Genomic DNA, 66914 nt, shown 5'->3' on the forward strand with positions numbered 1-66914 from the left:
CATACAAAATAAGGATTACAACTTTTGGGATTACTTAACGTAATATGGAACAATTTGCTGATTCCTTAACAATTCTATAAATAGTGAATTACAGGCCTATGCATTCAACCACACGTTGCTGAACAACAAGTAATATCTCTCATCTCTCATACAGTATGTATCCAATGTATGTTCTTGGAAGTGATATCTCACCCTTCAATGTTACGAGTGCAATGAAGGTTCGCGTTATTCGTGCATACAATGTATCGGAGAGGACAGGAAGCAATGCAATCAGATGCAAGGAAATTGTGTTTCATGATTCTGAGGTGATAACAGATGCAAGGAAATCAATGCAATCTCATATTGAATATAACACTGTTTAATTTCAATTATATATATTTATTTAAATTTCAATATTTATATATTTATATATATATATATATATATATATATATATATATATATATATATATATATATATATATATATGCAGGGAACATTGGTACATGCCCACATCCCAAAACAATTGGTTCCAAAATTCATTAACAATTTTAAGGAAGGTTCAGTTTGGGCTGTTAAGAATTTCTTGGTCATCAACAACTTCTACACGTACAGGACAACCCCTCACAAGTACATGATCAAGTTCAATTACCAGACTATAGCTAAGCAATTCAAAAGAATTGAGTTTCCAAGTCAGATGTTCCGTCTCACACCATTGAGGCTCTAAAAGTTGAAGGTGTTAATGATAAGCTGTTGGTTGGTACGTATATTATGTTGAAATTACCTTTTTTTTTAAAAAAAAATTATTTTTATTTTCCAGTGTGTTAAATTTTGTTTTTAAATTTCATTACAGATGTAATTGGAAAGTGGCTGAAATATACTCACCTCAAGAAAAAATGATTTCTGGGAGAACAACTCGGCTTATAGACTTTATCATTGAGGATTTAAGGTAATTATTTAATATATATATATTTAAATCTGTATTATATATCAACTCAGGAAAAAATGATTTCCTGGAGAACAACTTGGCTTATAGCCTTTATCATTGAGGATTTAAGGTAATTATTTAATATATATTTAAATTAAGAAAGTCAAGTTGCTAATGAGATAATGTTAAGGGAAAAGGGGAGACCAAATCTTAGTCTGGTCATGATTGGTTGGATCAATCACCATGCCTGGGTGGAAAATTAAGGCATCAATTTATTATAGGTTTATCACCACTAAAAATCATTTCATGATAATATTATATCAACTTGAAAAGAAGTAGGATGTGCAATGGTGAAAGAGTAACGGAACCAGTGATCTCAACAGTTAAACAAAGGCACTCAAATGGAGACTTACAGTAAGAGGATTGCCCAAAGGGTTCCCAGTCTGTGGATCCCAGCATATAAGCTCCCCAATTTTACTTATCAATTATTAAATCTATATCTATATATAAAGTTGGGTACTTATTTATTTTTTGGTATTAAAAGTTTGAGAAATCTAATTTCCCTCAACTTTTACAGTGGAAATCAGATTAGGTGTACTCTATGGGATGATCATGTTGGTAAGATTGAGCCATTTTTTAATGCAAGTAGTCATGAACCAATGGTGGTGATCTTGCAGTTCTGTCGAATTAGGAGAGATGCCACGAGTAAGTACATATATACTTATATATACACTATTCTGTGTAAAATGTGTAACATTTGTTAAATGTCTAGATGGCGAGGTGAGGCTTTGCAGCTCATATGATGTGACACAAGTCCTTATTAACCAGCAATCTAAAGAGTTTTTGGAGTTTAGGGAGAGGTAAAAGTAATTATTTTTAAGTATTGTACTATTTTTTTAAAAAAAATTGTTTCTTATGACTTTACTATTTTTAGTTTAATTCTTCGTGGTGTGCAAACACCCATGAGGAGCATTGAATCCTTTCCAATGATGGAGCAGACCCAATGTAATGCTCAAGATATGAAAACTATCAGTGAAATTTACCAAACCAGAGAGGTAATTGGTTTGTGTTGTATAATAATAAAAATCTACTGTATTAGGTTTTAAAATTATATAAAAACCTAATACAGTAGAGCCACAAATGGTGTTGAGATTATAGCAACCTATCCATGCAGGTACTTATATGCATTTTACAACTTTTTTATGCTATAGTATGGGGACTACTGGGTTGCAGCTAGGATAGTTGCTATAGAGGATTCTGTCAATTGGTATTACAGTTCATGTAGAGCTTCTAGCTGTAACAAGAAGCTTGAGTCAACAGGTGGGCTATATTACTGTACAAAAGTGTGAAAAGAGCTGTCGAGAAGGTAATTTGAGATACAGGTTGAAGATCAGAGTTGCAGATTTAGAAGGAAATGCACCTTTTCTCCTTTGGGACAGAGAGTGCAATCAGCTATTGGGAATTTCTGTTGCAGAGTTGAAGTCAAGGCATTCAAATGTATATTTTTATAACATTTTAGTTCTGGGAATATATATAAATGTATTTTACAGTACGTGTTGTTGTGTTGTTGATTCTTAACGGGGAGATTTATTTTTTATTGTTAGGCAACTCAACTGATCCATCAGAATTACAATCCTTGGTTAAACAGTGCATGCTATTTAGGGTGGTCGTTAGGAAAGAACAATTTGAGAATCTCGACAACGTATTTTCTGTCATGAGGATAAACACTGACCAAAGATTGATTCAAGTGCATGCACCAGAGCTTCTGCGCATTCCTGACAAGTATTTGAGCTCCAAAGTTGACCAAATGGTGGAGGATGATGATTTTGAGGAGGTACACTTTATGTTATTTTATTGTAACGATTATTATGTGCAAATAATAAGTTTGATTTTTTTTTTTTAATTAGGAATTTGTTGAGGTTGATGAAGGGGAAAATCTTCTTGGGGTTGGTGTTGCTTGCAATCAAGATGATGTGGGTGATAGTTCAGTTGTAAAGAGGCGCCTTCTAGACGAGTCTTCATCAACCCAGACATCAAAGAACAAAGGGATTAAGGAGGAAAGTGATTGAATATAAATTGCTTTGCTGAGGTTTCTGATGCATGTGGACCAGGATGCCTGTTGGCATTTTATCTTTTTTTTTTTTGGTTATTGGGTTACAAAGACAGTATGATGCCTTTTGGCATTTCTTTTCTTTTTAATTTTGGTTACATCTGCTACTAGGGTCTTTGGTGGCTCAAGGACAAAAAATGGTACATGGATCTTTTAATAAATTGTGCCTGACTCAAGGATCGTTTTGCTTATTTTACCGTGGTTTGAAAAATTTATTGTTTTAAAATATTTGTGAATTGTGAATTTGTGAATATTAGGTTTGATTATCAAGTTTTTCAATCACCTCCTCTTCCAAGTAGGTGGTTGCATTGTAATCAAATTGTTTGGATTGTTGAATATTTTTTTGCAGTGAGTTCAAGTATTCCTAAACATATATAGCAGATGTGGTGATTAGCTGATGTGATGATTTGGTGATTAGAGTCCATGGTGAAGAAATTCCTGTGGATCTATAATAGTCCATTGTTTTTACATCGAGTGAGAAGCAGAAATATTTATAGATCTATAATAGATGTTTATAGAGAGTCCATTATTTTTTTTTCTTCGGATGTATAAATGTGTAGATTATTATAGTTTTGAGTTATACAATATTGTAAAGTATTGAAAATAAGTACTTTTGAATGTATAGATGTATAGATTATTATTGAAAATAAGTACTTTTGATAATTCTCATGATTGAAAATCTCAAATTAGTGCAACAATATCCTCAAATGATGTACTCAGAACATTACAATTAGCTTTTGTAAAAAAAAATTTACAGTCTAAAACTTAGTAATAAAAGACAACAATATAAAGTTAACTAATGCTGTGAAAAAAAATAATGTGCAACAATGTGAGTAAGAGGCCGAGAAATGGGAATTTCTAATTGACATATATGTTAATGAGCAATTGAGCATAGAGTGTATGTATAGTGTATAGTGAGCTTACAGGAGAGTGGTATTTCCTTCCAAGCCTCGCATGCCCTTTGCCGTAGTTTCTCGAGAGGGTAAACACCAGCCACGCAGAAATTAGCGGGATCCTCATGCCGCATTGTGTACTCCTTTAGGTATATCGGCTTGGCACAGTTTCTCGAGAGGGTAGACGTCATCCATACAAAAATTAGCGGGATAAATTATCAAAATATCTCAAAACTAATATTAAGAATTCTATGACAAACTAAGACAAGCAGCAAACTACTATGTTGTCTGAATGGAGTAGTTTTAACAGAGCTGACATTGTAAGAGAATTGTGCAAACTTACTTAATGGTTGGGGGAGAGTTAAGTGTTTGCATAGACCGTCAATCCCAGCATCAATGATGGAAGCCAGACCGAGGTATGGGTTTGCACATCCGTCAAACACCTTAACCTCAAAGTCGTTAAAGCCATTCGGAACTCTAGGTGAACTGGCTGTTCTTAGATGATGAGTGCACTACACCGTGCTTTCTGAACAAGACACCAAAAGACAAACAGACGAAGATTTCGTCTCAGAACTGAAATAATAAATATTTTTCCTTTAATATCACTAAGATGAACAGATGTTATGCTCAGGTTATCAACAGAAGTACACAAATATAGAGGATTAAGCAAAACCATCTCAGAAAAATGAGCTTTACTCTGTAATTTTAGGAAACACCGAAACACAAAACCTCACCCCTCAAAGCCCCTACCCTCCTTCCCGACTCTAACTCCCCATACATGCTCAGCACAGATAAGCAGGTTGTCAATTGAGCATCACATCACTCAATAATGGACAAGAACGCTGGAACCATCTGGACATGGGCATAAAGCCATAAATACAATGGAAGTTTACACTCACCAATACCCACAAATTTAGGCCCAAGTTACACACAGATGTGGGGTTTATTTTCATAGTATGGGAGATAGCTGCCAACATGATTGTCCTAAAGACAGTAACCTCAAAACGACATTGAGATCATCTTAAGTGAAATACTAAAAGCTTCTTCATTTAGCACTTTATTAAGAGAGTTATTAAATATAAGGGCCTAAGGGGAAGCAAAATGCTGAGCAGCAATATTAAACGGTAATAATAAAATTCAACATTCACTTTCTAAATTCATAACATTCACGGTAATGGTTGACATCAACTCACTATGTATGCACAAAAACTGGAGTACCCATATACTCTTCCACCCTTCTCCATTTTTATCTTTGTTTTCCTTTTCAGAAGGAAAACTGGAACATTGAAAAAATTAAAGAGAGCAAATAGAGATGATGGGTTAGGTATGCCATGGTTTAGGAAGTTTACCTGCAATCGAATGTGAGGCCAGTCTCATTTTCCTTCCAAGGCTCCCTCCCCTGCCATATAATCTCGGCTGTGGACTGCATCAAATGCAACCGTTAATAAGGACTAATAAGCCACAAACTGTTCTCGGGCAGCAGAAAAAACTAAACAAATGTTCTAAAACCTTTGCACGCGAGATTAGACTTGCAAAACATTGGTCATAAAATAATATTTTAGAATTTTTACTAAAATATATTATTTTCACGGTCAAAAAATACTAATTTTATTTTCGACATTTAACACTGCAAAATATGAATAGGCAACACAATTAATAATCAAATTGGTATTTAGAATCCAACTATTAGTATTCCACTAACTGAACAGCTGCTATAAATCTAAGCTATCACTACTTTAAAGCTATTTAGTGAGAAATGAAGAAACTTACAGGTTCTGTTTGTATAGGATCCAAGCGAAGGACTGCTGAGAACCACAGAGGTCAGTCTAACATTCATCTCTTCTTAAAGCATTATAAGTGGTGTAATAGAAGTACGAAAGCTATGCGGAGTACATTCATCCCTATCTCATCAAATCATCCCAATCCTCTCTCTCTCTCTCTGTTACCCGCCTCAGTTGCGATCTGACCATTTCCCATACTTTTCATGCTGATCTGACTATTTCCGCATTGAACAACCCGAACCCGTGGATGTTTCGTCATCCAGTGATCTCAGTCTCACCCTGGACCTCCCCTCTAACCGAACCAGTGGATTCATACTTCATAGTGAAATCTCAGAATATTTTAGGATCTATGAACTTGAGATGTGAAAAAATACATAGATCCACAACCTTGAGCTTTCCAAAAAAACATATCCAAGTAGGAGAAGTAGAAGCATCTTCTTCGTTTTGAAAAGTGTAGAGAGAGACAGAAATGGTGAAATGAGAAGCTTCCCGAGAGACATATCTATTGACTATCATTTTCTTTATTACTCCGTATTATTATTATTATTATTATTATTATTATTATTATTATTATTATTATTATATTATTATTATTATTATTATTATTATTATTATTGGCGTGGGGATTATTGTTAACATTTTTTTTATTTAATGTATTATTTACTTTATAAAAACTATAATTACCATTTTTTACATTGTATAAATAATATTAGTCAATTATAATATTACAAAACGAATGGATAGAATTTTAATAATATTTCTTTTGTTCATCTATTTATATTTCTGGGGGTAATATTTTTTGGTCTTTGGGTCAATAAATTACATTAAATAAATCACAGTAATACTTTATTTAAAAAACATTCGAACCAATCTTTTTTATACATTTATTTTTCTATTTAGTTATAGTTAGTAAGTTAGTATTATTATTAGAACATAACAATATTTATAGAATGTTATTTTCTTTTATATTTTATAGTATTTAATTATTTAATTATTATTACGGTATAAAATAAAAATTATAATTTCCATTTGTAGTCAATTTCCTTTGCACTTATCTGTAGATAACATTAAATATATTGTTATATATATATATATATATATATATATATATATATATATATATATATATATATATTTATTTATTTATTTATTGTTTATTTTCTCAGAGAATGAAATTGTGTCAAGTTCTAAGATAAGTAAAGCTTCAACCAGTGGAGGTCTATGTGATATTACAACACGAAATCATATCTACGGTGTATTTCAAGCATCACTCTCTACCCCGTTGCGTATAGTTTCTCACGGTTAGACTTAAAGTCTTTTTTTTTTTTTTTTTTTTTGTATGTTATTTTTTGTAATGTGAATTATTAATTTTTTTAATGTCATCATTTGTAGAACGCACATTAATTAGTTCATCAATCCACGACATACATCATGCGTCAGACAATGGATCATCTACACGTACGAATATTCAAAATCAAAATTTGATATATATAAAAAAAAAACAATGAAAGTATATATTCTGTTCAAATTTACTTATTATTATTATAACATCTAATAAGATGTTAATTCTATTAGGATGTGGGAATGGTACAATAAATGATGTGCAAATGCATTTGGAGTCAAATTGTGATTCAGCTCTCCCGACTCAAAACAACTATCCCAACCTAAGTGTAGAAATGGATGAAGTGCTTGGTCATCAAACAAACACATCAAACATACAAGATGGTTAGTTTATAAGAATTTGATTGTATAAAGTAAATATTATCTCACAAATTCTTAATATTCTATACTACAATTTCAGTTGAATCTGTAGACCTTGGTGACCCGGACGACATATGTGAGCATTGTGGTGGTTTTTTTTGGTACGAGGAAAGACTCTACAAGTCAAAAACAAAAAACACAGTTAAATACTCAGGATGTTGTGTGAACGGGAAAATCAAACTGCCTAGAAACACACTACCTCCAAAGAAGTTATATGATCTTTTTTTTTACATTGAGTGAAAAGCAGAAATATTTTCTTCAAAATATAAGATCGTATAATAATATGTTCTGTTTTACATCAATGGGTGCTAAGATAGACAGGACAATAAACAATGGGTCATCCCCTCCAATTTTCAGAATCCATGGTCAGAACTTCCATCGTATTGGTAGCCTGATTCCACCAAATGGGACCTATCCGAAGTTTGCACAATTGTATATTCATGATACTGATAATGAAATTAAGAATCGTATTGCTTCTGTCAGGTATAGTACATGATGCCACAATTTGTTAATTTCATCAATTCATTTAACAATTACTTTAAATAAATATTTTCTTTATTCCTCTATAAAGGGAGAACATAGCTACACAAGATTTGCATGTTGAGGTGGTGGAGGACATTAAGGAGGTTTTAGACGGGAATAATGTGTTGGTTAAATCATTCCGTATGGCCAAGGCAGAAATTGAGAGAAATCCACGTGTAGAGATAAAAATGAGATTAATTGGTAAGAGAACTAAAGATGCAAGAACTTATAACCTACCAACGACGTCAGAGGTTGCTGCACTTATTGTTGGTGATTTAGATCCATCCATAGGCCACAGAGATATTTTGGTTGAGAGCAATTCCGGGGTGCTTAAGCGAATTACTGAATTAAATCCATCATACCTACCATTGCAATATCCTATTCTATTTCCTTATGGGGAAGATGGATATAGAGAGGATATACAGTTTGCAACCAATGGTTCTAACAACAACAATGCAAGGCAACGTATATCTCAACGGGAGTATTTTGCTTATCGATTACATGAAAGGTTAGAAGAGATTTCTACCATATTGTATGCTCGGAGGTTATTTCAACAATTTATAGTGGATGCATACACAATGGTTGAATCTGCCAGGCTTATATACATAAGGACACACCAAAAATCGCTGAGGTGCGAAGCTTTGAAAGGACTGACAGATGCATTGACGCGAGGTGAAGTACAAGCTAGCACCCAAGGAAAGCGAATACTTTTACCATCAAGTTTTACGGGCGGAGCAAGGTACATGATCCAGAATTACCAGGATGCAATGGCCATTTGTAGACACATTGGTTACCCCAACCTATTCATAACGTTCACGTGTAATCCAAAATGGCCCGAAATACAGCGGTACATTACCAAGCGAAATCTCAATGCAGAAGATCGTCCGGATATTTTATGCCGTATATTCAAGATGAAATTGGATTGTCTAATAAAGGAAGTAAAGAATGGTGAGCTTTTTGGTCCTGTGAAATCAGGTATATATTGAATTCCATTAAACGCTATGTTTTTTTTTTTTATTTTACTTTTGTCTACGTATATCATGTTAAACTAATGGAAGATTATTATGTAAATGTAGTTATTTACACCATTGAATTCCAAAAACGTGGACTACCGCATGCACATATTCTAATATTCCTCAAGAACAAAGTTGACATGACGAGTCCGACGTACATGGATTCAATCATAAAGGCTGAGGTACCAGACAAGACAATGCAAATGAAATACTACAATGCAGTCGAGGAATTCATGGTTCATGGACCATGTGGAATCGCCAGAAGGAATTCTCCGTGCATGGTTAATGGAAAGTGTTCAAAGCACTTCCCCAAACAATTTGTAGCAGAGTCTAAGTTTGACCAGGATGGGTATCCAGTTTATATGCGTCGGGACAATGGTAGAACAGTCAAGAAGAATGGTATAGAACTAGACAGCCGATATGTTGTCCCGCATAATAGATATTTGCTTTTGAGGTACAAGGCTCATATCAACGTAGAATGGTGCAACCAGTCGAGATCAATCAAGTACCTCTTCAAGTATGTCAACAAGGGTAATGACCGTGTCACAGCAGAATTCTACAATAGTACCATCGATGAAAACGGTGAGGAGGTGGTGGATGAGATTAATATGTACTATGATTGTAGGTACGTTTCAGCATGCGAGGCAGCCTGGCGACTATTCAGTTTTGAGGTCCAATATCGGACACCGGCTGTTGAAAGATTAAGCTTCCACCTTCCAGATTGTCAGTCCATTGTATTCGCTGATGATGAAAATATTGATAATGTTTTAGGTCGTGAAACAGTGGGACAAAGTATGTTCAAAGGATGGTTCGAAGCCAATAAGAAATATGAAGATGCACGCTCATTAACATACATTGAAATGCCCAATAAATTTGTTTGGAAGAGAGATATTCGAGAGTGGCATCCAAGAAAGAAGGGGTTTTCAATTGGTCGCATCTTCTTCGTACCTCCTGGTAGTGGTGAAATATACTATCTTAGATGTCTTTTGAATATTGTTCGTGGACCAACCAGTTTTAAAGACATTATGACATTTAATGGGGTAGAATACATGACATTCAGGGATGCATGTTACGCACGTGGATTATTAGATGACGACAAAGAGTATATTGATGCAATTGAGGAAGCAAGTTATTGGTCATCTGGACATGCGATGAGAAAGTTGTTTGTTATACTATTGCTTTCAAACTCATTATCCAGACCTGAACATGTATGGGATGAGGTGTGGCATCATTTAGTCGAAGATGCTGAATTCATGCATAGAAAACAACTAAATAAACCAGGTTTTAGAATCGTGCATAAAACATATATTTAATTACATAATATATTTAATTACATATATATATATATATATATATATATATATATATATATATATATATATATAATATAATAACTAATAACTAATAACTAACAATACTATTACTTTTTTTTTTTACTTTACAGATTTGATACTAAAAGAGTGTGAGAAAAAAAACTTCGGTTTAATTGAGCTAGAAAAATTGTTGATAATACACAATAAGTCTCTTAAAAACTTTCCTCCGATGCCAACACCTAACATGGATGATTCAAGATTGGTTGATAACATTTTGTTATTTGAGGAGTTGAACTATGATCGCGAAGCACTCCAAGCAGAGAGCGAAGAATTGGCATCAAGATTGACTGATGAGCAGAAAGAGATCTACAACACAATCATCCAAAATTTGTCTAATGGCAGTGGTGGACTATTCTTCGTTTATGGTTACGGTGGTACTGGGAAAACTTATCTATGGAAGGCGTTGTCATCAACATTGCGAGCTAGCGGTGATATTGTTATCAATGTGGCATCCAGTGGTATTGCGTCGTTGTTACTTCCTGGTGGTCGAACCGCTCATTCAAGGTTTTCCATCCCTATTGCAATAAACGAAGACTCCACATGTAATATTAAACAAGGTAGCCATCTAGCCGAATTAATCGTCCGGAGTAAATTGATTATATGGGACGAAGCTCCTATGATGCACAAACACTGCTTTGAAGCATTGGATAGGACAATGAGAGATTTGCTTCAATTTCAAAATCCCAACAGTGCTGACCAAACATTTGGTGGAAAGACGGTGGTGTTTGGTGGCGATTTCCGGCAAATATTACCAGTTGTACCAAAAGGATCTAGACAGGATATTATTTCTGCAACAATCAACTCATCGTATCTATGGAACAATTGTAAGGTTTTGAGATTGACAAAAAACCTTCGATTAAATCGAAGCATGCCGGGGATTGACATGAAAAAACTAGAGGACTTTGCAGATTGGATTGCGAGTATAGGTGATGGAACTATGGGTGGTCAAAATGATGGTCATGCAGAGGTAGAGATACCAAACGAACTGTTATTACCATCTAATGGAGACCCAATTACCAACATAGTTGCAAGTACGTTCCCTATGTTCATGTCTGGGAATTCAGATTCCAGTCTTCTTGAAGGTCGAGCTATATTAGCCCCAACCCTTGACGTCGTTAACTCCATTAATGAATACATGAGTGATCTGCATACTGGGGATAGTAGGACTTACTACAGTTGTGATAGTGTGTGCAAATCAGACTCAAATGGCACCTTACTTGATGATGTGCACACTCCCGAGTTTCTAAATGGTATAAGGGCATCCGGCATTCCAAACCATTGTTTGAATTTAAAGGTCGGGTCACCTGTTATGTTGTTGAGGAATATAGATCATTCACTTGGACTATGCAATGGAACTAGGTTGGTTATTACGAAGTTAGCAGATCATGTGATTGAAGGAAAAATTATGTCTGGAAACAACGCAGGAACCAAAGTGTTGGTCCCCCGAATGACTATGACACCATCAGATCCGAGATTACCTTTTAAATTCCAAAGAAGACAGTTTCCTTTAATGTTGTCCTATGCAATGACAATTAACAAGAGTCAAGGACAAACACTATCACACGTTGGCTTACTTTTAAAGAAACCAGTTTTTGTTCATGGTCAATTGTACGTTGCTGCTTCTAGAGTGAGCAATCCAGACGGATTGAAAATTTTAATTTGTAGTGACTCGAACAGTGTTAGTACGTCAACTACTAACGTTGTTTACCATGAAGTGTTTAATAATGTGTAATATTGTGTTCTTTACATATTATTATATATAGAATGATGACAATTAGTTTTTGTTAAACATCAAATTGTTATTCATATTTTTTGGTTAGACAAATACCTTTAACATAATTGGCGTCCAATAAATAAATTCATTTTAGTCAATTGAAATACTACAAACAAATCGACAAAACTTAACCGTGCATCGCACGGGACAATACTAGTATATGTAATTGTTAACTTGTGTTAGTTGAGGGTATGTAGATGATGAATTTAAAGCTTAGGCTGCAAAACTTTCAAGTTAATAAATGTTCATTGTACTTTTAGTAAAACCATCTATGAGATAAATTTTTTTTTTTTTTTTTTTGAAAGGCATCTATGAGATAATTTATGTATGTAGACCTAGTGCTATGGACAATCATTATTGTGTGGATCATATTTTGTCTATTGTAAAATAACGTACATTTAGTAAAAAAATAATGTACATTCAGTACAAAAATAATGTACATTTAGTATATTAAAAATGTACTTTTTTTTCTTAAAAAAAAAAAAAGGAAAATGACACTTTTTCCCCCTAAGTTATATATTTATAGCACTTTTCCCCCCTCAATTATTTATGTGAGCACATTAGCCCCCTCAATTATTTTAAAAGTGGTAGTTTTTCCCCCAAATATATTAAATTGACATTTCTACCCTTAAAGTAAACATTTTATTTATTTTACTTCTCCAACAAATTATTGCGTATATGTAGCGATTACCACAGTTCGGTTCGAACTGAACCAGACACTATAGCAATCGAATTAAAAGTTTTCAGTTATGATCCAGATCTAGAACCCAATATTTGGATTTCAATTTATTAAATTTAAGAATAATAAAAAAAAAACTGGATCATGAACCGTGAACTGGCGGTTCCGGATCCAGTTCGCGATTTTGAACCGTCTTTATTTTAAAATTTTATTTTTTATTTTAAAATAGTCTAAATTCAACAATAAATGTATTTTATTTTTTCAGTTCGGAACATGAACCGGTCATTCCGGTTCGCGATTTTAATAAACTCTAAATATCGCGTTTTGATTATAAATTGTAATTGGAATATTTTGGTTTGGTTACTATAGTATCTGTTTGGTTTGAACCAAATTATAGTAATAATTTGTTGGAGAATAAAAATAAATGAAATATTTATTTTAAGGGTAAATATGTCGATTTAACATTTCAGGGGGAAAAAGAGTCACTTAAATAATTGAGGGGAAAAAGTGCTATAAGTATATAACTTAGGGAAAAAAAGTACAATTTTCCCAAAAAAAATGTACTTTTTGTTATGGTCCACATAACATTGTGTAGACCGGGTTCCACACAATAATTTGCCATGCTACACCCTGTAGACTGGACAGTGATATGACGACTCATAGGTCACTTCTTTCTTTTTTGATTTGTAAAGCATAGCTCCCTTCTTTCTACTCATTAAAATTGAACTGGGGTGGCGCCCACCATAGAAATTCAATGAACTTTATGTAGTGCCGTAGTGGACAGTGGTATGACTCATAGTCGTCAGTGGCGATTTTTAAATTTTTGTTCTTATAAATAAATAAGGTCATTCCAAAGTCATAATATTTAAATTAATACTGTAATTTTTCTAATAATAATAATAATAATAATAATAAGATGGTAAAATGAACTCGCAAAGCAAAACGGCACATAGAATTTGAACCTCTAACCTCAAATTGAAGTACTTTAGACACAGATTTCTAACATTTTTACATGGACTCTTTTAAAATTAATTGTAATTTTTTATTTTTTTAATTTGGAATAAGGATCAAATTAGTCATCGAACGTAACGTGAATATGCAATTGAGCCACTCAACTAAAAAAAATGCAATTAGATCATTCAATATTGTAAAATTATGCAAATTGTCCCAAGTGACCTACAATGGCAAGTTACCAACAAGTAATTAATTAAAACTGTTAAAAAGAAATTAAAAATTATTTTAAAACAAAAGAAAAAAAAAAAAAAAAAGACCACCAGCAGCTCCCGTGATGGCAGGTCATCGACGGCGGCCTTCTCCGACCTCTCTTCCCCCGATCAGCATCAACAGCCTCCTCTCGTCTTTCTCTAGGGTATACATGTTTTCTAAGAATCAAGACCTTCTTTTTTCATATACGGAGCCCAATGGCTTGTCAATGTATTTCTAAAGCTTTCCATGCATATTTAGAGAGTGAAGATTTCATTGGGAACTAACATAGTTTTTCTGATAGGATTGTGCATGGCAATTCAAGTATTTTTATCTCCTGACTTGTCCGGGTATGTTTCTTTTCTAGAAAAAAGCTTCTGTAAACCCTTTTCCTTGATGTCTAAAACTCATATTTAATACTTGAACTGAACAGAAGTATGTTGTCGATCTGTACACGTCGGGGGGAAGAGAGGTCGGAGAAGGCTGCCGTCGACGACCCGCCATCACAGGAGCTGTTGCTGTTTTTTTTTTTTTTTTTTTTTTGTCTTAAAATAGTTTTTAATTTCATTTTAAAAATTTTAATTAATTACTTGTTGGTAACTTGCCATTGCAGGTTACTTGGGACAAATTGCATAATTTTACCATGTTGAATGGTCTAATTGTATTTTTTTTAGTTGAGTGACCAAATTGTATTTTCACGTTACGTTCGATGGTTAATTTAACCCTTATTCCTTTTTTATTTCTAAACTAGTTAGGTAAAAATTGAATATTGAGCCCTCTAAAATTTGAAGCTCTGTGTTGTTGAGCTTGCACATCCCAAAATCCGGCCCTGTAGGCCATAGGTCCCTTCTTACTCTCAATTTTTATTACATCATTTTAATCTAAAAAAAAAAAAAATTACTACGGAGCATTTAAATTCTAAAATGTTGTCCCCTACTTATCTTTTCAAATTTAAATGTTGATATTTTTCATTTTTATTAAAATTTATAGGAAAAAGATAACGTATCATATTGTAAAAACATTAGAAAGTCAAAGTGAAGGAATAGAGATTAAGAATTCATGTAAAAGAACTCTCTACTCTTTTATATGACAAGTTATGAAGAGATATTTTTATTGTGTAGGTCTTATCAAAAATATTTACATCAAGAGTATTAATATAAAAATTAAAAAGTAGAAATAGAATTAAAATTATAAGTATTATTTTCTTTTTATCTTTAGGGGTAGTCTAAATGTCTTAAATAAAGAAACGCTTTGACTACAATACTCAACTCCGGTAGCTTATATATATATATGATATTTTAAACATTCGTTCTAATTAGTTATCTGTTGTATGTTTATGAGTAACACAAATTCCAACCATATCAAAAAAGAAGAAATGCAATCGCATTCTCATAATTGTGCTAATACATTTGAATACACTTATTAGTGTATCCGTTGATAACTAAAAGTGCACAGAAGCGAATACAATATTATATATCTAGATACACTGTGAGTTATATGTGAATTTACTATATATTAAGTGTTTTCAAAATCAAATATTTTTATTTGCACTTATAATTCTTAAAATATTTAATAAAAATAATTATTTTTGTGAGTAATTAAAAGTTAATTTTACAATCCATTTGTATTTGTGTTATAGTTTATGAATTAAAAATGTACGGAGTAATTTTAATTTCTCAAATATAAATAATAAACAAAAATTGTTCCTAAATAATTTGAATGTTGCAAGTTGAACAGTAATGATTAAGACCCAACAGTAGTCCTTCTGTTTTCTTCAATGCACCAGTTGTCTTCAACTTTTGTGACTCAATTCCAAGAAATCTTGGGAGTTGACTGCTGAGACGACTTAAGCAATTCAAGAAATCTTCTTAACTCCGATTTGCTACCTTAAGTATACTTCCCTCGGATCTATGTTTCTGAGTATCAAATAAATCTATGGCTTGATGGCTTCTACCTCTTCTACTCCTTTTCAATCTGTCCGCAAAAAAGAGTATGATGTTTTCTTGAGTTTTAGAGGTACAGATACTCGAAAGAATTTCGTTGATCACCTTTATAAAGAACTACAAAAGAAAGGAATTCGCACTTTCAAAGATGATGAGGGATTGGAGAAAGGACAGCGTATTGAGAAGTTGCTACAAATTATTAAAGAATCAGAATTTGCAGTTGTTGTGTTCTCCAAAGACTATGCATCAGCGAAATGGTGTTTGGAAGAAATTGCAACAATCATGGAATGCCAACAACACTACGCCGAGGAAATTGTGATACCCATTTTCTATGATGTGGAGCCTTCAGTTGTGCGCAATCAAACACAAAGTTTTGGTGAATCATTTAAGAGACATGAAGAAGAGAACACGGAGAAGGCGAAGGTGGAAAGATGGAAGGAAGCGTTGGAAAAGGCTGCCCAAATCTCAGGGTATCATCTGCAGAATGACTTCAATGGGTACATTCAACTTCTTCTTCCTCTGTTCCTTCATTTTTTTTTACACATGTCGTTTAATTTGCTTTAGTTTTTTTACTACTGGTATTAAAGTTTTATTTATTTATTTAATGCCAGTAGTGTTACTATCTAGTTTTTAAGAAACAACTAGTAAAAAAATTATTTTGTCATTCCTATTACAATTTACAGACTTTAATAAGTTCATATCATTATCAAAATGTGCAATTAAACACATCAATTCACGATTTTAGTGTATCCCACCCCCTTAGCTGGTTACTCTTTCGGTAATCCTGATGTGATGTGTTTAATTACGTTCTTAAAAAGTTTATGTATCTAATTGAAGTTCTGAAACCTATTTGCCCATTTTCCTATAATAATATAATGTTCTAACTTCTATCATAATAATAATTTAATTATAAATATATTTGAATTGGAAAATGCTATGTGTACTCCCACACAAAAAACCCTTGATGTATTCACTTGTATTGGGATCCACGTAAATCCCGCCAGATCAAGGAGTAAGATAATGGAGTACATTCATAGAGGTGAAACTTTGAAAGAATGACCAGGGATCGAGTCTCACCAGCAGCAGTGAGGGGGTTTCTTGTGCGCAGTGAGCACCGGTCTAGCCTCTTTGGTTCATGTTCAGTTGAGTTACCATGATTTACATCCTCCCAAATGCTCTGTCGGGGTGTGGGGGGCCCTTAGGGTTGGGGTTCAGCCTTTTGGAAGAAGATTATGGAGTACATACAGTAGAGCTGAATATTACTAGGTGATTACGTTAGTTTACTTTTGTTAAAAGTGTTATGAATTCTATCTCTCATGAGAGGCACCAAATAGTCTTTTAAAACTTGGTTAGTAGTTATGTATAGTATGATGACACTTTTATTACTAATTTACTACTCCAAATGTGTGGTCAGAGCATTGATTTTTTGGGTTGAAAAAGATTGAGAAAATATAAAACATATACTAGTTTGTACAAAATTATGAGTTTAAAAAAAAATAAAGAAGGTTAGTAGCCAAGTTTATAATTAAAAACAAATTTGGACACATGTATACTAACAGATTGCATTTGAGAGTATCATGTGAGAGAGACTAAATTAACAATGGCCCTGTTTGGTAAAAAATTGGCCTATAGGTCAATTTTGGCTTATTTGACCACTATTAATTGTTTAATTTAGTTAAAATATCAATATAAATGTTTAGTTAATTAGCTTTTTGCAATCCCAAAAGGCTAAAATTCAAAAAGTTACTCCAAGCAACTTTTTCAATTGACTTTTTAAGAAAAGAAATTATACCAAACAGCTATCAGCTATCAGCTAACAGCTAATTTACCAAACATTTTTTTACAATCAGCTAATGTTATCGACTATTTATACCCTCTAATTAACACAATCAGCTAATAGCTAACAACTATCAGCTAACAGCTATTTTACCAAACAGGGTCAATATATTTTCTAAACAATTGGGGATCAATAGTGTTCAGATTTAAAGATACGGACCAAATTTTATAAAAAGTAATAATTGAGAAATTAAAAATGCATTTTACCCCATTCATTGAGAATTGAAGAACACCTACCTACAACTTCTTTGATGAAGTATGGAAATTTAACATTGATGTCTCATGGGTTTGGTGAATATAAAGGGATCTGTCCCATAATCTGAGTAGCATTGCTTGAATTCTATTAAGGCTAGCTGAGTATTCAATTGCATGTTTCAATTATTTAATTTGTGTTCAATATTGTCAGGTTTGAAGGAAAATGTGTCGAAAAAATTACTCACAATATATTTACTCGAGTGAATCGCTCCACTCAAGCTTCCTCAACTGTAGTGGGATTGGAAACTAGGGTTGGCTATGTGGGTAACTTGTTGACACTGGAACCTGATGATGTTCAATTCATTGGGATTTGGGGTATGGGAGGCATTGGCAAGACAACAACTGCAAGGGCGGTCTTTAAGAAATTTTCAAGTCAATTTGATGGAGCTTGTTTTCTTGCCGATATTAGACAACATAAAATCATTGAATTGCAAAAGACCCTTTTAGAAACAATACAAAAGGAGAAGATGGAAATGGAAATAAGCAATGAGTTTGATGGAATGGAGAAGATACAGAGATGGCTTGGAAGGAAAAAGGTTTTGATTGTTCTTGATGACGTAGACCATGTGGAACAATTACAGAATTTAGCCGGATATTGTAATTGGTTTGGTAGGGGTAGTAGAGTGATTATAACTACAAGAGATGCAGGGGTATTGCGTTCCCATGGAGTTGATGAGAAGCATATATATGAAGTAGAAACATTGGGAAATGAGGAAGCTATTCAACTGTTCAGTTCGTTTGCATTTAAAAAGGAAGCTGCACCTGGTGTCAAAGAACTCTGTGGATTAATAGTGCGTTATGCTATGGGTCTTCCATTAGCTCTCAGAGTTTTGGGCTCTTATCTTTGTGGACTAGAGGCTGATGAGTGGGAAAGCACTTTAGAGCAACTCAAGAAGACCCCAAATGATAATATTCTTGAGAAGCTTAAGATAAGTTTTGATAGACTAACTCTCACAAACCAAAAAACATTTTTACATATTGCATGTTTTTTCAGACACAAGAAGGAAGAATATGTAAAAGATGTGCTTAAAAGTTGTGATTTGTATCCAGACGTTGCTATGCGTGTGCTCATTGAAAAATCTCTCATATCAGTCGTGGAAGGAAGAATTGAGATGCATGATCTAATCCAAGATATGGGTTGGCATATTGCAAGAGTGGAGAAACCTAGGAGCAGGGTATGGGAGTTTGAGGATGCTGTATTATACAGAAAAATGGTAAGACATATATATAATTTTTCCTAACTTCCTAGCTAGCTAACTTAGCTTGAAGGTTTCTTTTGTTTTATTCTTTCAGGAGCTTACAGTTACTAAACACATAGAATGTATTTCACTCCCCTATAATACATATGGATTGTGGCTGCACAATTATGAGAATATTAGCAGTGCCTTTGAAGCTTTGAAGATACTCATAGTTAAAAAACGGTCGTGGAAGGATACTAATTTTGACGGTGATGTCAAGGATAATTATGAGCTTCCTAGCAGCTTGAGGTGGATTCATTTCCCAGATTATCCTTTCCGTTCATTACCCACAAGTTTTCATCCCTCTACCATGGATACCAATCCATTGGAGCTTGTTTCGATTTGTCTGCGAGGTAGTTCTCTTGAAAATTGTTGGATAACTAAGGTACGTATATGATTCTAACCTGCTCACTCACTACTATGTTAAATTATTTTTCTACATTAATTAATTAAATAGCTTAAACTAATTATTTTATTTGATCTCCATTATCTACTCTTGCACGCATGCATGCAGGAATTAAATAAACTTACCTCTTTGGATCTTAGCTATTCTGGTTCTTTGCTAGAGACTCCAAATTTTGATATGATGCCGAATTTGGAAAAGTTATACCTTTCACATTGTGAGAAATTAATAGAGATTCATCCCTCTTTCGGACGTCTTGAGAAGCTTACCTATTTGAATCTTAGCTTTTCCCCTTTTTTGCTAGAGACTCCAAATTTTGATATGATGCCGAATTTGGAAAAGTTATACCTTTCACATTGTGAGAAATTAATAGAGATTCATCCCTCTGTTGGAGGTCTTGAGAAGCTTATTTTATTGGATTTATGTTCTTGCGGTAACCTAAAGAAGCTTCCCACCTTTATTCAACTCTCATCTCTTGAATTTCTCCAACTTCATGGTTGCCCATTAGAAAATTTTCCAGAAATCCAGAAAAGTATTCCACTTTTAGTGGAGTTGAATTTAGGATCCATTCTCATTACCCAACTCCCCTCATCCATCCGGCAACTATGTGGGCTCACCAAGTTATGCTTGTTTTCGTGTAAAGATCTTGTATCTCTTTCTGATGACTTATGTGAGTTGGAAAGCCTTAAAATTCTTGTGCTTAGAGATTGTGACCAACTAGAGTCATTGCCAGAAAACCTGGGCAACTTGTCAAAATTGGAAGAGCTTCATATATATGATACTGCCATTTTTCAACTCCCATGTTCAATAACGCAGTTGAGCTCACTTGAATGCTTGTGTTGGGGACACAAACGTTGGTTTGGTGAAAGGCCTCTCAAATTTGTGCCTAGTGTATCAGGTTTGTGCTCATTGAAAAGGCTACAGCTCTGTGATTTTAAGAGCATCGACAAAGGACTCCCTTCAGATCTTGGACAATGCTTGATCTCATTGGAATATTTGAATCTTCAAGGAAGCAATTTTAGTTATTTACCTGAAAGTTTCGGTCAACTTCCTCACCTTAAATACCTTAACATTAGAGGTTGTAAAAAACTTTTAAAGTTGCCAGAACTCTCAAAAGCTATAGGCGAACTATTTGTGGATTCCCATTTTGCCTTTGGAAAAGAGTCAATCAACATAGATATGTTAGCAATCAAGAACCCCATGTTATATTCAATCGCAGTCTCCTCCTGCTATCCTTATCTTAATTCGTTCAAAGGTGAAACCTTTTTAGCTAAGAAGAGCATTCAATTTCCATTTCACAGAAAGACTCCTTTTAGTGTTAGCTACTCAACCGATTCATCATATTATCGGATTAAGGAGGAGTATTACACTCTCTTGAGGTCATTCAAATACCGAAGATACGGGTCAAATAGGATCTCCTTCAATCTCAATCATCGTTGGTATAGCACACAATTTGTGGGAATTGCTGTATTTTTTGTCTCTTCTCCAGCTGATAAATGGGGACAACACTCGTACCAAGGCTTTGGTGACCCTTCTCATCATCATTGTGTGATTAATGCCAAACTATCATCACATAATGATATTAAAAATGAAGATCTCCAAACAAAATGTGTGATAGTTGAATCAACTTTTTACGATGGTCTTAACTACGGAATATACAATTGCTTTGTCTACCTACCATTTAGTAGTTTGTGGCCTGAATCTAAACCTATGATGGGAGCAAATGATTATTCAAGATTCGAGGTGGAACTTGTGGATTTGAAAGCTTCAGCAGATTGGGGCATTAATTTATTGTATAAATGGTATATATATATATATATTTCAATTTTTCCTTTTTCTTCCCCATATTATTTACCTTCCTTTTCAACTTTTTAATGCTCTGTTTTTCCAAAAAAAAAAAAAAAAAAAAAACTTTTTAATGCTCTGTAGTAGGTATACTTTATTACTCCGGACTAGATAACTTTTTTTTTTTTTTTACAGATTGTTTTAGTTTTCTGTTTTATTTAGGCTAGGACTGAATCTATAACAAGCATAATTATATAATTTTTACTTTTAAATTTGCTGAATTAAAAAATGTGCTTTCAGCCCAATAGGAGCAAGGGAGCATATGGCTAATTGCCATAGGAGTGATTCAGGTACTCATACATTACCCCTTTTATACTATTATATATTATTTTATTTTGTGTTATACTCCTTATATATTAAGAATATTCATACTCTTAAACATTTTATATCAACACCTATGAAGTATTTAACAAATTAAAAGAAAAAAAAGTCCTTACAATGAACATAACAATTATGTACTATTATTTTAGAAATTATTTTATGTTGTAATACATAAAAGAATAAATGCTACCCCTCAACCCAGGGAGCGTTATGCTGTACAGTTGTAGATTCTTAATTTCTATACTGTAGATTCATAATTTCTAAACCATAGATTTATAATTTAAATACAGTAGATTCATAATTTTTATACTGCAGATTCATAATATCTGTATTGTAAATTCATAATTTATGTACTGTAGATTCATAATTTCTAAATTGTATAGTTATCAAATTATGAACATATAGTTTTGTGATTTATGAATAGAAAGTTAAACAATTGGATATATGAACATATAACTCTATAATTATGAACATATAGCTTATTACATGTTCATAAACCTAATACGGTAGATTCATAATTTCTATACTGTAGATTCATAATTTAAATACAGTTGATTTATAAATTCTAAACTGTGCGATTGCGAAGAGAGAAACGCTGTTAACCACAAGTGAAAAACAATTTTTTTTAAAAAAAATTAGAATGTCGTCGTTTTCGTTGAAAAACGAAAACGACACCGTTGTGGAAGGTGTGTGGAAGGTGAGCGCGTTTCCAAAGCATAATTTGCCTCAACCCCACTTTAATTTGTTTCATTTGATACATACACATGTTATTTAATGGTCAAATAACTCTATTTTGGACAACCCCAACCAAGAGCAACCAAAGTTATTTTGTCTCTTTGTGGTCCTTTACCGGTTAGTGTCATAATGCGCGATTTACCCGGTGCACACTATTAGGTAATGACGATGGGTTTTTCTCGTTACCAAAAATAAAAAAATAAAAAAAAATACAAACAAACAATAAAAAACAAATCTCTATTTATTTTTTCATATTTTTAGCAATTTCTTTTTTAATGTACAAATTTACGTTTTTGTATTATCTGACATAAATTTTAATATAGTTTATAAGTATATAAGTTTTGTTAATGAAAAATTAAATTGTTACACTCACTATGCTATTTTGTACATACATTTACATACACAGAAGCGCATAGATACATATGTACATATATGCATGTCTCTGATCTGTGTAAATTTTGTTTTGTACTGCGTGAGTAAACTATTATATATATATATATATATATATATCTATCAAGTACTCTATCTTAACGTCGTTGATACCAGGACTACTCACAACTAATGATATTGGATGCTTGACCTTGTTGGAGTCGGAGATAGAGTACTTGAATCACGGTAGCAACAATTTTGTCAGTTTACCTGCATGTTATAGCCAACTTCCTAGTCTTCAATACCTTGACATCAGTGGTCGTGAAGAACTTGAAGAGCTACCAGAACTCCCAACTACTATAAGAGAACTATATGCAAATTCTAATTTGGCTTCTGAAAGCAACTTAGTGAAGCTAGCAACCAAGTACCCAAAATTATATTCTGTCTCATTCTCTCCTGGAGATAAAGAGGTTTCTGCTGTGGAGTTAGCTAGGAAGTTTGCTCATCATCAGCCTTTTCAAATCATGAGAGACTCTTCTTTCATTGTTACCTATCCTAGTGATGCATATTCAACCGATAGTGATGTCACGAAACGGTTCAAATATTCATCTCTTGGTTCAAATAAGATCTCCATTAGTCTTAAATCCTCCTGGCATAATCAAAGCTTTGTGGGATTTGTTGTGCGCTTTATTCTCAATTCATCTTGTTATGGTATATGGAAATCATGCCCAGACGGTCGTCCTTTTAGATACAGTGAGGTCATAGCCCAGTTGGTACACAAAGATAATGAACAACTTCTCCAAACAAATTGTGTGATTGGCAGACAATGCGATGAAGCTTTTGATGTATTCATGGATAGACAAATCATATGCTTTGCCTACATACCATTTCTTAGTCTGTTTAACAATAAATTGAGAGCTATCCCCAGTGATTATTTGGTATTTGAGGTGGCATTTGGGAATCCTGCATCAAATGTTTCAGCAGATTGGAGTTGTGGTTTGTTATATAAAAATGATGAATCATTAAGTGAAGCATTATGGAGCAAAACTATAGCTAGGTCCCATGATAATGGTGATTCAGGTACGTACTCATCATATTTCACCCTGGATGCATGCATGTTATGTAATTATATACACACACACACTTACATATACAACCATGCATACACACATTCATGCATGCATATATAAATATTCCTTTTAACTAAACTATGTATTTTATATATTTTCATGTTAATAAAAAAGGTTAAAATGATAAATATTAGTTAATAAAATAACGCGCTCTAAATATACACATGAATGGCAGAAGAAAGTAATGAAGAAGCTCCACTGTTCGAAGAGACCCCTGTGTCCACACCTGAGCCAGGTAAATATATTGTTCTAATATAAATTCCCAATTACTTTATTACCCCTTCATATATTCATATTATTCATACTACATATTAACATTTTGGGATAAAGTACAAATAAGTCACTGAACTACGGAGTATTTGGGAAACAACAATTAAGTCAACGAATTCAAATAACTCCCAAATAAGCCATTGAACTCGGAAAAAAAGAGTAAGTAAGCCATTGAACTTAGAAAAAAAGAGCAATTAACATTTTTAACAGGTTAACTCTAAGTTTACTATGTAGGTGGATTATAATTAAAAACGTAAATAAAATAAACATTTGGCAATTCAGTCAGCAAAAACCTGAAGTTAACTTGTTAAAAATGTTAATTGTTTTTTTTTTTCCTGAGTTCAATTGCTTATTTGAGGGTTATTTATGTTCTGTGGCTTAATTGCTATTTTTCAAATAGTTCAGTGACTTATTTGTACTTTATCTCTAACATTTTATGTGAATATGTACTTTTCCATAAAGAAAAAGATAAAAATGTTCTTATTATAAATTACAATTACCCGAAAACATTTTTTTTAAAAAAAATCCTTTAATACTGCATAAAATCCTATAAATTACATTTACAGGAAAACATTTTTAAAAAAAATCCTTTAATACTACATAAAATCCGTTTTCTGTATACATAATGTTGACCCATGAGTATTGGATTTCTTTGTTCAATAAGGTTCAACTACTAGTTGATTATATACTTATTCACAATTATGCATTTTTAATCTATTCTATACTTTCTCAATGATTAAGCCCCCACCATAAGTGTTCGAACCAATGACCATCCATTTGAATGGATAACCGAGATGCCATCCACTACATGATAGTTGGTAACTAATAAATTATTTAACATCAATAGTTCTGTGGTTTATTTGTACTTTATCTTTATCATTTTATAAGAATATGTACTTTTCCATAAAGAAAAAGATAAAAATGTTCTTATTATAAATTACAATTACACGAAAACATTTAAAAAAAATTCCTTTAATACTACATAAATCACAATTTTTTTTAACACTAAATGCATATACACAAAGGTTTAGCATTACATCAATCATCAATGTTACGTTATTAAAGACAAACAGTCAGTTAATCGCACCCATGAGCACTAGTGGGGGGCGTGTGAAGGGTCAGTTTATCCCCTTGAATTATTTATTTAATTTTGAAAAAATAGCACTTTTTCCCTTGAGTTATATACTTCTAATACTTTTTCCTCCTGAATTGTTCAAGTGGCTATTTTTCATCCTGAAATGTTAAATGAACATATTTACCCTTAAAATAAATATTTCATTTATTTTTCTTCTCCAACAAATTATGACCACGATTTGGTTCAAATCGAACAGACACTATAGCAACCAAACTGAAATATTCTAGTTACGATTTAGAATCAAAACCCGATATTTAGAGTTTATTAAAATCGCGAACCGAAACGGCCAGTTCATGTTCCAAACTGAAAAAAATACATTTATTGTTGAATTTAGACTTTTTAAAAAAAAAAAAAAAATCAAAATAAAGACGGTTCAAAATCCGAACCGGATCTGGAACCGCCGGTTCACGGGTCATGATCTATTTTTTTGATTCATAATTTTAATAAACTGAAATCCAAACCGGATCTGAATCGTAATCGCAAACTTTCAATTCGATTGCTATAGTGTCTGATTCAATTCGAACCGAATCGTGGTCATCCCTACGTATAAGCAATAATTTGTTGGAGATGAAGAATAAATAAAATGTTTACTTTAAGGGTAGAAATATCAATTTAATATATAATGGGGAAAAATCGCCATTTTTAGAATACTTGAGGGGACTAATATGCTTTCATTAATAATTCAGAGGGAAAATATGCTATAAACATATATTCAGGAGGAAAAAGTGTCATTTTTCACTTTATTTTTTTTAGTATGAGCTAGTTAAATAAATAAATTGTAAATGTATAATACTTTGTTTTCGTTTCTGCTGTGAAGTGTTGTTATGCAAAATTCCTTCATTACACAAGAAGTCATATTGTATGTGCTGAATTTATTAGTTCCCTTCTAATTAGTTCCCTGCATGTTTTAGGGGAACCCAAATTCTTTCCATATGGCTTGATGGCTTCTACCTCTTCTGTTACTGCTTCACAATCAATCCATGAATGGACTTACGATGTTTTCTTGAATTTTAGAGGTTCAGATATTGACAAGATATTTGTAGATTATCTTTACACTTATTTAGACTTGAAAGGAATTCACACCTTCAAGGATTACGATCAAATGGAGAAAGGAGACTGTGTCTCTCTGGCTCGACAAAAAGCTATTAAAGATTCAAGATTTTTTATCACAGTCTTCTCCAAATGCTATGCATCATCAAAATGGTGTTTGGAAGAACTTGCAACAATCATGGAATTCCAAGAAAAGTTCAAAGAACAAATTGTGGTGCCAATTTTTTACGACGTGGAGCCTTCAGATGTCTGGAAACAGGAAGGAAGTTTTGGAGATTCGTTCAAGGAATTGGTTGAATTTGCGAAGGATGAGGAGAAGGAGAAGGTAAGAAGATGGAAGGAAGTGTTGAAAAAAGCAGGCTATCTCAAAGGGCATCATTTGCAGAAAGACTATAATCGGTTTGCTTTCAACTTCCTCTTCTCATATGATTCATCTTTATTTTATTTTATTTTTAATTTATATGCACACAGTGGTAAGTGGTTACTACCTAGTATTAAGAAAGAGAAAAAGTCCTCATTCTCTCAATACAATTAATGATGTAACAGTGTAACACTATATAATATTTAAAAGGAAAAAAAAAAAGTTGGGGAGGACGGAAGATGGGAACAATCTCATTCAAGTTGCTTTTCACTTAATTAGTTAACATAATGTTACAAGTGAATAGTGTAGAACAATTTTGTTAGAATAACGTCCATAGAAATTCATTAATAAAACAAGTGCAACTTTTTTTTTATGAAGTATGGAAATTTTATATTGATCGATGTCATATATTGGTATGAAGTTGGAGTACTACAATTTAAAAACTATTGATGTTCAATCTTTTCAGACTTGATATAAAATGTGTACAAGGAGTTGCTGCCGACATATTTGCTCGATTGAATCAATCAAATCAGACATGGTCAGCCTTTGAAAACAACTTAGAAGGGTTGAAATCTAGAGTTAACGACATTGGTAACTGGTTGAGATCGGCTGATGATGATGATGATGATGATGCTAGGTTTATTGGTATTTGTGGTATGGGAGGTATCGGTAAGACAACAACTGCAATGGCGGTCTTTAATAAATTTTCACTCCAATTTGATAGAGCTTATTTTCTTCCCAACATTAGCCGACATAAAATCATTGAATTGCAAAAGGTCCTTCTAGTAGCAATACTAGAGGTGAAGATAGGAATAGGAGATGAGTTTTCTGGAATGGCAATGATAAGGAGACGGCTTAGACAGAAAAAGGTTTTGATTGTTCTTGATGACGTAAGCCGGGTGGAACAATTAGAGAAATTAGCTGGAAGTCGAGATTGGTTTGGTAGGGGTAGTAGAGTGATTATAACCACAAGAGATGCTAGAGTATTGCGTTCCCATAAAGTTGATGTAAAGTATATATACAAAGTAGATACATTGGAAGAGCAGGAAGCTATTCAATTGTTTAGTTGGTATGCCTTTAAAAAGAAAATTTCTACAACTGAAATCGAACAACTGTGTGGATCAATTGTGCATCATTGTAAGGGTCTTCCACTCGCCCTTAAATTGTTGGGGTCTTATCTTTGTGGACAAGAGGCTATTTACTGGAAAAGCATATTGGAGAAATTCAATGACACTCACACCCTTCACACCCCAATAGATAATATTGTTCAAGTGCTTAGGACAAGTTTTGATGAACTAAATTGTAAACTCCAAAAAATCTTTTTACATATTGCATGTTTTTTCAGACACGAGATGGAAAAAGATGTAATAGATGTGCTTAAAAGTTGTGATTTGAATCCAGCCTTTGGTATGCATGTGCTCATTGAAAGATCTCTGATATCAGTCGTGGAAGGAAGAAGAATTGAGATGCACGATCTAATCCAAGATATGGGTTGGCATATTGCAAGAGAGGAGAAACCTAGGAGCAGGGTATGGGAGTTTGAGGATGCTGTATTATTATTATACGGAAAAATGGTAAGGCATATATATTTATTTCAATAGTAAGATGTAGCAAAATTAGTTAATTAAAATAATGATATACATAGTGTGGTTTCTTAATTAATTATTTCCTAGATTATATTACGCGGTCTAATTATATTCCTTCCTAGCTAACTAGTAACTAATAAGCTAACTTAGCTTGAAGGTTTGTTTTTGATATTGCATTAGAAAGATTGAAGTCTGTACTATTTTATTTCTTCAATTCTTTCAGGACCCTGAACACATAGAATGTATGGTATTCCCCTATACATACATATGTCAGCTGGACAATGATGAGAATATTTGGGGTGCCTTTAAATCTTTGAAGATACTCATAGGTAAACGGTCATCCAAGGAAGAAGATAATAATTTTGACAATGTCATGGATGATTATCTTCCAAGTAGCTTGAGGTGGCTTCATTTCCCAGATTATCCTTTCCCTTCATTACCGAAAAGCTTTCATTCCTCTGGCATGGATAATAATCCCTCTCAGCTTGTTGGGGTTTATCTGCACTCTAGTTCTCTTGAAAATTGTAGGATAACTAAGGTATGGTAGATGATTCTAACCCGTGTTCATCAATTCTTTTTCTTAATCAAATAGCTTATACTTATTTTATTCTCCATCTTCTCTGGCAGGAATTTAACGAACTTACCTATTTGAATCTTAGCTCTTCTTGCTCTTTGCTAGAAACTCCAAATTTTGATATGCTACTGAATTTGAACGAATTATACCTTTCTGGTTGTGAGAAATTAAAAGAGATTCACCCATCTATTGGACATCTTCAGAAGCTTTATATATTGGATTTAAGCAATTGCCGTGAGCTAGAGAAGCTTCCCTGCTTTGTTCGTGTTTTATCTCTTCAGTGTCTCAGACTTGAATATTGTGGAGCATTGCAAAATTTTCCAGAAATCCAGACAACTATGGAATATGTATGGGAGCTGAATTTACAGTCCATTTGGATTAAAGAACTCCCCTCATCGATCCAAAAATTACGTGGACTCACCAAGTTATGCTTCATTAACTGTGGAAATCTTGTCCATCTTTCTAATGCCTTGTGTGAGTTGAAACTTCTTAAATTTCTTGGGCTTACATGTTGTGACCGACTAGTGTCATTGCCAAAAAACCTGGGCAACTTGTCAAAGTTGAAAGAGCTTCATGTAATTCACACTGCCATTTTTCAACTCCCATCTTCAATAACGCAGTTGAGGTCACTTGAATGCTTGTGTTGGGGAGGTAACCGGAAGTTCATGAAAGAGACAACTCTCAAATTTGTGCTTATTAGCAGTGAATCAGGTTTGCGCTCACTAAAAAGGCTACAACTTTCTGATTTTAAAATCCCCGATGAAGGACTCCCTTCATATCTTGGATGCTTGATCTCGTTAGAATACTTGAATCTACGGGGGAGCGACTTTGTTGATTTACCCGAAAGCTTCAGCCAACTCCCTCGCCTTCAGTATCTTGACATCAGAGATTGTGGAAAACTTAAAGAGCTCCCAAAACTCCCACAAAGTACAAGAGAACTGTATGCAGATTTTCATTTTGCCTCTAGAAAAAGCATAAAGGAGTTAGCAGAGTGCCCGGAATTACATTCAGTTGCATTCTCTTATGATGATCAATATCACTGCCCGGAACATTGTTTAGCTAAAATATTTATTCATATTCCGTTTCATACAAAGACTCCATTCAGTGTTAGCTATCCAATCTATTTACAAGAGGGTGAGGATCGTTACATCGAGGCCAATGTCTTGAGATTATTTCAATATCGATGCTATCAGTCAAATGGTATCTCTATTGATCTCAATTTCCTCTCGTATTGTCAAAGCTTTGCGGGATTTGCTGTATATTTCCTCTCTTCAGGATATAATACATGGGAACCACACTTCTACCGGGGCATTGATGGTGTTGAGCATTGCACAGTCATAGCCAAATTGTCACACAAAAATAAATTTCTCAAAAGAAAATGTGTGATTGCCAGTTCAACTAATGGATATGATAACAACGGAGGACACATCTGCTTTGTCTACATACCATTTAGTAGTTTGTGGCCTGCAGATTCTAATACTCATATAAATAGTGTAAGCTCAAATGATTTTTCAAGATTTGAGGTGAACTTTATGAAATTGGAAGCCACTGCTGATTGGGGTTGTACTTTGTTATATAAAAGGTAAACATATTGATTTCGGTTCCCCTCCATTTACCATCTTTCTTCAACTTTTTAATACTCCATACTACATAATATGATACTTTAGTAATAGTTAACTTTCCAATTTGTTTTAGTTTTCGCTTTTATTTAGGTCAATGAATTCATATCAAGCATGCTTATTTAAATTATTTATTTAAGATTTAAAATCTTCAACAGATTGGATTTACGAATTCTTATATACCAAAAAAAAAAAAAACAAACTTATTGAGCTTGAAAATTATCATTTATTCCTTAAAATTCTGATTTTCTTTTAAGTTTTTAATGCCACAAATACTCTTTTATGTTCATTAGTTTTTATGCAGTGTTCTTTAATTTCTTTCAGTTTTATATTTTATTTAGGCTAAGGAATTATATATGTCTCAAGAAATGTACAAACTTTTGTTGTTCTTTTAATTACTAAAAATAAAAAGATGTTTATACATTGTACTTGTGCTTTTCTACAGGGAGGCCGGTTCTGGTGAAAGAGATCCAGGTACTCGTATACTTTATCCATACTTTATACTATCATACATATTATTTTAAATTATATCACATATATTTTTAGAGTTAATTTCATTTTTTTTTTAATCCTAGATTTATATGTGTCAGTTAACTTTGAGTTCTTTTTTTTTTTTTTTCAAAAAATTCACTTTGACTTATATGCCAATAAACACGTTTAAGTGGCATTAAATACAAAATCATTTTGGTCTATTAAGTTGTAAGTGTGAAGTCCTTTTGCTTTTTTTGGTCATAAATTGATATGTGTCATTTTATTTTTAGTCTTTTTTTTTTTTTTCAAAACATCACTATTGGTCCTAACATTATTGTGGCATAACCTAAGTCTAGTGCATAAGTTCATAAAAATTCACAAGACTTGTAGTTTGACTAATGACAAAAAACGGTCATACCGCAATAATGCTATCACCAACAAACGAAAATGTTTAAAAAAAAAAAAACTACAAGTAGAATGACACATATAAATCTAAGACCAAAAAAAGAAAAGGACTCAACACTTAGATTTGAATAGACCAAAGTGTCATTGTATTTAAACGATTTTGTTGAGAAATGACTAAAAATAATTATGTCACAATAATGCTAGGACCAAAGGGGAATTTTTGAAAAAAAATTAAAAACTAAAAGTAGGTTGATACGTATAAATATAGACTAGACTAGAACAAAATTAAAAATGGAATCAACTCTATATTTTTATATTCCTTAATATTTTGTATGAACACCTATCCATACAGCAAAACCAAAAATATCTAACAAACTTGACTTTGAGAATACTAATTAATAACAAGTTTAACTATATCTAACATTGGCCCTGTTTGGTAAAAACTTGGCCTATAGGCTAATTTTGATTTATTTGACCACTATTAATTGTTTGATTTAGTTAAAATATCAATATAAATGTTTGGTTAATAAGCTTTTTGCAACTCTAAAATGCTAAAATTCAAAAAGCTACTCCAAGCAACTTTTTCAGTTAGCTTTTTGAGAAAAGAAATTATACCAAACAACTATCAGCTATCAGCTAATTTACCAAACACTTTTCTACAATTAGCTAATGTTATCAACTATTTATATCCTCTAATTAACACAATCAGCTAACAGCTAACAGTCATTTTACCAAACAGGGCCATTGTCAATTGTTTTTTATTTTTCCTTGATTTCTTGAATTTTAATTTAACTTTCTTATAACAAGAAAATAAGTAAATCGTGATTCTCAAAGAACAATAATAGAGTACACAATTGTTATGATTTTGAAACGGTGTTTTTAATACTTAATAAAGTCATATCATTTTTCTTCTAGTTAACTACTACTTTTCAATTCAAAAAGTAATATCCAAAAGAAAAATAATAATGGAAACATGTTAAACATTTTACTAAATAATTAGCATAGCCTCTAAAAGTTATATTTAATCTTGATGATGTTGAAGAGGTAGAGGAAGGTGGCGGATCACAACATACAGAAGATAGTGGTGGAGATGATGCAATGGTGGCAAAAAATAATAATACAGGTACTTTATTCCATACTATGTTATTAGGAATATATACTCTTTAATATTTTATACAAACACATATCCCATACAACAAAATGTAAGTATAAATAATAATTATTACATAATAGCATTATATTTTTTAAAAAATAAAAAGACTAAATGATGTAAATAATAATTATTACATAATAGCATTTAAAAAATAAATAAAAAGACTAAATGATATATTGATATTACACTATTCTATTATATGCATACATTTGTACTATAAAAATATACATGGGGGTGCGTGGGGGTGTTTTTGTTTTGTTTTGTTTTTTTTTTTTTTGTTTTTTTTTTTTTTAAGTAATTTTAATTTATTTAAAAATTTTAAAATATATTTTAAATTTTAATATTTGAAAAAAAATTCTACGTGGCACTCGGTAATCGAGTAGCAAAAGATTTTACCGACAAGTTGGACAAAATTGATAATTTCGTTATAGACAAAGGATCATTTCGATAGTTAACTCTATAATCATTTACATACACACAAATAAATTAAGATAGACACATATGGATGACGATGAGTTTCCAATTATATGGCAGAGAAAAGTGTTATAGATGCAACATTGTTAGGCAAATGATTTGGTCTCTCATGATCATGCTAGTTTATTGAGTTCAAATTTTTACAATGAAGTTTATTTCTTTTGATCTTGGGTGAACTCTTTGTTCGTTGTGGCTACAATAATTGATTTCTTTTTAAAAGTATTGATTGTTTTTTTTAATGTCATACTATTTTGGAAAGGAGTGTGTAATTATCAATTTGTACACATGCAGACACAATTCTATATTTTTATGTTAATAAATATTAGTTTATAAAATAAAATTATATAATTATATACGGAGTAATTAATTATGCATAATGATGAATGGCAGAACTTATTGATGATGAAGAGGCTTCAATGGCAAAGAATAGTGATATACATGCTGCATTATCTGAAGATCAACCTGCTTCCACTCAGCCTAATCCAATTATTGGGGAAGAAATACAAAGTGACCACAATTATGACACTGATAATGAAGAAGATTATGAAACTACAGCATCACAACAACAACTAGGTAAATATATTTTTCTAAATAACAATTAGAATATATACCCCTTCATATACTATCCTAAAGTTCTATACAACGTTATGGATACTTCATACTCTTTAGCATTTTATAAGAATATTTATCCAATTAATAAGAAAAAGATTTTAAAAAGCGTTAGGTTTAATATATATAGAAAAAAATTAAATACTAAATGCTATTACACTATTATATTATATACACACATAGGCATTGATTGTTCAATGAGCTTCAATAGATCAATGGTTCAACTACTGGGTTTATACACACAGTCATATATTTTTATATTAATAAGATATATTGTTGAAATGATACTTCATTTACTGAATTTTGTATAACTTATATTTATTTATTGGTCAAAATAAATCTCTTTTCACTTATTTTTTTCAACATTTTTTATAATATTTAAATTCAATTTTCTTTTAGTATAATTAATTAGATTTTAATGCAAATTTGAAGTATGTAATTTTTGCTCACTGAAGCTAAATTAAATTATAAATAGTTTGAGAAAAGTCTAATTATCGGTCTCATGCATACATTTTTGAATAGGAGGGTGTAAATATCAATCTGTAAAATAAAATAAGTTGAATGCATTCACAATTAATGCTAGAACATAGTGCTGTAATGGCTAACACAGTGCTAAAGAGGTTTCGATGGCAAAAATGTTGTTATTTATATATGTGCGTAACGAATGCATCCGTAATTCGATCAACATATACCATTCATTCATAAATCTTAACTAGAGTAAATAATATATTTTTTAAATAATATTAAATATTATGGGTTCATGCAAATATATTGAGCCATTTTAAAGATTAACTCCTTATTTTTGTGTGCAATTTCATGTCTTGTTGATCGATTTTGGTGACAATTGCTAGGTCCAGATAGAACCAAACTGTGGGAATTGACAAAAATTGTAGATCAAGTTCAATATCAAATGGTTTCCATGCCAGAGTGCTCTAACGCTAAGGTTTTTGAACTATTTTTCTCTTTATCATTTTCTTGTTGTTCATCTCTCTTACAGATAGACAATGGTGCTTTAACTAATAAATAAGGTGTATGTATAAGGTAATTAATTCTCCCTGAATTTCAACACTTGATGTTCAAATGAATTTTGTTAAGGTTTCCCGACTTCTTTATACAAATTCTGGTGTTGGCATCTTGAGACTCAGCTCAGATGGTATTCAAAAACTATGGAAATGGTCCTACAATGAACAAAATCCAAGCAGAAAGGTAGTGAATAGATTAAGAGTATTTTTTTTTTGTTTTTGCTATACTATTTATGTTAATGTCTCGCATTAATGTTTGGCAAATGAGTCTCTAAAGTCTGTGGTTTCTAAAGGCCACTGTCAATCTTGTTCCACAGAATTGGCAACCAAACAGTGGTCCTCCTATGATTAATGATGTGTCAGGTGTCAACCTAGAGGAAGTAGTTCCTTGCATAGCCCTCTCGAATGATGACTCTTTTGTTGTGTCGGCTGCTGGTGGAAATGTTTCATTGTTTAACATCATGACAAGTGAGGTAATATATGGCTAGCGAACAAGCTTAACTCTTAATTATCACATTTAGCTTTATACGTGCGTGATTTCTATAATGTATATGTGATGTAGGTAATGAAAACAATCACGTCGTTGCCATCTGCATCAACTTTCTTAGCTTTTGATCCTCATGACAACAATATTATTGCAATTGGTACGGAGGAATCATCCATATATATATATGATTGGGTAAATGAGGTAAGTCTTCTGTGACGTATCATATCTTATTGCATTATGTGTATGATAATTTAACATGTATTGATTTAAATAATTTCATATATAGGACTTGATCGAACTTAGAGAGCATCGGAAACCGATCACTGGTCTAGCATTCTCTACCAAACTTAAAATGTTGGTTTCTGCAGATGCTGATGCCCAGGTAAGCATATATATATATATAGGTCAATTAGAAAAAGAATGATATATAAATAACTATGGCGTGATCCCTTCAATTAACAGCACAGTACAGTGGAACATACCATGACTAGCTAATAGGGAATAGCAACAAGTTCTTTTATTGTAAATTTATGTATTCTGTCAAGAAGGTTCCAAACTGACCAAAGATTTGTGCTTTCTACTCTGTGTATACCAAAATTTATTTTAACAAAATATTAGTAGATTACAACCTTTTTTTTTCAGCTTTGTGTGTGGACCACTAGTTTGTGGAAAATGAGAAGATCAATTCGCATTCAGTTGCCTGATGGTGAAGTGTCTTCAAGATGTGACACACAAGTGATGTTCCATGCTGAGGAAAACCACTTACTAGTTACACATGAAAAGCAATTGGCAATATATGATGTATCCAAGATGGAACTCATACACCAGGTAAAACAAACATGTTTTCTCAAATCTTGAAATATGCTCATGAAGACTATGGGGTTTAAATTTGGAGTATGCTTGTTACAGTGCATCCCACATGTTTCCCTTTCTACGCGGATCTCTTCTGCTACATACTCCTGTAACAGCCAACTAATTTATGCATCCTTTATTAATGGGAACATTGGAGTGCTTGATGCCGATACCCTAAGACTGAAATGTCGTATTGTTCCATCTGCTTATTTACCTCAGAACAGGTAAGAACACCTTCTCAGGTCCGGAATTCAAGGCTGCAAATACTTTGTGCCACAACTTTTGTTTAAGAATACTATTTTTTCCTTAATGAAATGTTAATTTGTGTATTAACTTGTCTATGTTATATTGTTATTGTAGAAGCGAGGTTGTGTATCCACTTGTGATTGCAGCACATCCGCAGGAACCCAACCAATTTGCAGTTGGATTGACAGATGGGTCTATTAAAGTCATAGAACCATTAGAATCCCAGGGGAATTGGGAAGTATCTGTATCTTCCACAGTTGATAATGGGAAGAAAAATAGTAGATTGGTATGGCAGGTTCTTCGTGGCACATTGGCAACCATGTGTCTTGGATTATTTGGGATGGGCATCTTTCGAAGTATTCAAACTAAAACTAGAAAATCAAAAATGAATTTTGATGGATATATGGCAGACGGGTCCAGAACAAACAGACCCGATGAAGCAGAAAAAGGTGAACCCAACCGGCCCTAGGGCCGAGCCTAGCACTCGGCCTCAGCCAATCATGGCCCGACTATGAGATTCCAATTAAATTCATCAAATTTTAAATAAAATAGCTCGAGGTTCCAAAGGCATGCACAAGAAACTGTTGCTGAGTGGATTTTGGAATGTGTGTATTTGATCATGAATGTGCACTTATACAGTGTTTTTAGCAATGTTGCTCATTGGTTTTTAGAATGTATGTATTTTAACTAACATTAATGTTTGAATTTGTATTTGTTTCACTCCCCAAATTTATGGACTTTCCAGTTTCATTCTTATTAATGTTATTTCGCGGAATATGTTTGCTTTCAACTTCCTCTTCTAATTCACCTTTATATACCCTTCTTTGCTTCTATAGTTTCTTACTGCCTATGCTTTCATGGATATTCATTAAGATCAGAAGAATAGCGTTATTAATGTATGAACAGAAAGAAGATTGTGAAATTGATATGAAGTTGAGGCAAATCAATGTGCAATTTACAGTGTTTTTGGCAATGTCGCTTTGTGGTTTTACAGAGTTTTTGAAGAACATTTACAGTGTTTTTAGGCTCTGTTTTAGGCAAATGATGATATTGTTGCAAGATTAAGACAAGTGTTGATGATCTTTATTGCATACATAAATTCAATCTTGAACCTTTTTTTTTTTAAATTATACCATCTATGCATTAATTCCGGCGATATTGAAATTTAGTTAGCATATAAATCTAATAATATAATAAAGCCATCGTAAAATTATAATGGGAATAATAGATTGAATCAATGATTTATACTTATGTTTTCTTTCTTGTATTTTTACAAATAATTTTTAATTTTGCCTTTACACCATGAACTCTAATTGTTCTGTCATAATTGAAATTAAAATTGCGTTAATGCAATTGGTTGTATTAATGGCTTATACCTCATGCTTTCTTAATACTACTACAAATAGTTTCTAATTTAATACCAAAAGCACATTATTATTTGAACTTCGTTTGTAATTTTGGTCTTGGAATCTTGACTTCATTCAACAACTCTTACTTGGCAAATGAAAGTTGAGGTCACTTCCCAACATAATTGGCACCAATTTTTTGTTATACTAACTATACTTGACTAAACAATCTCTTTGTATAACATAGTGAAATTGAAGAGGAATAAAAAATGTAGGGTTGGGCTTCATCGAGAAGAGAATATTACTATTATTACTATTACATTACATAGTTTAGATATTAAGAAATTACTAAATAATTATTATTCACTGTAAGATGTTGGATTATGTCCTGTGAAGAATTCCAACATAACCGGAAAGGCTATGAAAGTTGGATTATCAGTGCTTAAGCATGTTCTTGGAAACAAATTGATGATAAATCTGTGAAGGTTGCATAGTTTGGGTTCACATGCCTTTTACATCTTTCTCAAGATTTCTTGTTAGTAAGCTAAATTGCTTCTGTAACCCTAACCCTTGTACACAGATCAGAGCTGAATTGAAAGAAAAAACAAAAAACAAAAAACAGATTCTAAAGAATTTTTTTTAATTTATTATAAATTATGCAGATGCCATGATAAATGATAATACTCACATGACCTTTGTCACTCTTTCTTGTGTGGTGAGCTTGTCTCCTGTATTGTTGGCATTTCCACTCTCCTAGAGCACATTATTTGATCTTCATTTGTAATTTTGATCTTGGAATATATGTTGACTTCATTCAACAACTCTTGGCAAATGACACATACAGGTCACTGTTGCTTACTTGAATTACTCTCTTGGCTTGTGTTTTTAACTATTTCTTTTTCATCTATTAATTGACTAGCTTGTTGGATATGATCTGAGGTAACATACTATGACTTCTCATGTGGATATGACATTGCCTCCTCCTGATAATATTTCTGCATTGTTGTAAGTTTTAATTTTTCAACTTTAATAACTGATCATTTCATTTCGGTTTCCAAACGAATTCTAAATGATAACATCAATGATGAAATTAACGAAAATGCAAAGTTTAAATATAATGACTATATTAAAAATCATATACTCCGTACATAATAATTTACTCCAAAAGATATAGTTTGTTATTGGCCTGGTAAGCATGCAGCAAATTAAAAACACTTAAAAGATCATCGCCTTCTTTAAACCCACTTCAAATTGCTTTTGCCTTGTTTATAAAAGACAAAATTCTTTCGCCCTCAAAGCTTCTACACCTTAACCCGACAGGATAACAGAGGGGTAAATTATTTCTACCTCTTCTACTCATTTACAGATAACACGCAAGTAGATTTGTGATTTTTTTTAGCATTAACGGGGCGTTTGGTTAGAATGATAGAATTACGTGGGAAAAGAATTGCAATTTCATGGAAGATGAATTATTGGGAATAAAGTGGAAATTTAAATTCTAATGTTTGGTTTACAGGAATAAAATTACTGGGAATATCAATTCTAATATTTGGTATACATGGGAATTGAAAGGGGATAAGTAATATAAAATCCAGAATGCCCATTATTGTTGTAGATGTCAATTTTAGGAGTAGTTATATTGTGCATCCGTATGCACCATGCATGGTGCATACGGATGCAAAAACGACGTCGTTTTATTAAAAACGCGCGTCTCCCCTTAAAAAAAAGTTCAGGTTCGATTCCCAGTAATAATGTTGTTAAGGAGAATCGAAACTGAATTTTTTTTTTTTGGACAGTAATATGGATTGAATAGTCCAACTCACATGCGAAGTAATAATAGACTCCTTATTTTGTACATTTTTTTTAAACCCTTTCTTTGTACAAATGAATTGGGGAAAAAAGAGATATTGTACACTGCATAGATTTTCAAAAATAGAGCATTTTCACATAGAAGATATAAATCAGATGTTGGGCATTCTAGAAAAACATTTCGCAATTGATTTAACCAAAAAATTAATTTTAAGTCTTTGTTTTCATTTTTTTTTTAATGAAATTCAAAGAAACCATCACATATTTTTTGGCTAATACATATACATATAGAATATTCGAACTCAATTCAGAATTTAATTAACTAGATGTATCTAGGGAGAATTCACTTTGAAGAGACTATTCCCTAGATACACAATTTCACAATTCAATCAATTTTAAAAAAGACCTAAAGTTAGAGATTGATCAATAGGTAATGTTGCACCAATGCCCAACCAAAGGGCAACAACGGTATCAATCAAAAAGACAGTCGTCGCTACTGGACGACGAAATGGATTTTGGAAAGAAATAATAAATTATCGTTATCTTGTGAATGTCATGAAAAATTTGAATGAAAAGGTAAAAGTCTGAAGTATAATTTGGAAGCTCAAAAAATATTTTTCTTTAAAAAAATATTATGGCTCTGTTTGACCGAGCTTATTTAGGAGCTTATAGCTTATTTTAAGCTACTAATAAGCTATAAGCTCTGTTTGGTAATGTTCCCAAAATAAGCTCATAGCTTAAAATAAGAGTTTATTTTGGAACACTACCTAAGGTAGCGTTTCAAAATAAGCTCATAGCTTCCTAACTTTTTTTTCTATTTTTATCCTGATTATTTTAAAGAAATGACATAATTTACCATTCTCAATTAAAACTCTTTTCTCTTCTCCTTTATCATCAACTTTCACCGCAAATATTATTATTATTATTATTATTATTATTATTATTATTATTATTATTATTATTATTATTATTATTATTATTATTATTATTTTGAGATTTGCAACAATATTGCTACTTCATTATAAGATGTTAGATCATGATTATTCTAATAGTTTTATAACTTTTATTTCAAAATGTTAATTTTTTTTAAAGCCAAAATGTAAAATTTTAATATTTAAACAAACTAATTTAAATTTTATGAAGATGTCCTTTTTAGTCTTTTTACATTTATCAGCTTATCAAAAAGCTAATTTTACCAAACACTTTCAATCATAACAGCTAGCTTAACAGCTCTTCAGTTTTTAGCTCCGAGCTTATAGCTTTTTAGCTTTCAGCTTTTAGCTCCTAGCTTATAGCTTTTCAGCTAGGTTTGCCAAACAGAGCCTATATGTACTTTCAAATTTTTAATGTATACAACTTTTTCTCAATCTATATAATATAGATGTCTTATTCATGCTTGTCATATTGAAGAGTATAATTAAAGGGATAAACTTTGAGAGAAAAGTAATATTCAATGTATTATAGCTATCAACTTTTTTTTGATAGAAAACAACAAAGAAAATATTATATGGTCTCTGACTTGTTACTTCCAACTTTTATTCAATATTCTCTCTCACAAATATTTGATATAGACATTTTTTTCTGAAATCTACATAATAAAAATATTATATCATAGAGTAAAAATGAAAGAATCGAATTTGAAACTAAAACTCAAAAAACAATCCAATATCAATTGTTGCTTCTACTTTTGAGCTGCACCTGAGTAGCCACCAGCTATATATGTGATCAAATCGTAACAAATTTTTGGGGGTTGATTGAGATCACTTGTACAAAATTGAAATATCAAAAAGTAATGTAAAGATATTTTAAAAGATTGGAAACAAACTTCTCTCTCTAGGGTTTTGCTAGAGTTCTCTCTATTTTTTTCTAGGGTTTCTTCCTAGGGTTCCGTTTTGGCATTGTTTTTGGCTGGTGATCGGTGCGGATTGTTTCTGTGCTGATCGACGAGCAGTTGCGGTGTGAACGGCGAGCGTCGGCTGTGTGTTGGAGCGACAGACGAACCAGGCGGTTGAAGAGGAGTTGGTGGAGGGGTATGCAGAGATTACCTTGCATGATGAGGATGACGTACTGGTACCGGCAGGTGAGTTCGACGCGGTGGAGACGGCCGGGAACCGGCGAACGTGGGTGCTCGTCGGCAGATTCTTGACGAGGCGCATGGTGAAACTGGAGTTCATGCGGGAGGTTCTGGCTTCCGTGTGGTAGCCCGTGTGTGGTGTACAAGTCTCAGAATTACAACCTAATTTGTTTATGTTTGTATTCTCGTGTGTTGGATGAGGGGCCATGGTCGTTCGATAATCACACCTTGGTGTGTAGACCGGTGGATTATGGGATACTTCCGGTGGATGTGGTGCTTGATAGTGTGGATATGTGGGTTCAGGTTTATGGACTCCCAATGGGGTATACATCCATGATCATGCAGGAGCAGGTTGGTAATTTTCTTGGTGGATTTGTGAAAGGGGATGAGAGGTTTGATGACCGGTCGTGGAAGGCGTTTTACTGGATCCGTGTCAGTATTTCGGTAGCTAAGCCTTTGCGGAGGAGGATGAAGTTGGCAAAACGGGATAATACGTGGTGTTGGGTGAGCTTTAAGTATGAAAGATTACACACTTTTTGCTTTTTTTGTGGCTTGTTAGGCCATTCATACAAATTTTGTTTGCAAGCATGTAATTCAACTCTCACGGTGGATTAGTATCCATATGGGGTTGAGATGAAGGCGGGGTTGCAGCGTGGACCGAGACCGGTTGGCCATTCTTGGCTAATTCCGGTGTGGGGAAGAGGGAGGAGATGGTAGAGGGTGAGGGGATGTCGGTTGGCTCGGGGATGAATGGCGGGTTTGGGGGTGATTCGATAGGGCAGCCTGTGGTGGAGGAGGGGGTGGTGACGTGTGGACCGAAGAGGCGGAGAGAGGAGGGGCGGGATGATGAGGGAGTTGGGGAAAGGGTTGGAGTGGATGTGGCAATGACAGATATCTCAAAAAACTTGTTCATGGCGGGTTCTGGTTCCTAGACCCGCCCATCATTATGAGTACTTTGAGCTGGAACTGTCGTGGCTTGGGTGATCCATGAACAGTTCGGGAACTACTGGATATGGCATCCAGAAAGAAACCTGATTTCATTTTTCTTATGGAGACGAAGGTTGGTAGGGATCATGCTGAGCGATTACGTGTGAAACTGGGTTTTCAGGGTCTGTTCTATGTGGATAATAGGGGGTTGAGTGGTGGCTTGGCCTTGTTGTGGAAAACGAATGATACGATTAGTTTGCTAAGTTATTCCAGAAACCATGTTGATGTAGTTGTGCGGATTGATGGTTTTGCGCCCTGGAGGATGATGGGATTTTATGGTTTTCCGGACCGCAGTAATAGGGAGGAGTCATGGAATCTGTTAAGACACTTGAGCTGTCGTTCAACTTTGCCTTGGGTTGTCTTGGGGGATTTCAATGACCTGCTTTTTCAGTATGAGAAAAGGGAACGGTTTCGGCATCCTGAATCGTTATTGAGAGGGTTTGGTGAGGCATTGGAGGATTGTGGGTTGGTGCAGATCCCTATGATTGGGTACCAATTCTCTTGGGAAAAGGGGGAAGGCACGGAGACTTGGGTGGAGGAGAAGTTAGATAGGGTTGTGGCGTGTGATGAATGGCGGACGGTAGTGGAGGGTGCAAGGGTCTATAATATTCTTACTAGGACATCGGACCATTCGGCTCTATTCCTGGACGTTCGGCCAGGCATGGGGAACCGTGTAGGGCCTTGACAGTTTTGATTTGAGATGGCCTGGTTACTGGATGAGGGCTGTAGGGGGGTGGTGGAGGAGGCCTGGGGGCATGGGATTGAAGATTTGCAGACCCGGTTGGAAAGGTGTGGTATGAGACTTCAGAGTTGGGGTGGTGATCGTTTCCATAAGTTTAGGGAGCGGATCGCTAGTCTCAAGAAACAACAAATGAATTGTCGGGGCCATATGAGCCCTCAGGTGTTGGAGGATTTTCGCCGTCTGGAAACTGAACTGGTGAGGCTAGAGAAGTAGGAGGATGTATTCTGGAGGCAAAGAGCTAAGCAGTACTGGCTTCGTGGGGCGGATGCAAACACTCGTTTCTATCACAGGCATGCTTCTGCCCGTAAACGTAAGAATACTATTTTACGCCTTAGAGATGATTTGGGAGGTTGGGTAGATGGTGATGCAATGAAACCGGTTGTAATGAACTATTTTAAATACATTTTTACTGCTAATCCGGTTGTGAATGATGGGTCGGACTTTTTTGCCTCTATCCCCAGTCGTGTAACCCAGTCTCATAATGATTGGTTGAATCGACCTTTTGATCTGGGGGAGGTAAGTGATGCTTTGTTTGCTATGTTTCTAGACAAGGCCTCGGGTCCGGATGGAATGAATCCGGGCTTTTATCAGAAATTTTGGGATATTGTTGGGACAGATGTCACTGGTTTTGTGCTGGAATGTTTGAATACGGGGTCTTTGCCACCTGGCCTTAATGAGTCAAATATTGTGCTTATTCCAAAAACGCAGTCCCCGGAGGTAGTAACAGATCTGCGGCCGATCGCCTTGAGTAAAGTTGTGTATAAGGTAGTTGTGAAAGTTATTGCTAACCGTATGAAGCCCCTGTTGGGTGATGTTATTTCTGTTTCGCAAAGTGCTTTTATCCCTGGCAGGTTGATAACGGATAACATTTTGATTGCTGCTGAGGTGGGCCATTTCCTGAACAGGAAACAGTTGGGAAAAGTGGGATGGGGAGCACTGAAGTTAGATATGGCGAAGGCGTACGATAGAATGGAGTGGTCATTCTTGAGAAAAATGATGTTGGTATTGGGTTTTCAGGTTAGGTGGGTGAATCTGATTATGGAATGTGTTACTACAGTGTCATATAATGTCATGATTAATGGTGTGTCTGGAGGTCAAATAATCCCATCTCGTGGGCTTCGTCAGGGGGACCCTTTATCCCCATATTTGTTTATTATTTGTGCAGAAGGGTTATCGTTGTTATTACAGCAGGCATTGGATAGAGGTGTTGTCCATGGTTTAAGGGTGGCGCGAGGGGCTCTTACTCTCTCACATCTCTTTTTTGCGGATGACAGTCTGTTATTTTTCAAGGCGAATGTGGGCGAGGCCCAGGCGATCAAACGGTGCCTTACATTCTATGAGGAGCTCTCTGGCCAGACTATTAACTATCACAAATCAAATATTTGTTTTAGTAAAAACACTCAGCAAGTGGATAGGGATTTGGTGGCTACAGTATTTGGGGTTCAGCAAGCAGCAAATTTTGGAAAATATTTAGGCTTGTCGGCTTTTGTAGGGAGGAATAAGCGTGCGGTGTTTGCATATGTGGAGGATAAGGTGAGACAGAGAATTGGCTCCTGGAATAAGAAGCTTCTGTCACGGGCAGGTAAAGAAGTTTTGTTGAAATTTGTGGCTCAGGCAATGCCAACTTTTACTATGAGTGTATTTCTGTTGCCTGATTCTCTGTGCAAAAATCTGGAACGTGTTATGAATAGATTCTGGTGGCGTAATGGAAGGGATGGAGGTGGAATTCATTGGCTTGCTTGGGATAAATTGAGTATACCAAAGAAGTATGGTGGATTAGGCTTCAAGGATTTGAGAGCTTTTAATTTAGCTATGCTGGGAAAGCAGGGGTGGAGATTTCTGACTAATCCCCAATCGCTCGTAGCGAAGGTGTATAAAGCCAAGTATTACCCAAATTCTGATTTTCTGAATGCCCCTATTGGAAATAATCCAAGCTTTTGTTGGAGGAGTATTATGGCTGCACAGGACCTAATAGCTCGTAATATCAGGCGCAGAATAGGGAATGGTAACACTACGTTGGTATGGGGTGACCCATAGCTAGTAGGGAATTCTGACCCATGGATCGTGTCGGATAAACCCCCTAATTTGGGGGAAGTTAAAGTGTCTGGTTTAATAGAACCCGCATCCTCTACCTGGGACATTCCTTTACTTAATGAGTTATTTTCATCCGGAGATGTAGAGCACATTACTACTATTCCAATTAGTCCTGCCTTTGATGATATGCATGTGGTATTGGCATGGGGACCCAAAAGGAATTTATACAGTGAAGGGCGCTTACCGTGAATTAATGGGGACCGCTATTGTACCCCCAGTGGCTTCTCATCTTGGAATAAAATTTGGAACCTAAAGCTCCCCCTAAGTGGAAAGTTTTTTTTGTGGAGAGCAGTGAGAGGTGGGCTTCCCACCACTATGAATTTATACAATAGGAGGGTAGAGGTTCCATTAGCATGCCCTTTGTGTGCTCTATGTTCTGAAAATGTTTTACACTCTTTGGTACAATGTGATTATTCTAAATGTGTGTGGAATATTTCGGGCTTAATGGTGCAGAGTACGGTGAGTGATGATTTTGGTGCATGGCTGGAATTATTATTGCAAAATGTTGATGAAGATCAGTTCACTTCTATGGTGGCCATTATGTACCATATTTGGCTGCAACGGAACTCGGCGGTGTGGGAGTTCAAGGTGGGAAGGCCAGCGCAGGTGCATGCGAAGGCATTGGCATCCCTTGATGCTTGGCGGACGGCTACGGTTAGCCCGGTTCAGCAACGGCAGCACACTGCCTCCAGTGCCGCGGCTGGGCAGCTGCCTTTGGCGCTGCAGTGCTCTTTCGACGCTGCATTCTCGGCTGAAACAAGAAGAGGGGCCTTTGGCCTCATGTTACAAGACGCGGATGGTGCTTTCGTGGCGGCCAAGAACGGACCTCTACCTATGTGCCAGGGACCCTTTATGGCGGAAGCTTATGCGTGTAAGGAAGCCCTATCCTGGCTTAGAGATCTTGGGGTTATAGAAGTTGTGCTCCGGACAGACTGTTCGAACCTGTGTCACGCTCTCGTTAATTCAGCGATTGAGTTTCGCACTTATGATGGTGTAGCTGTTTCAACATGTCGAGACTTGTTAGCTTTATTTGTTTCTTGTTCAGTTATTTACATTCCCCGTACTTCAAATGTTTTAGCTCATTCGTTAGCTCAGGCAGCCTCTTTGCAGGCGGATTCTTCGATGTGGGAGGATGTTCCTCCTACTTTTCTTTCGGCTTTGATTAATTAATACATGCAGCATATTACTTTCAAAAAAAAAATATTTTAAAAGATTGATATAATTATTAATTACATTGTCTTTTATATTAACTCAAAATAGTAAACGATGTATTATCAGTTTTTTTGAAAGTATGTATTATCAGTTAGTTTCTCATTTTATTTGGCATTCTACAAGTTTTTCTTGCACCATTATATCTTTTAAAACTTTTTTAAAATGATTTGTAAATTCACTATTTTGTGTTTGTTAGTTCTTTTTATATACTTCTCTAATATGTAAGTTTTATATATTATCACTAAATTAACGTAAATATTAGAAAATGTATGTTGTTAATAAACATTGTTAGTTGAATTTGACATATTAAATGAGATGAAAGGAGTACGTATATATTTAGCACATTAAATGAGATGAAATGAATATATATTAGTAATGAAAATTAATTTTATGTTGATGTACGAATTGAAACGTGTTAAATGCACATGTACAAATATTTACAGACTTTGTAGACTAGCTAAAATGCATCTTGTAATTTATTTAATTTTTTAAAATCTAATAGGTACAAGTATTGAAGGAACTGAAGTACATCTAAATTTAAGTTTATTAACATGCACTAGCATTTTTTTTTATATGAAACCCACTAAAAACTTTAACCCTTGTAAAATTATTAATTTACAGTATAAAAATTATGAATCTACAATATAAAAATTATGGATGTGGAACTGAGTCCATCTTGCAAGATGGGTACGTACTCACAGCATAACATTCTCGGGTCTGGGTGGATCAGTCGTTATATCATAGACCGCGGTGCATGTGCACCGCGGTAAAAAACGGCGATGTTTCTTTAAGTAAAGAAACGATCCGCCGTTATAGTTAACGGAGTCCGCTTGTTTGGTGTATTAAACATCAATTGACACTACAGTATATTTAAACCGACACTGCAGTTATATCAAAATGATACTGTAGTTATAGTGAAATGAAACTGTAGTGTATATAAAATGAAACTGAATAACATTTCACATATTTGAGTGTATATTGTACAATGAAGCTGTAATTATATCAAAATGATCATGTAGTTGTGTTTTAATGAAACTATAGTGTATATAAAATAAAATTAAATAACATTTTCACATATTTGAGTCTATAAATATCGAATGAAACTATAGTTATATCGAAATGAAACTGTAGTTGTGTTGAACTGACACTGCAGTGTATACAAAATGACACTGAAGAACATGGTTACTTTTTGCAAAAGGGTGCGAAACGGCGGACAGCTAAATGATTGAATCTGCCAGAGATTGACTGAGATGACTTGTTGCCACTTGCCATGCATGTATTTAGTTTGTTGGTCACTCCTATGCTTTGAAGCTCCATTTAGTTAGTTCTCTGTATGTTTTCAAAAATATGGCTTCTACCTCTTATGCTTCCCCTTCCCCTTCACAATCACCACCTCTCAAATTGAATTATGAAGTTTTCTTGAGCTTTAGAGGTGAAGATGTTCGCGGTAAATTCTTAGAGCACCTTCCTTAACTTTCATTTGAAGTCCAAAGGAATTCATACTTTCAAAGATGATGACAGACTGAAGATATATAGGAGACACTATTGCTCCAGAACTGCTAAAGGCTATTAAAGAATCAAGAATTGCCATCGTCATCTTCTCCAAAGACTATGCGTCATCGTCTCATCGACATGGTGTTTGGAAGAAGTTGCAGCCATTATGGAATGCAAAGAGGAGCTGGGCCAATTTTCTTCCTTGTGGAGCCTTCACATGTGCGCAAACAAGAAGGAAGTTTTAAAGATTCATTTGAGAAACATGAAGCGAAATTTAGTGATGGCAAGGTTGAAAGGTGGAAGAAAGCGTTGACCCAGGCTGCCGGTATCAAAGGCCATGATCTGGATGTTCAATACAATGGGTACGTTGTTAATTTTTCTTTTACCTACTCTTATCTTCTCAATCCCCCTATTATGTGCGTCCTTCCTTAGTTGCTCTACTTTTTTAATTGAGTTAATTTTATTTTTAGTTCTTATTTTTCAAAATATTTATATTTTGTCATAGTACTAGTATTTGTCCCCGTGCGATACACGGAATGGATTTTTTAAAATATTTTAAGAATATTTAGATCGATATATAATTATATAAATTATTATATAATGAAATTGATGAATTGAGTTGGATCGATTGTATTTTCTAATGTTATGATTGCTTGAATTCGATCAAATAATTGCCCAAAATTAATGGTCAATGTGTAGATGTACGCATCAAGTGCCCAAAATTATTAATTTTCATATGGATTAATATTCTTTCTATCTCGGCTAAACCTTACAGGCCGTTTGGTTTGAGAGAATTTAAATTTCATTCCCACCTAATTCCAAATGTCATAAAATTCCTTAGTTTGGTTGGAAGGAATTGCAATTCCATGGAATTGCAATTCCCCCATTTTCATGGAATTAAAATCCCATGTCCCCCTCTAGATTTTAATTCATGATATTTTAGGAAGAAAAAATAAAAAGCTAGTGATGAGACAAAATTACCCCTCATTTTTTTTAATCTAAAATTAATACCACAACAACAATGGACATTTTGGACTATATACTACTTATTCCCTTTCAATTCTCATGTATACCAAACATTGGAATTGAAATTCCCAGTAATTCTATTCCTGTAAACCAAACACTTGAATTTAAATTTTCACTTCATTCCCAGTAATTCATCTCCCATGGAATTGCAATTCCTTTCCCATGTAATTCCCCTCCACCCCCCCCCCCCCCTCTCTCCCCTCCAACCAAACGCCCTGTTATATTTCCATCTCGTATTGCAAAACATTTTCCATCTTTAATTACAAAATTTTCCTTATAAATTGTGGATACTAAATGATTCTATTCCATTTTCAATTTTCAAATATATATCTTTACATAACTATATTTCAGTAACATATATATACAGATTTTTTATATATATTTCCAGTAACTTTATATTTTATGAAATATATAACCGAGATTAATATTCTTTCTATATACTGAGTCAGTTTGGAAGTATTTTTCATTTTCAGTCAATTATTAATAGTCATTTCCTATTTCAATTGTCCTAAATTTCGTGTCATTTTTATTCTTAGTCAATTATTCTTTTTAATACATATTAATTAATTAGTTAATTATTAATAACAATTTTTTTATATATATTTCCACTAACTTTACATTTTATAAAATATATAATCGAGATTAATATTTCGTTCCATCTCGGTTAAAAGTTGAGATGCAAACTTCATTTCACATTTTTATTAATACATTTTATACCAGTAATTTTTAAATTTTTAATAATTTATTAATATTCAAGTATTAATACTTATTTCCTTTTCCAATTCACCTTATTTCCATAAAAACAAATATTTCCAGTAATTTATTAATATTCAAGTATTAATATTCATTTCAAGTATGGACATAGATTGGTTTCAATAATAATTAATAAATTATTATTTTCTTATAAAATTACACAAAATTTCAAATGGGTTTTCTCATTTATTACGCATAATTTGTTTCCGTTATTCTCACAATTATAATGATTTAATTATTCTTAGAATTTGATAACCATTTTCCATTTTTAAGTACATATTAACTTTAATTTGTGATAAAAATTCATTAGATATTAGTTAATTTTTATATAAAATTTTGTTACCAATTAAGCTTTATTAATTTTTTTACCAATTAATTAATATTCATATTAATTTGGACAGGAATGTGGAAGATGAGGATTTTTACTTTTATTAATAGTATAAATATAAATTGGTGTAAATAATAATTAATAAATTATTATTTCTTTATAAAATTATGCAGAATTTCAAACGAATTTTCTCATTTGTTACGCATAATTTGTATCCATTATTTTCACAATTTCTATATCTATACTTCTATACTATATATAAAAACAAAATCCTGAACGTTAATTTCCCGCCCAATTCCTAAAAAATCTCTCTTCCTAATAAAATATAATGATTTCTACTTTTCCATTCGCACAATAATTTTGGGTTAAAATCCTATTCTAATATTTTAAAATAGTGTAATACAATTCCTATTCTAATCTATACTATATATAAAAACAAAATCCTGAACTTTAACTTCCATCCCAATTCCTAAAAAATCTCTCTTCCTAATAAAATATATTGATTTCTACTTTCCATTCGTACAATAATTCTGGGTTAAAATTCTATTCTTATATTATAAAATAGTGTAATACAATTCCTATTATAATCAATACTATATATAAAACCAAAATCCTGAACTTTAACTTACCGCCCAATTCCTAAAAAATCTCCCTTCCTAATAAAATATATTGAATTCTACTTTTTTGCATTCGTACAATAACTCTGGGTTAAAATTCTATTATAATATTATTAAATAGTGTAATACAATTCCTATTTTAATCTATCTATACTATATATAAAAACAAAATCCTGAACTTCCCGTCCAATTCCTAAAAAATCTCTCTTCCTAATAAAATATATTGATTTCTACTTTTCCATTCGTAGAATAACTCTGGGTTAAGAGTCTATTCTAATATAATAAAATAGTGTATTACAATTCTTATTATAATCTATACTATATATAAAAACAAAATCTTGAACTTTAATTTCCCGCCCAATTCCTAAAAGATCTCTCTTCCTAATAAAATATATTGATTTCTACTTTTCCATTCGTACAATAATTCTGGGTTAAAATTCTATTCTAATATTTTAAAATAGTGTAATACAATTCCTATTCTAATCTATACTATATATAAAAACAAAATCCTGAACTTTAACTTCACGCCCGATTCCTAAAAAATATCTCTTCCTAATATCATATATTGATTTCTACTTTTCCATTCGTACAATAACTCTGGGATAAAATTCTATTCTAATATTATAAAATAACGTAATACAATTCCTATTATAATCTATATATATATATATATATATATATATATATATATATATATATATATATATATATATATATATATATATATATATATATATATATATATATATATAAACAAAATCCTGAACTTTAATTTCCCGCCCAATTCCTAAAAAGTCTCTCTTCCTAATAAAATATATTGATTTCTACTTTTACATTCGTACAATAATTCTGGGTTAAAATTCTAATAAAATATATTGATTTCTACTTTTACATTCGTACAATAATTCTGGGTTAAAATTCTATTCCAATATTTTAAAATAGTGTAATACAATTCCTATTCTAATCTATATCTATACTATATATAAAAACAAAATCCTGAACTTTAACTTCCCGCCCAATTCCTAAAAAATCTCCTTTCCTGATAAAATATATTGATTTCTACTTTTCCATTCGTACAATAACTCTGGGTTAAAATTCTATTCAAATATTATAAAATAGTGTAATACAATTCCTATTATAATCTATACTATATATAAAAACAAAATCCTGAACTTTAACTTCCCTCCCAATTCCTAAAAAATCTCTCTTCCTAATAAAATATATTGATTTCTACTTTCCATTCGTACAATAATTATGGGTTAAAATTCTATTCTTATATTATAAAATAGTGTAATACAATTCCTATTCTAATCTATACTATATATAAAAACAAAATCCTGAACTTTAACTTCCCTCCCAATTCCTAAAAAATCTCTCTTTCAAATAAAATATATTGATTTCTACTTTCCATTCGTACAATAATTATGGGTTAAAATTCTATTCTTATATTATAAAATAGTGTAATACAATTCCTATTCTAATCTATACTATATATAAAAACAAAATCCTGAACTTTAACTTACCGCCCAATTCCTAAAAAATCTCTCTTCCTAATAAAATATATTGATTTCTACTTTTTTCCATTCGTACAATAACTCTGGGTTAAAATTCTATTATAATATTATTAAATAGTGTAATACAATTCCTATTATAATCTATCTATACTATATATAAAAACAAAATCCTGAACTTCCCGCCCAATTCTTAAAAAACCTCTCTTCCTGATAAAATATATTGATTTCTACTTTCCCATTTGTAGAATAACTCTGGGTTAAAAGTCTATTCTAATATTATAAAATAGTGTATTACAATTCCTATTATAATCTATACTATATATAAAAACAAAATCCTGAACTTTAATTTCCCGCCCAATTCCTAAAAGATCTCTCTTCCTAGTAAAATATATTGATTTCTACTTTTCCATTCGTACAATAACTCTGGGTTAAAATTCTATTCAAATATTATAAACTAGTGTAATACAATTTCTATTATAATCTGTACTATATATAAAAACAAAATCCTGAACTTTAACTTCCCTCCCAATTCCTAAAAAATCTCTCTTCCTAATAAAATATATTGATTTCTACTTTCCATTTCTACAATAATTATGGGTTAAAATTCTATTCTTATATTATAAAATAGTGTAATAGAATTCCTATTCTAATCTATACTATATATAAAAACAAAATCCTGAACTTTAACAGACCGCCCAATTCGTAAAAAATCTCTCTTCCTAATAAAATATATTGATTTCTACTTTTTTCCATTCGTACAATAACTCTGGGTTAAAATTCTATTCGAATATTATTAAATAGTGTAATACAATTCCTATAATAATCTATCTATACTATATATAAAAACAAAATCCAGAACTTTCCGCCCAATTCGTAAAAAATCTCTCTTCCTAATAAAATATATTGATTTCTACTTTTCCATTCGTACAATAACTCTGGGATAAAATTCTATTCTAATATTATAAAATAGTGTAATACAATTCCTATTATAATCTATATCTATATCTATACTATATATAAAAACAAAATCCTGAAATTCTATATCACGCCATCTACAACTACAACTTCTATTTACCAGAGGAGGGTTCGCCGACCTGCTGCCCTCTCTGCTTCGCCGGAACCAAAAACCACCGGTGAAGGCCCCAACCTCGCCGGATCTGTTGCTGCACCGCCAGATCTGCCTTACTGGTCCTGTAACACCCCGAAATTTTTAAACTTTTGAAACTTATTATATAATAAAGGTAAGTTCTCATTAAATCCCAAAACATAATATAAATAGTACAGGGTGCTATGCCACACCTGAGCTAGAGAACTCAGGTGCACAGGCTAACTAACTAATATCCTCAACAAAGTAAAAGCATAAGCATGGCACGCAGGCCGAAAGGGAAACTATCTAATTCTACACTCCATGGTTCTAGCGCGCTCCAGTGCCTACTCTTCTGTGCCTGAAAGCCAAATATATCTGTTCAGCGAGAGATGCTGGTAACCCACCCCAACGCGTTGAAATACAATACATATAGATATATACATAGATATATGAAAATGATAAACATTATTTTTGTTGTTATTTTAAATAATATTTTTATAGTTAAGTTGCAAATAATTGATTAATTCTTATCTATTTTTATTTATTATTGCTACAATTAGTTTTTAGTAATATTATTCAATTTTAGGTTGTTTTAATTATTAAATTTGTTTTATTGTTTTAATTCTGTTAGTTCAATAATTCCGTGATCTTAATTTAATAAAATTACTAATACTAATATTAGTTTGGGAAAATGGCACTTTTTACCCCTGAGTTATATACTTATAGCACTTTTTCCCCCTCAATTATTTAGGTAAGCACATTAGCCCCCTCAATTATTCTAAAAGTGGTGCTTTTTCCCCCCTGATATATTAAATTGACATTTATACCCTTAAAGTAAACATTTTATTTATTTTACTACTCCAACAAATTATTGCGTATACGTAGGGATGACCACGGTTCGATTTGAATTGAACCGGATACTAAAGCAATCGAATTAATAGTTTACGGTTATAATTCAGATCTAGAACCCAATATTTAAATGTCAATTTATTAAAATTATGTATCAAAAAATTGAATCTTGAACCGTGAACCGGCGGTTCCGGATCTGATTCGCGGTTTTGAACCGTCTTTATTTTAAAATTTTATTTTTTATTTTAAAATAGTCTAAATTCAACAATAAATGTATTTTATTTTTTTTTCGGAACATGAACCGTCCGTTCCGGTTCACGATTTTAATAAACTCTAAATATCGAATTTCGATTCTAAATTGTAATTGGAATATTTCGATTTGGTTGCTATAGTGTTTGTTTAGTTTGAACCAAATTATGGTCATAATTTGTTGGAGAAAAAAATAAATTAAATATTTAGTTTAAGGGTAAATATGTCCATTTAATATTTCAGGGGGAAAAACAGCCACTTCAATAACTTAGGGGGGAAAAATGCTATAGGTATATAACTCAGGGGGAAAAAGTGCCATTTTCCCTATTAGTTTTAGTAGTACTTGATTAGTAGGAGTTTAATAATAGTAGATTATTTATATATGGTCTCTATTATTATTATTTTTGTTATTATTATTATTATTATTATTATTATTATTATTATTATTAATTAGAAATAAAGAGATCCAGAACCAGAATTGCGGATGGTATTCTTCAACATCTTCGGTCCTGAGGGCGATCCGACTGAACAGCGCGGAAGGCCTGAACGAGAGAATCGATCGATGTTCTCTGGTTCACACTCTTCAATGAAAATCTAAAATCGAAGAAATCGTGGTTGGGGTAGGAGAAGCGGTTGGAGACTAAACAGTATAAAAGAGGGCGATCTCGAGGAGGAAGGGATCATCAGTTTTGCCCCGGACCAATTCCGGTGGCGGCATTTGAGAATTCTGATCGGCCACAGCGATAATTAATTCTGACGGCGCGGAGGATTGTTCTTCGGCATCTTCAATTCCAATTTGGTGGCGAATTCTCCCTTTGACAGCAAAGACATTCTTTGGCAATGACAATTTATTCACGGCAAATGTTCTCCCTTATCTTCACTTATTGTTAATTGCCATATTATTTAATGCTTAATTGCTAATGAAATTGTGATTAGTCTTTTGAGAACAAGAGGTTGTGATTAGCCTTTTTGAAAGTTGATCAGGAGGTTCTTGTAATCTCAATTAATATTTTAAGTTTTGTTTCTGCAATTTCAATTAATATTTTAATTAGTTCATTGCATTTGATTTTACGTGAAAGTTGATTAGGAGTTTTGTTTCTGCAATTTCAATTCAGCGCATAATAGTTGGTTATCTCTTAAACATGATTTACTGAGTTTTAATTGATTCATGTTTCTAGTCCTTTTTCTTAATTATCTGCTATCTCAGTTTCCTTAGTTTTTGATTATATTAGTTTCCTAAGGTGCCCTTATTTGATTTAATTTTCGAAACTTTATTTTGAATTCTTTTCGCTCTTTATTCCTGGAGTGCTATTTTATTTCATAGTTATTCAGTTATTTTGGATTTATTTTTGCAGTATCATTTGGTTAAATACATTTTGATTCTTAATTAGCATTGAATTTTAAAATTGTCAAGTTTATATTATTTGTAAGTAATTAAATTGCATCGTACAATTCCCTGTGGGATCGACCCTTGCTAAAAGCACGCTAAATCTACCATTGACTCGTGCACTTGCGAGGACTTAATTAAATTGTCCATCAATTTTGGAGCCGTTGCCGGGGAATTGTTTATTTTGCAATTTAATTTTTGTTTTTTTTCCTATCCCTTCATTATTGTTTCTCTTTCATTTTTAATCTTGGATTTTATTTAATTCATTCGTCCATTTAAAAATTGCTTTATACTTGTTTTTACTTTCACTATTCTCTTTATTTTTTTTCCCATTCCTTTAACTGCTTGATTCTTTAATTCTATCACTTTATTATTATTGTCGTTTGATTATCCTTTTTAATATTCTATTTATTCAAGTCATTAGTCCCTTTAAAAATTGCTTACTATTTGTTTTTGCTTTCTCTATTCTAGTTGTTTATTTTTCCCCATCTTAATTTATTTTCCCTTACTTTTGTTTGCTATTTTTTTTTTCCTTCCAATTCAATTCTTTCGCTTCCTGAATTCCAAATAATTTGCATTTGAGTTGATCCTCTCAAGTTTGTTTTTTTTCCCTTTATTATCAATTCCTTGTTTTTTTTCTCTTTACTATTGTTGCTACAACTTTTTTCATTTTTTTTAGCACTTTAAATTTGCATTCAAGATTTTTTTTCCCATTTTATTTACCAAGTAAAGAAGTACTTAATAATTGTTTAATATTCTCCATTTCCCTTTTACTCTTTATTGATTATCTTGTTTATTTATCTGTTTATTTATTTGATGGAGGGCCGTCGTTCTCTATATCCTAAACTGTTTCCTTTAGACGATCATATTGATATATTACTTTTTGAAAACCCAATTTTTGAACCGCAAGAAACAACTACAATCATAAATGCACTTCATCCACTCTCTTGGGTTGATAATCAAAATGATTTTCAACTAAACCACTCTAATTTTTATTGTATTAATAATCAAAATGATTTTCAATCAGTTGACCCATCCCAACTTGAACAACCATCTTTGGAGGATACTTTACAAAATTTCATACAGGTTTGTAATGTTCCAGTCCAACCTAAAGAAGAATCTTTGGAAGATACCCTGCAGAATTATATACAGGTTTGCAATAGGCAGCACGAAGCAGATGAGCAACGATTCCAACAACTTGAAGCTTCTTTGAGAAAACTAGAGGTACAAGTAGGAAAAATTGCTAAAGCTTTGCAAGGGCATGTGCCAGGTAAGTTACCTAGTCAACTTGAGGAAGATAAGGGTATGGGAAGTGGTGAAATGATTGAAAACGAGTTAATAGATAATACCACTTCTAAACAAACTGAAATAACTGAAAATTTGCACAATGATGTTGATGATATTGTTGTTGAAAATGATGAGCCCCAATTGCATAAATATGATAATTGTTATGTGCTCTCAATCCCTGTTGATGAAAACTTTGAAAACACTAAAGCTGTGCAAAATGAAGATTTTGAGGTAGTGGAGCCCTATGTACCACCCGAGCCTTATGTGCCCCCGATTCCATTTTCAAATAGGCTCAAAACTTGTGTTTCTCAAACGCTACAAAAAGAATTGCCCCCAATCCCTTTTGATGCTCAAATAGGAAAATTGACCAAAAATGTGCTTAATGAAACTGCTGAGGTTCCCATTTTTACATCTATGTATTTGCCTAATAGCTCTAACCAAGTTTTTGCAGTTAAGGGATTGGATCTTGCACAGAAAAATCAGTTGAAGTTCAATAAGAAAGGAAAATCTTTTAAATGACATTGATAATAACGCATTTTATTCACTTTACTCACAAACTGCAGGGCCATATGAGAATTGCACAAACAAAAAATCTAATAAGGGAGGACTTTCTTTATCTTCTTTTCTTTCCTCTCACAACATTGGGGACAATGTTGAAAATAAGTGTGGGGAAGAGGTTTTACCCACAAATCACAAAAAATTTCAAATTTTCAAAATTTTTAATTTTCTTATGTATATTTTCTTACACCTTTTCATTTTAAAATTCTAACATTAGTTGAGCTTTACCCTTATGAGACTTTTAAATAATCAGTGATAGAAATAATGCAGGTTTTTGTCAGCTCTTAGTGTGTATATTACATGTTGCTAGTTGTTAATTTCTTTATTTTTATATCTTGAATTACTTAGTCAAAAACAAAAAAATAAAAAAAATAGAATTTGAAAATCACAAATACCCTTATGTGTCCTATACAATTTCTTTAGTAGTTTATATGCATCTTTCACTTTATTTTACCTTTTTCAAATTCTTAAACAATTTTTGAGTGCTATAAATTGTGGTGTAGTGTGTTGGTTCAAGGATCATCTTTATGGCATAAGTGAGGTAAAAAAAAAGATTTAAAAAATATTAATGAAAAATAAAAATGAGTGTTTTATTTATTTATTTTGTTTGCAATAAAGAGATTCTACTTCGCTGAATCAGCCACATATACACATGTATCATAAATAAATAAATAAGTGTCAGTGGTCTGGTTTATGAGTACACACAAAATTGAAAACCCAAACAAGTCTGGCGTAAAATGGCGAGGTTTTTGGGGAAGTTCTCTTTGAAAAAAGTCAAAATAGAAAAATAATGAATGAACTTTGGAAGAGACAAGCAATTGCATTTCAATTTTAATAAATGCCTTGATCCTTATTTCCTTCATGTTTTGCACCTGCACTGTGACAGAATATTTCTGAATTTGGTTTAGGTTAAATTTGGTGAAATTTTCATATTTTTCTACTGAGTTTTTGTATAGTTCATATAAGGGGTGTCAGCACACGAACACACGTTTTATATTTATTTTAGTTGTTAAAGTTTTTAATTTCTAGTCGACTGTTTTATGCACTCTTTGAGTTGACACTAACCTTGCATTGAGGTAAATAAATTTCAAAGTCTATTCGGGTAAAGCTCAGTTTAATGTTTGATTTTGTTTTTAATTTCTTTTATTTTCTTTTAATAATGCTTTTGCTTGAGGACAAGCAAATAAATAAGTGTGGGAAATTTGATAAACATTATTTTTGTTGTTATTTTAAATAATCTTTTTATAGTTAAGTTGCAAATAATTGATTAATTCTTATCTATTTTTATTTATTATTGCTACAATTAGTTTTTAGTAATATTATTCAATTTTAGGTTGTTTTAATTATTAAATTTGTTTTATTGTTTTAATTCTGTTAGTCCAATAATTCCGTGATCTTAATTTAAAAAAATTACTAATACTAATATTAGTTTTAGTAGTACTTGATTAGTAGGAGTTTAATAATAGTAGATTATTTATATATGGTCTCTATTATTATTATTTTTGTTATTATTATTATTATTATTATTATTATTATTATTATTATTATTAATTAGAAATAAAGAGATCCAGAACCAGAATTGCGGATGGTATTCTTCAACATCTTCGGTCCTGAGGGCGATCCGACTGAACAGCGCGGAAGGCCTGAACGAGAGAATCGATCGATGTTCTCTGGTTCACACTCTTCAATGAAAATCTAAAATCGAAGAAATCGTGGTTGGGGTAGGAGAAGCGGTTGGAGACTAAACAGTATAAAAGAGGGCGATCTCGAGGAGGAAGGGATCATCAGTTTTGCCCCGGACCAATTCCGGTGGCGGCATTTGAGAATTCTGATCGGCCACAGCGATAATTAATTCCGACGGCGCGGAGGATTGTTCTTCGGCATCTTCAATTCCAATTTGGTGGCGAATTCTCCCTTTGACAGCAAAGACATTCTTTGGCAATGACAATTTATTCACGGCAAATGTTCTCCCTTATCTTCACTTATTGTTAATTGCCATATTATTTAATGCTTAATTGCTAATGAAATTGTGATTAGTCTTTTGAGAACAAGAGGTTGTGATTAGCCTTTTTGAAAGTTGATCAGGAGGTTCTTGTAATCTCAATTAATATTTTAAGTTTTGTTTCTGCAATTTCAATTAATATTTTAATTAGTTCATTGCATTTGATTTTAAGTGAAAGTTGATTAGGAGTTTTGTTTCTGCAATTTCAATTCAGCGCATAATAGTTGGTTATCTCTTAAACATGATTTACTGAGTTTTAATTGATTCATGTTTCTAGTCCTTTTTCTTAATTATCTGCTATTTCAGTTTCCTTAGTTTTTGATTATATTAGTTTCCTAAGGTGCCCTTATTTGATTTAATTTTCGAAACTTTATTTCGAATTCTTTTCGCTCTTTATTCCTGGAGTGCTATTTTATTTCGTAGTTATTCAGTTATTTTGGATTTATTTTTGCAGTATCATTTGGTTAAATACATTTTGATTCTTAATTAGCATTGAATTTTAAAATTGTCAAGTTTATATTATTTGTAAGTAATTAAATTGCATCGTACAATTCCCTGTGGGATCGACCCTTGCTAAAAAGCACGCTAAATCTACAATTGACTCGTGTACTTGCGAGGACTTAATTAAATTGTCCATCAGAAAACCATTTCGAAGCATGAAGATATATCCTAAGAGACTCTAGCTTTCAAAGTAGGGAATAGACTCGACAGATAGGGATAAGCACAACCAACAGTCACAATCAAGCATATACAGTTACTAGCATTGTATCCTATGGTCACGCTTTCATAACAATCGTAACATCAAGTCATCCATATCTTATCACATAGCACACTTTGTTGGCGCCACAGGACCAATCACATGCCCATACATGAGGGTTAGCGCATATAGCTCTGACACGGCCCCGCAGCACCCTGCCCCGTATCGCAACACGGAGGGGTCGATCGCAACCGACCGATGAACCGCAGCTCATCATAATGTTTGATCGCAACCAAACAGTGGACCGCAGCCCAAGAGTAGTCATCTGACCGCAGCCAGGAATATGAACCGCAGCTCATGTAAAACGTTTGATCGCAACCAAACGGTGGACCGCAGCCCGAGAGTGTAAATCTGACCGCAGCCAGCTTCTGAACCGCAGCTCAGGAATAACCAATTCGACCGCAACCGAATTGGGGTATCATGCACACATAACACATAGCAAACACATGCAACCCACATTGGCACATTGGGAAGGGGAAGAAATCGCATAACGAAACCTATGCGTGATCATTCACATACTAAAAATAATCCTAAGGGGTTCATACTTCTTACGCCTAGGCCAACGGGATACCAATTCAACTAGCATGCGATATATAAGACTTATTCAACCTACGAATGGTACCCGAACATCAAACTAGACATAGGCACGATAGACGGAGTTCGTTGGGACACCACGGGGGTCGGGGGAACATCAAACGGGGAAGCCGGAATCCCGAGGTGGGAGAATTTCCAGCGGGTAGCCGGTGGGTGAGGGGTCACCCGCCGGCGACTTATTTCCGGGCAGCGGGTGCCCGGCGGGCAGTCGCCTGCCCACCGGCTGCCCGCTGCCGGCGACGTCCATTCTGGCCGTGGGTAGGTGGCGGGTCCCCTACCCCCACCTACCCCCCACTGACTCTTTTTCACCAATAACGCCCCGAGAATCTTTGTGGAACCCGAAACCATGCTTAGACACTTTAAACGCAATTGATGGCAACATGTAGACAATTAACGGATCAAAAGCGAGGAATATACGACACATATCCTAATATGCTTTCTAAACATAATTAACACCCCAAACATGCGAATTCCCACCCAATACGTTAAGAATAACATCATACGAGCTTCACGTTACATCCTAAGGCTCTAATCACAATTAAATCATCAAGAATGTAACCCATCTTTTAACATCAAGAAATATCAAGATTCATCAAGAACATCACACAACCATCAAGAAACCCTTATCATCATCAAGAACATCAAGATAAAACCATATCACCAATTATCAAGATCACATCATCAATATCATAATAATTCATCAAGACACAAGAATATAGGGGGATGCCTAAGAGGGAGATCATAGCTAGGAAAATAGGTTTTGTTGAGACATGGGTTACCTCTTAGCCTTAATTAATTCCTTGGCTATGAAAGGTCTTTCTTTAAGCTTTCTTCTTTCTTGATTTCTCCTAAGGGAATTCTTGGAACTTCTTGTGTGGTGAGAGATTATTGTGGTGGGGGTTCTAGGTGCCTCCTATGTCCCCTATTTATATATCTAAGAGTCCTAATTAGGGCCCAAATACTATAGGCTTGTTAACTCTATTTCTTTTAGGACTAGGGGTTGGGTTTAGAGAAGAGGGCCCACGGACTATGGTGAGCCTTTTTCCAATTTAATTATTGTAATTTAATTCTTTCTTTGGATAATTGGTTAAATGATTAATTGGTTTTAGGGGTCGTAACACGGGGTGTTACAGGTCTGTCGCCGGAAGGAGTTACTGCCTCGTATGCTCGCCGCCGTACCCACAACTCGCCGGAGAAGAACCTCGCTGCTACTCACTACCGACGGTTACTACTTAGCCGCCAAGTCTCGCCATCTCGCCTCACAGGAGTCACAACAGTGCTGGTCTAAACAAGATTAGAAGAATAAGACATAAAAAGACAGAAAAACCCTTCTCATTCATGGTCAACAAACGACTTCATTGACGGAGGATCAAAACTGTCTAACGACCAATAACAGTGTCTACTAAGTGACAATTTTTATTATGGAGGATGAAAAGTGTCAATGCCTCAATAAGTCTAGGACCAAAAATGACATTAACTCCGGAATACAATACAAGAATATTTAATTATGGTTATATTATTATTGTGCCCCACGACCATTATATACTAACAGTACTTGAAAAGAAACTAATAATAATAATAATAATAATAATAATAATAATAATAATAATAATAATAATAATAATAATAATAATAATAATAATAATAATATAAGTGGTAATAATAATATCTAAAAGTAATTAAGTTTTAATAATAATAGTAAGAATATTAACGTAAGAGTTGTAACATAGAATAAATTGTAATAATTAATAACTATAGTCTAGGATTAAATTTGGAATTGTCAGGAAAGATAAACGACCTCTGGTGAAATTAACTCTTAAATAATTATATATCGATTTAAATATTCTTAATATATTACAACAATTCCATTCCATGCATCGCACGGGTGAAAATACTAGTTATATATAAAAACAAAATCCTCAACTTTAATTTCCCGCCCAATTCCTACAAAATCTCTCTTCCTAATAAAATATATTGATTTCTACTTTTCCATTCGTACAATAATTCTGTGTTAAAATTCTATTCTAATATTTTAAAATAGTGTAATACAATTCCTATTCTAATATATATATATATCTACTATACTATATATATACTAATAAGAGCCCAAGAGAGTTAGGCCTATAATGGGTAGAAAAAATGGCGGTCACAGATTTTAATCAAATGAATGGCTCATATTGATTAAAAGATTGATCAGATTTAAATTTTACACTAAAATTTCCTAAAATACCCACACACCGTTACTAATTCCGTTAAAATTTTAAGAATTGCCGTTAGTTCACCGTTAACTTACTTATTGATTTCAATAAAAAAAAAAAGATCTTAGGTTCGAACCTCATCCTAATCAAAGTTGGCATAATTAGTACTCTATTTTACTCTTATTAAATTATATAAATAATAATTTAGTAGTTACAACAAAAAATAATACATATGCATTTTTTTAATTTAGAATTATGTGTCCACAATGTCTTTATTCAAAAAAAAAATTATTCATTATCAATAAATTAAATAAGAGAAATAATTTTATTAGTTATATTGTCTTTATTTTTCTTCAATATAAAAATTCTTTATATTCAAATTTATTTATTGATTATATTCACTACATTATCTTTACAATGTCTTTATTCAGTGAAAAAAAATTATTAATTATCAATAAATTAATTAAAAGAAATATTTTCATTAGTTATATTGTCTTTATTTTTCTCAAATGTAAAAATTTTTACATTCAAATTCATCAATTGATTATATTCACTACATTATCTATTATCTTTTTTGTGCACTATTTTTCTAATTAAATATCAAAGTTATAATACAAAATAATGCTATATATTTATTTACCAAGTATTTTATTAATACCATGAAAAAATTTAAAAAATATAATTAATAAAGCCAACCATATTAACTACTTGAGAGATTTTGCGACAAAGAGAGTATTCAAATCACACAACAAATTGAAGTGAGAACTACCTCGCAATGTCCTTGTTTGACAATCAGCAGTTAGCGGTTAGCGTTAGCGGATTTGACCAGCGAATTTATTTAATTATTAACATTGGGTAGAAAAATGACCGCCAAATTATTAAATCAAATGAATGGTTCATATTGTTCAGGTTTTAATTTTTTTCTTTTAAGATTTTCTAATTTATCCATAATTATATGATTATCCATTTAACTTTTCCGTTAATTCACCGTTAGTCTAATTATAATATTACAGTCTAATATAGAATTATAACTACACCATTAATCTAATTATAACTACACCATTAATCTAATTCTAATATTAAAGTCTTAATAGAACTTAACCACAAATCCTAATGTCGGAATCTCCTCAAACAATATTAGTATATATTTAATATTTTATGCCCTAATTTTTATTTGTTCTCCCTTATGTCCCGTATTTGGTTTCAACCATACCTATACAATTATTTTATTGACAATTATAATCAATCTTGACTATATTATCTTGCATTTGTAAACTTAGTGGGTAGTATTTGGGAGAAGGGACCAAGGTTTGAACCTCGGCGGCGGCAGTGCGGGAATTATGTCCAAAGTGGGCAGATTCCTTGTGCGTATCAGCATTTGGCCCTGTCTGCTGAACCATTGAGTCACCGTGATTTACAACTTCCCACAATGCTCTGTCGGGTCGGAGTGTGGGGGCCCTTGGGTTGGGGACTCAACCTTTGGGCTTTGGGAGAAGAATTACCTATTTAAATATGCAAATTCAACCTTCAATTATCTATGCATGAATAATTTCAATATAATCCTGCCTTAATATACTTTAAAGTACTTATTTAAAAAAAAAAAAAAAAAAAAGCATTGGGCATTATCCCAATCGCGCAATGCGCGTAAAAAACTAGTACTATATATAAAAACAAAATCCTGAACTTTAACTTCCCGCCCAATTCTTAAAAAATCTCTCTTCCTAATAAAATATATTGATTTCTACTTTTCCATACGTACAATAATTCTGGGTTAAAATCCTCCTCCGCGGCCGCATAGCAGGCTGAACCGGAGATTAAATTTATTTTTTTTTTTAAGTTGTAAAGTGTCAAAACTTCGGCAATGCATAACTTTTGACTCAGTTGTCCGTTTTCGTCAATTTTTTTTTTTTGAAATCGCGTATATTTAGGGAATAATTAATGATGGTAATAGAAATCCTAGAAGAATATAGAATAGCAGAATATTTAATTATTGTTATATTATTATTGTGACTCACGGAATACAATACAAGAATATTTAATTATGGTTATATTATTATTGTTCCTCACGACCATTATACTGTTTGATGGAAAAGTATAAAAAAAATTAATAATAATATAATAATAATATAAGGGATAATAATATTATCTAAAAATAATTAAGTGTTAATAATAATAGTTAGAATATTAACGTAAGAATTATAACATAGAATAAAACATAAGAATTAATAACGATAGTCTGAGACTAAATTTAGAATTGTCAGTAAAGATAAGCGACCTCGGGTGAAATTAACTCTTAAATAATTATATATCGATTTAAATATTCTTAATATGTTACAACAATTCCATTCCGTGCATCGCACGGGTGAAAATACTAGTTATAATAATTTAAGTATTCTCAGAAATTGGTAATCATTTTCTATTTTATGCACATATTGACTTTAATATGTGGTAACAATTCATTAGATATTAGTTAATTTTCATATAAAATTTTATTACCAATTAAGCTTTATTATTTTTTACTACTCATATTAATTTAGGCTGGAATATTGTAAAGGAGGATTTTACTTTTATTAAAGTCATTTCACTAAAAACTTGGAGGGTATGGTTGAGTGGAAGGGGCTTATCCATCCTTATTAATCAAAGGTTAAGGGTTTGATCCTTGCCTTTGAGAATGGAGTAACTATAAATTTTCAGGCCAATCATGGAGCATAAATGATATTGCAATAATTAATTTATTTATGATAATTGGTTCACATATTTGATTTATTTATTTTTTCTTTAATTATTCTCGTTGTAAACGTAAATGATATTGCAATAATTAATTTATGATATTTATCAAATTGTATTTTTTTTAAATATAAAATTTTCTCATGTTTAGGGATTAAAAAATATTTCAAAATTATTTTTTATTAGTAAGTATTTTTATTTTTAAAATATTTTCCAGCAATCCAAACACTCCCTTAGCCTCTCATAAAAAAATTGATAAAGAAAAGTCATTTCATTAAGGAAATTAAAACTAATTAAAGTAAATCTAATCATGCTATATTTATTTGTAACTGTATATTGATTTCATTTTGAAATCATTGGTTCACATATTTGAATTTTTTGGAGTCGACGTCAGTCGGAGTCCAAAGCACCGGCGAACTCGAATCTGATGCCCGGAGTCCAGATACTCGTGAACAGACAACCGGTGATGCTCAATAAAATCAAACAGTAGAGAAATTTTTTGGCAGAAACTATAATCTTTTCTTAATGTTGAAATTTAATTTCAACAATCCAAAAAATCAATTATTTGTAATAAATTCAATCAAAACACAAATGTCAAATTGCTCAATTATATCCGGACTAAATAGATATATTTTGTATGCAGATTTTGAAGAATTAATATACAAAGCATATACAAAAACTTGATGTATATGAGAATTTAATATTGTTTTTAGGCAAAACAATCAACCAGGCAGAGATTATAAAGGCTCTGATACCAAATGTTAGATCTAAATAATCTAACTATAATAAATCATAGTATACGAGAAACCTGACCCCGT

General features: G+C 32.8%; 3 protein-coding genes across 3 annotated transcripts; all 3 read left to right on the top strand.

Annotated features, from left to right (window-relative positions):
• The first annotated feature begins 155 nt into the window (after nt 1-155).
• Nucleotides 156-2256, top strand: LOC109178926. The gene is made up of 6 exons (XM_019328477.1): nt 156-331; nt 833-928; nt 1485-1612; nt 1680-1767; nt 1842-1962; nt 2119-2256. Exons 1-6 carry the CDS (start codon nt 156-158, stop codon nt 2254-2256), a joined length of 747 nt encoding a protein of 248 aa, XP_019184022.1.
• Nucleotides 2257-7753: 5497 nt separating this feature from the next.
• On the top strand, nt 7754-12092 carry LOC109178927. Its single transcript, XM_019328478.1, has 4 exons — nt 7754-7935; nt 8024-8949; nt 9051-10268; nt 10432-12092. Exons 1-4 carry the CDS (start codon nt 7754-7756, stop codon nt 12090-12092), a joined length of 3987 nt encoding a protein of 1328 aa, XP_019184023.1.
• A 3828-nt stretch (nt 12093-15920) lies between these two features.
• Nucleotides 15921-37134, top strand: LOC109178928 (TMV resistance protein N-like). The gene is made up of 15 exons (XM_019328479.1): nt 15921-16456; nt 18202-19264; nt 19344-19673; nt 19803-21493; nt 21777-21826; nt 23139-24041; nt 33580-33762; nt 34650-34741; nt 34894-35004; nt 35138-35293; nt 35383-35508; nt 35594-35689; nt 35950-36135; nt 36217-36383; nt 36520-37134. Exons 1-15 carry the CDS (start codon nt 15960-15962, stop codon nt 36872-36874), a joined length of 6006 nt encoding a protein of 2001 aa, XP_019184024.1. The 5' UTR covers nt 15921-15959; the 3' UTR covers nt 36875-37134.
• The last annotated feature ends 29780 nt before the right edge of the window (nt 37135-66914 follow it).

This window comes from Ipomoea nil, unplaced genomic scaffold (assembly GCF_001879475.1).
Source record: "Ipomoea nil cultivar Tokyo-kokei standard unplaced genomic scaffold, Asagao_1.1 scaffold0875, whole genome shotgun sequence".
Taxonomy (NCBI): Eukaryota; Viridiplantae; Streptophyta; class Magnoliopsida; order Solanales; family Convolvulaceae; genus Ipomoea; species Ipomoea nil.

What these genes read in the sequence shown, in the direction of transcription:
- LOC109178926 (XM_019328477.1), top strand. Translation starts at nt 156, where the DNA reads ATGTATCCAATGTATGTTCTTGGAAGTGATATCTCACCCTTCAATGTT. An exon ending in TTTATCATTGAGGATTTAAG is followed by an intron (nt 929 to 1,484) that starts GTAATTATTTAA and finishes CAACTTTTACAG; the next exon opens with TGGAAATCAGATTAGGTGTA. An exon ending in AAATTTACCAAACCAGAGAG is followed by an intron (nt 1,963 to 2,118) that starts GTAATTGGTTTG and finishes TTTATGCTATAG; the next exon opens with TATGGGGACTACTGGGTTGC.
- LOC109178927 (XM_019328478.1), top strand. Translation starts at nt 7,754, where the DNA reads ATGGGTGCTAAGATAGACAGGACAATAAACAATGGGTCATCCCCTCCA. An exon ending in TTTTGGTCCTGTGAAATCAG is followed by an intron (nt 8,950 to 9,050) that starts GTATATATTGAA and finishes ATGTAAATGTAG; the next exon opens with TTATTTACACCATTGAATTC. An exon ending in AAAACAACTAAATAAACCAG is followed by an intron (nt 10,269 to 10,431) that starts GTTTTAGAATCG and finishes TTTACTTTACAG; the next exon opens with ATTTGATACTAAAAGAGTGT.
- LOC109178928 (XM_019328479.1), top strand. Translation starts at nt 15,960, where the DNA reads ATGGCTTCTACCTCTTCTACTCCTTTTCAATCTGTCCGCAAAAAAGAG. An exon ending in CTGTATTATACAGAAAAATG is followed by an intron (nt 19,265 to 19,343) that starts GTAAGACATATA and finishes TTATTCTTTCAG; the next exon opens with GAGCTTACAGTTACTAAACA. An exon ending in ATTAATTTATTGTATAAATG is followed by an intron (nt 21,494 to 21,776) that starts GTATATATATAT and finishes ATGTGCTTTCAG; the next exon opens with CCCAATAGGAGCAAGGGAGC.